Source organism: Amblyraja radiata, unplaced genomic scaffold (genome assembly GCF_010909765.2).
Source record: "Amblyraja radiata isolate CabotCenter1 unplaced genomic scaffold, sAmbRad1.1.pri scaffold_461_ctg1, whole genome shotgun sequence".
Taxonomy (NCBI): Eukaryota; Metazoa; Chordata; class Chondrichthyes; order Rajiformes; family Rajidae; genus Amblyraja; species Amblyraja radiata.
In genome coordinates, this window is record NW_022630553.1 from 61,052 (window position 1) to 133,140 (window position 72,089).

Here is a 72,089-nt window from a genome sequence, read left to right on the forward strand (position 1 = left end):
TTGCCATCCTGTTTTTCCCGAATCTTCTCAGAAGCCTGTAAGTTCTACGCCTTTTCCCAGACCAGAGGCTCAATTTCTCTGATCATGCAGGCTTCCTTACTTCCACCTGCCTTGCCCTTTGCTCGAATTGGAACATGCATGCTCTGAGCTCATGCCATCACATTTTTAAAAGCATCCCATTTTCCGGATGTTCCTTTGCCTGCAAACAAACTACTCCAAGAGAAACAAAGAGTAGGGATTAACGGGTCCCTTTCAGAATGGCAGGCGGTGACTAGTGGGGTACCGCAAGGCTCAGTGCTGGGACCGCAGCTATTTACAATATACATCAATGATTTGTTGGAAGGGATTCAAAGTAACATTAACAAATTTGCAGATGACACAAAGCTGGGTGGCAGTTTGATCTGTGAGGAGGATGCTATGAAAATGCAGGGTGACTTCGACAGGTTGGGGGAGTGGGCAGATGCATGGCAGATGAAGTTTAATGCAGATAAATGTGAGGTTATCCACTTTGGTAGCAAAAACAGGAAGGCAGATTACTATCTAAATGGCATAAAGTTGGGAAAAGGGGAAGTGCAACGGGATCTGGGGGTCCTTGTACATCAGTCTATGAAAGTAAGCATGCAGATACAGCAGGCAGTGAAGATAGCGAATGGCATGTTGGCCTTTATAACAAGAAGAATCGAATATAGGAGCAAACAGGTTCTTCTGCAGTTGTACAGAGTCCTAGTGAGATCACACCTGGAGTATTGTGTGCAGTTTTGGTCCCCTAATTTGAAGAAGGACATTCTTGCTATTGAGGGAGTGCAGCGTAGGTTTACAAGGTTAATTCCCGGGATGGTGGGACTGTCATATGCTGAGAGAATGGAGCAGCTGGGCTTGTACACTCTGAAGTTTAGAAGGATGAGAGGGGATCTCTTTGAAACATATAAGATTGTTAAGGGCTTGGACACGCTAGAGGCAGGACACATGTTCCCGATGTTGGGGGAGTCCTGAACCAGGGGCTACAGTTTAAGAATAAGGAGTAAGCCATTTAGAACGGAGACGAAAAAACACTTTTTCTCACAGAGAGCGGTGAGTCTGTGGAATTCTCTGCCTCAGTGGGCAGTGGAGCCAGGTTCTCTGGATGCATTCCAGAGAGAGCTAGATAGGGCTCTTAAAAATAGTGGAGTCAGGGGATATGGGGAGAAGACAGGAACGGGGTACTGATTGGGGATGATCAGCCATGATCACATTGAGTGGTGGTGCTGGCACGAAGGGCCAAATGGGCTACTCCTGCAACTATTGTCTATTGTCTAAGTCAAATGTGGGTCCCTCAAAGGCAGACATGGGTGAAATATTATGGGGAACAAGGAAATGGCAGAAGAGTTGAACAGGTACTTCGGATCTGTCTTCACTAAGGAAGACACAAACAATCTCCCAGATGTACTGGAGGACAGAGGATCTAAGGGGATAGAGGAACTGAAAGTAATTTTCATTAGGCGAGAAATAGTATTGGGTAGGCTAATGGGACTGAAGGATGACAAAACCCCTGGGCCAGATTGTCTGCATCCCAGGGTCCTCAGGAAAGTGGCTCTAGAAATAGTGGACACATTGGTGATCATTTTTCAATGTTCACTAGATTCAGGATCGGTTCCTGTGGATTGTTGGATAGCTAATGTTATCCCGTTTTTCAAGAAAGGAGCGAGAAGGAAAATTGGGATTTACAGACCAGTTAGCCTGACAGGTGGTGAAAAAGATGCTGGAGTCAATTATTAAAGAGGTAATAATGGGTCATTTGGATAGCAGTAAAAGGAATAGCCCAAGTCAACATGGATTTACGAAAGGGAATTCATGCTTGACTAATCTTCTGGAATTTTCTGAGGATGTGACAAGTAAAATGGATGAAGGGAGCCAGTGGATGTAGTGTATCTAGACTTTCAGAAAGCCTTTGATAAGGTCCCGCACGCGAGATTGGTGACTAAAATTAGAGCATATTGTATTGGGGGTTGGGTGTTGACATGGATAGAAAATTGGTTGGCAGACCGGAAGCAAACAAAGTAGGAGTGAACGGGTCCTTTTCAGAATGGCAAGCAGTGGCGAGTGGAGTGCCGCAAGGCTCAGTGTTGGGGCCGCAACTGATTACCATATATAATTATGATTTGGAAGAGGGAATTAGGAGCAACACTAGCAAGTTTGCAGATGACACAAAGCTTGGTGGCAGTGTGAACTATGAAGAGGATGTTAGGAGGTTGCAGGGTGACCTGGACAGGTTGAGTGAGTGGGCAGATGCGTGGCAGATGCAGTATGATATAGATAAATGTGACGTTATCCACTTTGGCGGCAAAAACAAGGGGGCCGATTATTATCTCAACGGGGTTAGGTTAGGTAAGGGAGGAACAACGATACCTGGGTGTCTTTGTACACCGGTCACTGAAAGTTGTCGTGCATGTACAGCAGGCAGTGAAGAAAGCTAATGGAATGTTGGCCTTCATAACAAGAGGACTTCAGTACAGGAGTAAAGAGGTTCTTCTGCAGTTGTATAGGGCTCTGGTGAGACCACATCTGGAGTATTGTGTACAGTTTTGGTCCCCTAATTTAAGGAAGGACATCCTTGTGATTGAGGCAGTACAGCGTAGGTTCACGTGATTGATCCCTGGTATGGCGGGACTTTCATATGAGGAAAGATTGAAAAGACTAGGCTTGTATTCACTGGAGTTTAGAAGGATGAGGGGGATCTTATAGAAACATATAAAATTATAAATGGACTGGACAAGCTAGATGCAAGAAAAATGTTCCCTATGTTGGGCGAGTCCAGAACCAGGGGCCACAGTGTTTGAATAAAGGGAAGGTCATTTAAGACTGAGGTGAGAAAAAACATTTTCTCCCAGAGAGTTGTGAATTTATGGAATTCCCTGCCACAGAGGGAAGTGGAGGCCAAATCACTGGATGGATTTAAGAGAGAGTTAGATAGAGCTCTCGGGGTTAGTGGAGTCAAGGAATATGGGGAGAAGGCACGCACGGGTTATTGATAGGGGACGATCAGCCATGATCACAATGAATGGCGGTGCTGGCTCAAAGGGTCGAATGGCCTCCTCCTGCACCTATTTTCTATGTTTCTATGTTTCTATTACATTCTCAAGGGGAGGGTGAGTGCTGTGCATGTTGGCACAAATGACATTAGGAAAAAGGAAGAGGTCCTGCAAAATGAATATATGTAGTTAGACAAAAGGTTGAAAAGCAGGACCTCCAGTACCATGTGATAATGAGGGTAGGTACAAGACATTTGGAGAGATAAATGTGTGGCTGAGGAGTTGTTGCAGGGGGTAGGGATTTAGATTTTTGAACCATTGGAATCTCCTCTGGGGCAGAGGTGATCTATTAAAGAAGGATGGGTTGCACTTGAACTGGAGACGAACCAATATCCTGGCAGGAACGTTTGCTGCTGATAGTCGGGGTGGGTTTAAATTAAACTTGCTGGGTGCGGGGGGGGGGGGGGGGGGGGGGGGGGGGGGGGTCCACTGCAGAATAGAGGCAGGTGAGAGGCTGGAACTAGGTGTGGAAGGTGATAAAGAAAGCTCACTGGCGGGATAGGCAGGAGCACAGCAGGTAGCGACGTTGGAATCCATTTTGTGCGATGGGTGAGACTTAGATAGGTACATGCGACTGGGACATTTTAAACATTACATAAACATGGCTTAGAGAGGTACAGAACTAGCAGCTTAATGATCCTGGGTAGGTACAGGTTTGAGAGGTACAAGATAGAGTTGGGGGTAAAAGAGGAGGGGGAGTTGCTCGATTGATTAAGGAGAATGTCACAGCAGTAATCAGATGACATTTCTGAAGGCTCTTGCAATAAGGTTATAGGGGTGGAGCTGAGAAATAAAGAACAGATGATCAGCTTGTTGGGAGTGTACTATAGGTCTTTAAATAGTCAATGGGAATTACAAGAACAAATGAGCAAGGAGATTGCAGACATCTGACTAATGGGGTTACTTTCATCGGGGATTTTAACTTTCCCAACATAGACTGGGACTGCCAGAGTGTGAAGGACTGAGATGGGACGAAATTTGTCAAATGAATTCAGGAAAGTTTCCTCAGGCACAATGCGGGCGAGCAAAGCCTGATATTCTCTTTGGAAATTGGGACAGGCAGTTGCATGAAATGTCAGTGGACGAGTGTTTAAGGACCAATGTTGATTGGACAATAGACAATAGGTGCAGGAGTAGGCCATTCGGCCCTTCGGGCCAGCACCGCCATTCAATGTGATCATGGCTGATCATCCCCAATCAGTACCCTGTTCCTGCCTTCTCCCCATATCTTCTGACTCCGCTAGTTTTAAGAGCCCTATCTAGGTCTCTCTTGAAAGCATTCAGAGAACCTGCCTCCACTGCCCTCTGAGGCAGAGAATTCCACAGACTCACCACTCTCTGTGAGAAAAAGTGTTTCTTTGTCTCCGTTCTAAATTGCTTACTCCTTATTCTTAAACTGTGGCCCCTGGTTCTGGACTCCCCCACTATCGGGAACATATTTCCTGCCTCTAGCGTGTCCAAACCCTTAACAATCTATATGTTTCAATGAGAATTCCTCTCATCCTTCTAAACTCCAGTATGTACAAGCCCAGCTGCTCCATTCTCTCAGCATATGGCAGTCCCGCCATCCCGGGAATTAACCTTTTAAACCTACGCTGCACTCCCACATTAGCAAGAATGTCCTTCCTCAAATTAGGGGACCAAAACTGCGCACAATACTCCAGGTGTGGTCTCACTAGGACTCTGTACAACTGCAGAAGAACCTCTTTGCTCCTATATTCGATTCCTCTTGTTATAAAGGCCAATACGCCATTCGTGTTCTTCACTGCCTGCTGTACCTGCATGCTTACTTTCATAGACTGATGTATACGGACCCCCAGATCCCGTTGCACTTCCCCTTTCCCCAACTTGATGCCATTTTGATAGTAATCTGCCTTCCTGTTTTTGCTACCAAAGTGGATAACCTCACATTTATCTGCATTAAACTTCATCTGCCATGCATCTGCCCACTCCCCCAACCTGTCGGTCACCCTGCATTTTCATATCATCCTCCTCACAGATCAAACTGCCACCCAGCTTTGTGTCATCTGCAAATTTGCTAATGTTACTTTGAATCCCTTCCTACAAATCATTGATGTATATTGTAAATAGCTGCGGTCCCAGCACTGAGCCTTGCGATACCCCACTAGTCACTGCCTGCCATTCTGAAAGGGACCCGTTAATCTCTACTCTTTGTTTCTCTTGGAGTAGTTTGTTTGCAGGCAAAGGAACATCCGGAAAATGGGATGCTTTTAAAAATGTGATGGCAAGAGCTCAGAGCATGCATGTTCCAATTCGAGCAAAGGGCAAGGCAGGTGGGAGTAATGAAGCCTGCATGATCAGAGAAATTGAGCATCTGGTCTGGAAAAAGGCGTAGAACTTGCAGGCTTCTGAGAAGATTCGGGAAAAACAGGATGGCAAAAAATATGGAAATAATATTAAGGAAAATCCAGATAACTTTTATGTACATTAAGATAAAGAGGGTAAATAGAGAGTGAATAGGGTCCTCCAGAAACCAAAATGTTTATCTCTGTGTGATGCAGGAGATAAGCAAGGTCCTCAATTAGGACAAGTCTGTAATATGGTCGAAGAGGTGCTGGATGTCCCAAGGTAATTGAAAGTACATAAATCTCATGAACATGATCAGATATATCTGAGGATACCGTTGGTAGCTTGAGAAGAATTGCAGGATCCCCGGCTGAGTTACACGAATCATAATTCGGCATGGGTGAGGTACCGCAAGAGTGGAGGGTGTTGTGCCTCTATTTAAGAAGGGCTGCAAGGAAAAACCTTGGAACTATAGACCAGTAAGCCTTTTATATAATAACAAACAGACAGACAGACAGACAGACAGACAGACAGACAGACAGACAGACAGACAGACAGAGACAGACAGACAGACAGACAGACAGACAGACAGACAGACAGACAGACAGACAGACAGACAGACAGACAGACAGACAGACAGACAGACAGACAGACAGACAGACAGATAGATAGATAGAACGAACGAACTGGTCACTGGTCCTAAAACACTCGTCCACTGACATTTCATGCAACTGCCTGTCCCAATTTCCAAAGAGAATATCAGGCTTTGCTCTCCCGCATTGTGGCCTCTAAATATTGCCTGAGGAAACTTTCCTGAATTCATTTGACAAATTTCGTCCCATCTCAGTCCTTGACACTCTGGCAGTCCCAGTCTATGTTGGGAAAGTTAAAATCCCCGATGATTGTAACTCCATTAGTCAGATGTCTGCAATCTCCTTGCTCATTTGTTCTTGTAATTCCCACTGACTATTTAAAGGCCTATAGTACACTCCCAACAAGCTGATCATCTGTTCTTTATTTCTCAGCTCCACCCCTATAACCTTATTGCAAGAGCCTTCAGAAATGTCATCTGATTACTGCTGTGACATTCTCCTTAATCAATCGAGCAACACCCCCTCCTCTTTTACCTCGACCTCTATCTTGTACCTCTCACACCTGTACCTACCCTGGATCATTAAGCTGCTGGTTATGTACCTCTCTAAGCCATATTTATGTAATGTTTAAAATGTCCCAGTCGCATGTACCTATGTTCCAGATGTTGGAAAAGTCCAGAACAAGGGGTCACAGTTTAAAGATAAGGGGGAAATCCTTTAGGACAGAGATGAGAAAAACATTTTTCACACAGAGAGTGGTGAATCTCTGGGATTCTCTGCCACAGAAGGTAGTTGAGGCCAGTTCATTGGCTATATTTAAGAGGGAGTTAGATGTGGCCCTTATGGCTAAAGGGATCAGGGGGTATGGAGAGAAGGCAGGTACAGGATACTGAGTTGGATGATCAGCCACGATCATATTGAATGGTGGTGCAGGCTCGAAGGGCCGAATGGCCTACTCCTGCACTTAATTTCTATGGTTCTATGTTTCCCTCTCCTCACCCATCTCCCTCTGCCACCCATCCCTCTCTCTCCCACCCCCTTCCCTCTCTACCCCACCCCCTTCCCTCTCTCCGCCCGCTACCTTCCTCCTACCCCTCTGTCCCTCTTCCATCACTCCCCCTACCCCTCACCTCCTCCCTCCCCACTCTTCCACCTCTCCCCCTCCACTCTCCCTTCCTACTCTTTCCCCTCTCTCCCCCACCCCTCTGCCCCTCCCTCCCTCCTCCCCTACCTCCCCATACCCCACATCTCTCTCCCCATCCCCCTCTCTCACCCCCTACCCCGCTCTCCTTTCCCTCCCAAATCTGTCCCGTTTCCTCCTCCTCCTCTCCCCTCCCTCCCCTTTTCTCACCCCCCCTCCCCCCATCTGTGTATTTAGGGGGTGGTTAATGTGAGTTTGATGCCGCAGCCCCCCCTCCCCCCCCCCCCCCGCGCAAACGCCGTTGGGGAAACAGACCCAACGGGTCTGCACTTGGTATAGTCTCCTTTAAATTTTGCCCCTCTCACCTTAAAGATATGCCCTTTTGTATTTGGTATTTCAAATCTGGGAAAAGAATTATGTCTCCCCTATCTATGCCTCTCATAATTTTATATACTTCTTTTAAGTCTCGCATAAAACCCCTGGCATTCCAGAGAACACAATCCAAATCTATCCATCTCTCTGTTCATCAATGCTGTTAAGAGTCTTGCCATTAATTGTATAATTTCTCCTTACATTTGACCTCCCAGAGTGCAACACTTGCTCGGATTAGACTATCTGACATATCTCCATTTCTGTAGCTGATCTATGTGCCGCGGTATAATTTGACAGCCTTCTAGACAGTCCGCGACTCCAGAGATCTTGGTGTAATTTGTAAATTTACTAACCAACCCATCTGCGTTTATGTCCACGTCATTTATATATATCACAAACAGCAGAGGTCCCAGCAGATCACTGCGGAACTCCACTGGTCAGAGCTCCAGCCTGAACATGATATTTCCACCACAACCCTCTGTCTTCTATCAGTAAGCCAGTTATGAATCTATACAACAAAGTCATTGTTAGCCCCATGCATCTTAATCTTCTGGATCAGCTCAGTATGTGGACCTTTATCATGCATTACCATCCACACTCTACCCTCATCGATCACATCCTTGATCAAGTTAGTAAAACATGACATGCTGCATACAAAGACAAGCTGACTGTCTCTCATTAACCCATTCCCTTCCAGGTGAGAGTAAATCCTATCCCGTAGAATCCTCCCTACCATTAACGCGAGGCTCACCGGCTATTGTTTCATTCTACTTCACCTACTTAAATAAAGGAACATTAGCTTCTCTCCAGACCTTGGCTGTGGCTAGAGAAGATGCAACGGTATTCGTTAAGGTTCCCGGAATCTCCTCTCTTGCATCAATAACCTGGGATATTGCCTCACATCCTGAGGATTCATCCACGTTAATGCTCTTCAAGATCCCCCACACCTCTGCTTTCTTAAACTCACATTGCCCTTGCATACGAGTGTTCTGCATACTGTCCTCCATGTTCCGCTCCTTAGTGAAAACAGATGCAAAGTGCTTGTTTAATGCCTCGCCTACATCGCAAGACCAAGCACAAATTCATATCTTTATCCTCGAGTTACCTTCTTATTTTATATGTCAGTATAAAAAGCCTTGGGATTCTCTTTAATTTGACAGCAAAACCTGGCTCTTCTAATTGCCCGCCTGAGTTCTTCCCTCTTTGCTTTATATTCCTCAAAGGCCCCAGGACACGCAGGGTCCGTGTGGGCCACCGGGAGTTAGTGGCGAGGTGTCGACTGTGCCTGGAAACATGGTCACTGGGTTGTCTCCCAGTATGCATCAAGCATCATACAACCCCACTCCCTCCCTCGCAGCTATCCTCCTGCTCAATGCACAGTCCCTAGAAAATATGATAGACACATAGAAACATCGAAAATAGGTGCAGGAGTAGGCCCTTCGAGCCTGCACCGCCATTCAATATGATCATGGCTGATCATCCAACTCATTTTCCTGTACCTGCCTTCTCTCCATACCCCGTGATCACTTTAGCCACAAGAGCCACATCTAACTCCCTCTTAAATATAGCCAATGAACTGGCCTCAACTACCTTCTGTGGCAGAGAATTCTACAGATTCACCACTCTCTGTGTGAAAAATGTTTTTCTCATCTCGGTCCTAAAAGACTTCCCCCTTATCCTTAAACTGTGACCCCTTGTCCTGGACTTCCCCAATATCGGGAACAAACTTCCTGCATCTAGCCTGTCCAACCCCTTAAGAATGTTGTAAGTTTCTACAAGATGATGTAAGGGCAAGGTTGCTTTACCTGAGAAACAGAGGTGCAGTAGTAGAGCTGCTGCCTCATAGTGCCAGAGATCAGATTTGATCAGTGCTGTCTGTGTGGAGTTTGCACATTCTGTGATCGTGTAGGTTTTATCTGGGTGCACTGGTTTCTTCCCACATTCCTAAGTGGCGAAGGTTTGTAGGTTATCTGCCTACTGTAAATTGTCCCTAGCATATAGCATATAGCATACAGAAGTGGGATCATTCTTGTTTCGCTTGGGCAACTAACAACCCAGGGGTATGAAGCAGTGTTCAAGTCAGATGATTTAGAGTCATAGAAGAAATCCAGATTATGGCAACAAGCCCACTCAGGTAAGACAGCAATTCCCCAATATCATGTTGTTCAAGAAGGAACTGCAGATGCTGGAAAATCGAAGGTACACAGCAATTCCCCAATATCATGTTGGGCAATTTACAGAGGATCAGTCCAATCCACTAGGTATACAAAAATGCTGGAGAAACTCAGCGGGTGCAGCAGCATCTATGGAGCGAAGGAAATAGGCAACGTTTCTGGCTGAAACCCTTCTACACACTATTCAATATTTCTGTTTGTACACTATTCACTATTTCTGTTTGGACAGAACCAGATCACTTTCCAAGTCTCATCTATCCCTGCAAAGTGCTGAGTCAGGTGGTCTGGATGAGGCTGGAGATATCTGGTGTGTATAGGATCTCAGAGAGCAGAACATGTGGCCTGCACTCCTGCTGTATCCACCCTCAAGACTGAAAAGCTGGTACGCGCTGACAATTGTGGAGCTGCCTCCCAGATTCAGCAATTTGCCCTCATGTATAACTCACCTGCTAATTGCCCACTAACTAACTCACTGGTACACTATGATGCTAAGACATTACTAAACATTAATCAGCTACATTAACTGTCCTTTAAGTAAACTTTCATTTGTTGCTGCTGGACAAAGATGAAATCAAATAAGCATTAACAAATTGTGAGATACTAACTGAAATTCACGACAATAATGTGCATTTTATAGGATATGCAAAAACTACCATTCAATAAAAAAACTATTTTATTAGCAACTGTTTAAAACAGGTCTGTTAATCGTGCATTCTACAACCTTCAGATCACGTCCCCAGCTACTACACAATACTGAAAGCACAAGCTAAACATGTCTGAAACTTTTTTCCAATCATCTTTAAAATTACCTTCATTAGTAGGTGTGAAGACATTTTAGCACTACCCGGAAACCCAGAAAATGGTGACCAAAGTAAAACACTAGCCAATGTTAGCCTAAATGAGCATAATTGTAATTTCCTGAAGCATTTACTAATCTGAGTGCTTGGTTAAGTGAGCAGACAGGTGTTGGACATGGCAGGAGAAGCAACATCTACTGATCGAGTGATCAAGCAGGCAAACAGTTACAATAGCAGGCACTGGATGCCTTGCTCACCCACCAGTACAAGGCCAGATACTACTACTGCACAACATTTATAAAACTAATCCCATATTAAAATAAATGGTAAATTTACAAATTAAACTATCCAATTGTGGATTAAAATGAAGGGGAAAGACTTTTACCAAAAATGCTTCATTTTACAATAAACTGTTGTGAGTGGAAGTATTTCCCGAACTGTGGGAATAGTCAATGACCTGTTACCACAAGGGTTGACTGCACACTATATACTAACTCACTGGGGCGACTCCAGGCTCACACCAACATGACAATCAAATGTGCAGTTATGTTGCTGAATCACTGACCTGAACGAACAGTCATACAACTAAACTTTCTGATCAATGTCTCCATCACTAGTTGTCACATGGAATCTTCCTTAAAACATGCCTAGGGAAGGAACAGGGCGGAGGTTTTCAGCCAAGATGTTCATTTCGCACAGGAGCCTGCAGGTCTAAGCCTGGCTATCCTGCATATTCCAGTTGGTCACTTCACAAAGGATAAACAGAAATGTTAATAGAGTCGACTTATCAGCATATAATGATGGAATGTGCAGCGGTAAACCCTCAGCAAGCAGCAGTCTGTGTCATTGCTACTGTGTACCCCAGGAAATGTAGTCGGGGCGAGTTGCAGCGTGATATTCATCAATTAACTGCTGGACAATCTCCCGGGAATTATCCAGTTCATCAAAACTCTCCTTAAATATGTCCTCTTTGCGAAATTGTTCTAAGAATGCTTCTCTTTTTCTGAGTTTATCATACTGTCTGCTGGTTCTTTCAAACAACTGTGGGATGAAGAGAAAACCCTCAATCATCCCATAAACTCAAACACATGTTACATTAAGGTGCAGAATGGTTTCACAGTTTTTTTAGTGTGGAACCCTTTAATGTCAAACTCCTTTTTAAAATTCTCGGATGTTCAATATTCTTTGACCGGTATACTATGAATCAGTGTTTTCACACTGAATATTTTATACAGGGCAGGTTTCATATGGTGCTTTATAACATTCAACCAAAACTTTTGTCAACAGTTCTAATCTTGTTGGCTGGAATGTACATTCAATCCGTTCATGGTCTCTTGAAACAGACATACCCAGAAACGAGCAACACGACCAAATCCCTCATTCGAGGCAGCAGGATTAGAACTCTTGTCAACATTGTTTTGAATGTATACATACATGATAAAGTACAGTATGGGGATAGGGCCTCAAAGGTGTCAAGGCCATTCCGAGTCAAGCAAGCCAGAATGGCTGATTTGTTGGGACGTTCCACCCCTGGCAGCACACTGCAAGGAATGGTGCTCTGCCAACAGCAAGTGACCAGTGAGTTCAGCCAATGCACCAGTGGGTGCAACAGCTACTATCTTGTTGAACAGAATTTGTTTATAAAGTGTTCTTTACACTCAGTCATTTATTTCACTTTTCACTGCACATCAACAATTTAATCACATAAATATAAACACTCATTGCCAGACAATAAGAGTCAAACTATTAGAACTGTCACGTGTCAACCACAAAGATATTGATACTTACTGAGGTGATGCTAGTATGATTGGCCATCATAAGCCCACTGACACGGTGAGCTGATGGCAGGTATGGAGACTTCCGTGACAATGCCACCTGAATACTGGCTGGTCCCCACGGTATGAAGTTGGCCAATTTTCGCTCTCGTATTCTTTGCAAACTTTTATGGACCTATATAAAGAACGTGGCTTAGAGTGAAAACATAGAAAAATAGACAATAGGTGCAGGAGTAGGTCATTCGGCCCTTCGAGCCTGCACCGCCATTCGATATGATCATGGCTGATCATCCAACTCAGTATCCCATCCCTGCCTTCTCTCCATACCCCCTGATCCCTTTAGCCACAAGGGCCACATCTAACTCCCTCTTAAATATAGCCAATGAACTGGCCTCAACTACCTTCTGTGGCAGAGAATTCCACAGATTCACCACTCTCTGTAAAATATTATTTTCTAATCTCGGTCCTAAAAGACTTCCGTCTTATCCTTAAACTGTGACCCCTAGTTCTGGAATTCCCCAACATCGGGAATAATCTTCCTGCATCTAGCCTGTCCAACCCCTTAAGAATTTTGTAAGTTTCTATAAGATCCCTCCTCAATCTTCTAAATTCTAGTGTGTACAAGCCGAGTCTATCCAGTCTTTCTTCATATGAAAGTCCTGCCATCGCAGGAATCAGTCTGGTGAACCTTCTCTGTACTCCCTCTATGGCAAGAATGGGTCACAACATCGGAGGCTTGGATTGCCTCAGCGCAGAGGGAGAGGAAGGAGGGAAGAGACAATGACTTTGGGACTTTAAACTGTGTTGTGTGTTTGTAATTTATTCTATGTAATGACTGCAGGCTAAACCATTTCGTTGCACTGAAAAGTGCAATGACAATAAATTGAATCCAATCAATGTCTTTCCTCAGATTAGGAGACCAAAACTGTACGCAATACTCCAGGTGTGGTCTCACCAAGACCATGTACAACTGCAGTAGAACCTCCCTGCTCTTATACTCAAATCCTTTTGCTATGAATGTTAACATACCATTTGCTTTCTTCACTGCCTGCTGCACCTGCATGCCTACTTTCAATGACTGGTGTACCATGACACCCAGGTCTCGTTGCATCTCCCCTTTTCCTAATCGGCCACCATTCAGATAATAATCTACTTTCCTGTTTTTGCTACCAAAGTGGATAACCTCACATTTATCCACATTATACTGCATCTGCCATGCATTTGCCCACTCACCCAGCCTATCCAAGTCACCTTGCAGCCTCCTAGCATCCTCCTCACAGCTAACACTGCCCCCCCAGCTTCGTGTCATCCTTTTGCATCTGTTGAAGAAGGGTTTCGACTCGAATCTTCGCCCATTCCTTCTCTCCAGAGATGCTGATTCACCCGCTGAGTTACTCCAGCATTTTGTGTCCTCCTTCAATTTAAACCAGTATCTGCAGTTCTTTCTTATGCCCTTTTCTTTAGATTGCTCTTACTTAGTGACAAGCAATTACAGTGCAGTAAATACCAGACACGAGACGATGAGAAACATCTTGTTGCTGTTAGTTGATGATTATTGCCTAGGCATCAGAAAAAATTCCTACTCTTTTCTACAGATGTTTTTACCTCTACATATAAGGAAACTAATTGATCACCACTACCTCAATATCAATATCAGTTGTATTCGTCACTTGCACATAAAGTGCAAATGAAATGAATTTGCCAACAGCAGTACAATAAAAAAAAGAACACACAAAAACACAATAAAACATTTAACACAAACATCCACCACAGCATTCATCACTGTGGTAGAAGGCATAACATTTGGCCAGTCCTCCTCCATTTCGCCCCCGTGGTCGGGACCTCAACCCCCGCAGCCATCGCTGCGGGCGTCCAGAGGTTTAGACAAGTTAAAGTCCAGATAAAGTCCAGGTAAGGACTGAATCGGTGCTTCCCCACCGGAGACAGCGGCCGGCGGTCGGAGCTTCTTCTCCTCCCGGGTCCCCAACAAGGGATCCCAGGCTGCGGACGGCCCGCCAGCTGGAGCTCTGCAGACCACGGCTTCAGGCTGCCGCAGGCCAGGAAACGGAGCGCTCCCCTCTGACAAGCCCCGGTGAGGGCTCGCCCGATCCTCGACGAGAGTCCGCGCTGCGCCCGCCGCTGAAGCCACGGGCACGTCTCCGGGAAAGGCCGCACTGATCCTCGATGTTAGGCCACGGGGGAGGCGACATGGAAAAAGTCGCCTCTCCGTGGAGGAGGCGACCAAAATGGTTTCCCCCTTACCCCCCCACACAAGACACACAGAGAGACACCAAAAACACACATTAGGACACACTAAAAAATTAAAAAAACATTGAAAAAACCAACACGTTGCTGGCAGGGCTGCCGGCTTGCAGCGCCCCCACCGACCTTGAAACTGTTCCTAATTGTGAACCAGTATCGCCACTCTGACAGCCCAGGAATCGGTCAGCACTAAAAGGTGCACTGACCCCCACCCTGATCGACTACCCCAGGTAACATCCCGGTGAATCTCCTCTGCACCCTCCTATAATGTGGTGATCAGAACTAATCAGATCTCAGCTGGAGTACTGGATGTAAAATCAGAGCATCACCTCCTGACGTATATAATGCCCTGACTGATGAAGGGCAGTATCCCATATGCATTCCTATTGACATCGCTCACCTGCATCTCAGGTCTCCGTGTTCCTCAGTACCCCCAAGACCTATTAATGGTATGTGTCCTAACCTCATTAGTGCTCCCAAATTGCATCACCATATTAATTTGTATTAAACACTATCTGCCATTTTCAGCCCATGTCATCGCCATCGATATCTCACGACTAGCGTTCACACCTTCAATAACTCTATAACCAGTCTTCATGTCATCTGTGAACCGATGAAGGCAAGCATACCAATGCCTTCTTTACCACTCTAGCCTCTCATGGTGCCACTTTTGGTGCGGGGGTTATGGATTTGGGTCCAGAGATCCCTGCACGTCAATGTTATTAAAGGTGTTGCCATTATCTGTATTCTTTTCTTTTACATTCAACCAACTTGCTTGCAAAAAATGATGATACACACAAAATGCTGGCAGTTAGGCTGCATCTCTGGAGAAAAGGAATAGGTGACGTTTCAAATTGAGACCCTTCATCAGACCTTGCTTGGAGTAAACTGTATAGACATAGACATAGAAAGTAGGTGCGAGAGTAGACCACCAGGTCCGTCGAGCCCGCACCGCCATTCGCTCATGGCTGAACACTAAACAGACACACTTACCCACAAACAGTAGACACAAGACACAGAACACAAGACACTACCCTCCCCTTTATACCGCTATCACCCCTCTCCACCCCAAGAACCTCGCGATCTCCTGGGGGAGGCAAAAAACCGGATAAAAACCCAGGTCCAATTCGGGAAAAAAATCCGGGAAATTCCTCTCCGACCCCAATCCAGGCGATCGACACTTGTCCAGGAGATCACTCAGGTCTTACTATACTAACCATACCTAGGTCCATATCCCTGCCCTCTCCCCGTAGCCCCTTATCCCCTTGGCAGCTAAAAAACCATCTATTTTAGTCTTAAATATATTTAAAGTTTCTGCTTCCACTGCTCCCTGGGGCAGTGAATTCCATAAATTAACCACCCTCTGGGTGAAGAAGTTCTTCCTCATCTCAGTTTTAAAAGAGCCCCCCCTTATTCTGCAACTATGTCCCCTAGTTCTAGTTTCCCCGATCATTGGGAACATCCTCGGTGCATCCACCCGATCAAGGCCCCTCACGATCTTATATGTTTCAATGAGATCGCCTCTCATTCTTCTAAACTCCAAAGAGTAGAGTTCCAGCCTACTTAACAGTATCTGCCATTTCTTTGCACATTTCAGTAACTGATCCTACTTTCATTTACCTGGTAACAGCCTTTCTCAATCAATCAAGTTCCTGTCTAATACCATCAAAATCAGCCTTTCACCAATTTAGATTTAATATATTAGTGCACCCTCTTTCCACAACTATTTTTAAATTAATAGAATTATGGTCACAGCTCTCAAAGTGTACCCCCACTGATATTTCAGTCATTTGCCAAGAGGAGGTTGAGTGTTGCCTTTATGGATGTGGAGAGTATCCATACTCATCCTTTCCTTAATGTGGTTCTAACCTGAATCTATATTCTTACCTGAGTAGGGTCCACTTCTCCTTGGATAATGTTGAGGATGGCAATGTAACAGTGGTTAGTTTGCCTGTCTCTGCCAGTGGACACCATCACATTCTTTGGTTGCAACAGTCTTCGCATGACATCCAGGACTGTAGTTTTACGTATACTTGCCACCTGAGGACAAAAGATGCGCTAGTTTTAAAAATTAGAGAGTTGTAATTATCTATCCCTCCCTTTGAACAAAAGTAGCATAGAATCAGTGAACAGAATTAGAGCCAAAATTAACTAGATTCTCATTAAATAAGGCAAACATATCTGGTATTGGTTTTTGATGGTTTATCATTGTCATGTACAGTGCCCTCCATAATGTTTGGGACAAAGACCCATCATTTATTTATTTGCCTCTGTACACCACAATTTGAGATTTGTAATAGTAAAAAATCACATGATTAAAATGCATATTGTCAGATTTTATTAAAAGACCATTTTTATACATTTTGGTTTCACCATGTAGAAATTACAGCTGAGTTTAAACATAGTCCCCCCATTTCAGGGCACCATAATGTTTGGGACATAAGGCTTCACAGGTGTTTGTAATTGCCCAGGTGTGTTTAAATGTCTCCTTAAAGCAGGTAGAGAGCTCTCAGCACCGAGTCTTTCCTCCAGTCTTTCCATCACATTTGGAAACTTTTATTACTGTTTAACCATATAACCATATAACAATTACAGCACGGAAACAGGCCATCTCGGCCCTACAAGTCCGCGTCGAACAAATTTTTTTTCCCTTAGTCCCACCTGCCTGCACTCATACCATAACCCTGCATTCCCTTCTCATCCATATGCCTATCCAATTTATTCTTAAATGATACCAACGATCCTGCCGCCACCACTTCCACTGGAAGCTCATTCCACACCGCTACCACTCTCTGAGTAAAGAAGTTCCCCCTCATGTTACCCCTAAACTTCTGTCCCTTAATTCTGAAGTCATGTCCTCTGGTTTGAATCTTCCCTATTCTCAAAGGGAAAAGCTTGATCACATCAACTCTGTCTATCCCTCTCATCATTTTAAAGACCTCTATCAAGGCCCCCCTTAACCTTCTGCGCTCCAGAGAATAAAGACCTAACTTATTCAACCTATCTCTGTAACTTAGTTGTTGAAACCCAGGCAACATTCTAGTAAATCTCCTCTGTACTCTCTCTATTTTGTTGACATCCTTCCTATAATTGGGCGACCAAAATTGTACACCATACTCCAGATTAGGTCTCACCAATGCCTAGTACAATTTTAACATTACATCCCAGCTTCTATACTCAATGCTCTGATTTATAAAGGCTAGCATACCAAAAGCTTTCTTTACCACCCTATCTATATGAGATTCCACCTTCAAGGAACTATGCACGGTTATTCCCAGATACCTCTGTTCAACTGTATTCTTCAATTCCCTACCATTTATCATGTACGTCCTATTTTGATTTGTCCTGCCAAGGTGTAACACCTCACATTTATCAGCATTAAACTCCATCTGCCATCTTTCAGCCCATTTTTCCAAATGGCCTAAATCACTCTGTAGACTTTGGAAATCCTCTTCATTATCCACAACACCCCCTATCTTGGTATCATCTGCATACTTACTAATCCAATTTACCACCCCTTCATCCAGATCATTGATGTACATGACAAACAACAAAGGACCCAACACAGATCCCTGAGGCACCCCACTAGTCACCTGCCTCCAACCCGACAAACAGCCATCCACCATTACCCTCTGGCTTCTCCCATTCAGCCACTGCTGAATCCATCTTGCTATTCCTGCATTTATACCCAACACTTTAACCTTCTTAACCAACCTTCCATGAGGAACCTTGTCAAAGGCCTTACTAAAGTCCATATAGACAACATCCACTGCTTTACCCTCGTCAATTTCCCTAGTAACCTCTTCAAAAAATTCAAGAAGATTAGTCAAACATGACCTTCCAGGCACAAATCCATGTTGACTGTTCCTAATCAGACCCTGATTATCCAGATGCTTATATATATTATCTTTAAGTATCTTTTCCATTAATTTGCCCACCACTGAAGTCAAACTAACAGGTCTATAATTGCTAGGTTTACTCTTAGAACCCTTTTTAAACAATGGAACAACATGCGCAGTACGCCAATCCTCGGGGACTATTCCCGTTTCTAATGACATTTGAAATATTTCTGTCATAGCCCCGGCTATTTCTACACTAACTTCCCTCAATGTCCTAGGGAATATCCTGTCAGGACCTGGAGACTTGTCCACTTTTATATTTTTCAAAAGTGTCAGTACTTCTTTTACTTTGAAACTCATAGTATCCATAACTACACTACTAGTTTCCCTTACCTCACATAATTCAATATCCTTCTCCTTGGTGAATACCGAAGAAAATAAATTGTTCAATATCTCCCCCATCTCTTTTGGCTCTGCAGATAGCTGCCCACTCTGTTTCTCCAATGGACCAATTTTATCCCTCGTTATCCTTTTGCTATTAATATAGCTGTAGAAACCCTTTGGATTTACTTTCACCTTACTTGCCAAAGCAACCTCATATCTTCTTTTAGCTTTTCTAATTTCTTTCTTAAGATTCTTTTTACATTCCTTATACTCCTCAAGCACCTCATTTACTTCATGCTGCCTATAATTATTGTAGATCTCCCTCTTTTTCCGAACAAGATGTCCAATTTCCCTTGAAAACCAGGGCTCTTTCCAATTTTTACTGTTTCCTTTCAACCGAACAGGAACATAAAGATTCTGTACTCTTAAAATTTCCCCTTTAAATGTCCACCATTTCTCTTCTACATCTTTCCCATAAAACAAAAAGTCCCAGTCCACTCCTTTTAAATCATCTCGCATCTCATCAAAGTTAGCCTTTCTCCAATCAAAAATCTCAACCCTAGGTCCAGTTCTGACCTTCTCCATAATTATATTGAAACTAATGGTATTGTGATCACTGGACCCGAAGTGCTCCCCAACGCATACCTCCGCCACCTGTCCCGTCTCATTTCCTAACAGGAGGTCCAGCACTGCCCCTCCTCTAGTAGGTACCTCTATGTATTGCTGCAAAAAACTATCCTGCACACATTTTACAAACTCCAAACCATCCAGCCCATTTACAGAATGTGTTTCCCAGTCTATGTGTGGAAAGTTGAAATCTCCCACAATCACTACCTTGTGCTTACTACTAATATCTGCTATCTCCTTACATATTTGCTCTTCCAATTCTCGTTCCCCATTTGGCGGTCTATAATACACCCCTATAAGTGTTGCTACACCTTTCCCACTTCTCAGTTCCACCCAAATAGCCTCCCTAGATGAGCCCTCCAATCTATCCTTCCAAAGCACTGCTGTAATATCTTCCCTGACTAGCAATGCAACACCACCACCTCTTGCCCCTCCAATTCTATCACACCTGAAGCAACGATGAGGACCAAAGTTGTACCACTGAAAGTCAAATAACCCATTATAAGACTGAGAAACAAGATGACAACTGTTAGAGACATCAAGCAAACCTTAGGCTTACCAAAATCAACTGTTTGAAACATCATTAAGAAGAAAGAGAGCACTGGTGAGCTCACTAATCGCAAAGGGACTGGCAGGCCAAGGAAGACCTCCACAGCTAATGACAGATTAATTCTCTATATAATTAAGAAAAATCCCCAAACACCTGTCCGACAGATCAGAACCACTCTTCAGGAGTCAGGTGTGGATTTATCAATGACCACTGTCCGCAGAAGACTTCGTGAACAGAAATACAGAGGCTACACTGCAAGATGAAACCACTGGTTAGCCACAAAAATAGGATGGCCATGTTACAGTTTGCCAAGAAGTACTTAAAAGAGCAACTACCGTTCTGGAAAAAGGTCTTGTGGACAGATGAGACGAAGATTAACTTATCAGAGAGATGGCAAGAATGAAGTATGGAGGAGAGAAGGAACTGCCCAAGATCCAAAGCATAACACCTCATCTGTGAAACACGGTGGTGGGGGTGTTATGGCCTGGGAAAACTGGCTGCTGAAGGTACTGGCTCACTTATCTTCATTGACGATACAACTGCTGATGGTAGTAGCATAATGAATTCTGAAGTGTATAGACACATCCTATCTGCTCATGTTCAAACAAATGCCTCAAAACTCATTGGGCGGCGGTTCATTCTACAGCAAGACAATGATCTCGAACATACTGCTAAAGTATCAAAGGAATTTTTCAAAGCTAAAAAATGGTCAATTCTTGAGTGACCGTCAATCACCCGATCTGAACCCAATTGAACATGCCTTTTATATGCTGAAGAGAAAACTGAAGGGTACTAGCCCCCAAAACAAGCATGAGCTAAAGATGGATGCAATACAGGCCTGGAAGAGCATCACCAGAGAAGACACCCAGCAACTGGTGATGTCCATGTATCGCAGATTTCAAGCAGTCATTGCATGCAAAGGATATGCAACAAAATACTAAACATGACTACTTTCATTTACATGACATTGCTGTGTCCCAAACATTATGGTGCCCTGAAATGGGGGGACTATGTATAAACACTGCTGTAATTTCTATATGGTGAAACCAAAATGTATAAAAATGGCCTTTATTAAAATCTGACAATGTGCACTTAAACCACATGTGATTTTTTCAATTACAAATTTCAAATTGTGGAGTATAGGGGCAAATAAATAAATGATGGGTCTTTATCCCAAACATTATTAGGAAAAGGGGAGATGGAAAAGTAGGCATGCAGGTGCAGCAGGCAGTGAAGAAAGCGAATGGTATGTTAGCATTCATAGCAAAAAGATTTGAGTATAGGAGCAGGGAGGTTCTACTGCAGTTGTACAGGGTCTTGGTGAGACCACACCTGGAGTATTGCGTACAGTTTTGGTCTCCAAATCTGATTAAGGACATTATTGCCATAGAGGGAGTGCAGAGAAGGTTCACCAGACTGATTCCTGGGATGTCAGGACTTTCATATGAAGAAAGACTGGATAGACTCAGCTTATACTCGTTAGAATTTAGGAGATTGAGGGGGGATCTTATAGAAACTTACAAAATTCTTAAGGGGTTGGACAGGCTAGATGCAGGAAGATTGTTCCCGATGTTGGGGAAGTCCAGGACAAGGGGTCACAGCTTAAGGATAAGGGGGAAATCCTTTAAGACCGAGATGAGAAAAACATTTTTCACACAGAGAGTGGCGAATCTCTGGAACTCTCTGCCACAGAAGGTAGTTTGAGGCCAGTTCATTTAGTTGAGGCCAGTTGATTGGCTATATTTAAGAGGGAGTTAGATGTGGCCCTTGTGGCTAAACGGATCAGGGGGTATGGAGAGAAGGCAGGTACGGGATACTGAGTTGGATGATCAGCCATGATCATATTGAATGGCGGTGCAGGCTCGAAGGGCCGAATGGCCTACTCCTGCACCTATTTTCTATGTATCTATGTATTATGGAGGGCACGGTATATTGAGATACAGTGGACTGCTATGTTTGCGCACTATCTGATCAAGTCATATTAGTACTAGCAAGACATAAACAAGGACAACAGGCAACGCAAATACCAGAGTACATGCATTAAGGTGTTAGAGTTACAATAACATTTCCAAGGTCCACAATGAGATAGGTTGGAAGATCAGTACTGCACCCTATCTTATGGGAGGACCATTCACTAGTCTGATATTGTCATAGCTTACACGGTTACCATTTGCTATCAGGATTGCTTGAACATAACCTATATAAATGCATGCACAAGCCCCTCAGACCACCATCTTAATCAGAAGTAGGATGAGCACAGAAATAGTCCAGCTCAGTGGCACAGCTGGTAAAACAGCTGCCTTGCAGCACTAGTGATTCAAGGTCGATCCTGACCTCGGGTGCTGTCTGTGTGGAGTTTGCATGTTCTCATCGGTTTAAGATGAAGGGTGAAGATGTTATAGGAATGTGAGGGGTCACTTTTTCACACAAAAGGTAGGTGTATGGAACAAGCTTCTGGAGGAGGTAGTTGAGACATGGATTATCGCTATGTTTAAGATGCAATTAGACAGGCACATGGACAGGACAGGTTTAGAGGGACGTGGGCTAAACGCAGGCAAGTGGGACTAGTGTAGGTGGGACACATTGGTTTGTGTGGGCAAGTTGGGCCAAAGGCTTGTTTCCACACTGTATGATTCTACGACTCTAAACCAGTGATCTTCTCAGAATAGTGGAGCACATTGGCCCTCGAAGATACAAACCACTACAATGTTTCATGACAAACAAATTAATTGTTGTTACATCAAAACATAATTTAAGACATAACACGAATCACCACGTACTGATTGATCTGTCGTAAGCGGAGTATAGCCAGTCATGAGAAAATGAAGCCTTGGAGTGGGAATAAGGGAAGCAATCAGTCCAATTAGATCATTATTCATATAGCCTGGGTACCGGAGTGTGGTGGTACTTGCAGACATGATTGTGGACACCTATGAAAACAAATCACAAAACAAAGTCATACTGCAGCTAAAATTAATATATCCTCTATCATTAAAACTCATCAACACACTAGGTGAGTAAACCTAAACTGAAGCTGATCAAAGCTTTGGTGCTGGGAAGCAATAAATGGAAGCCTAATTTATCAGTACAAACCCAAGAAAAGAATTAGCTTGATCAGATCAAGGCTGCAAGATAATTCCAGCTGCCCATAAAACTGCATTTCAACATTAGATTACCCTCCATGAGAGCCCCTTCCCCGAGCTGTGCTTCCCACATTATAATGCCAAAGAACTAATGTGTTAGCCGTGCTTCCGATTACTTTTTCTTCTGACCCAAAAGGCCAGCAGCCGAAACGTTAAGCTGGGAAAGTCGGTGGGTGGCAGCAGTAACAATAGCAATAGACAATAGACAATAGACAACAGGTGCAGGAGTAAGCCATTCATTCGGCTCTTCGAGCCAGCATCGCCTGTCATGGAGGGACATTGTATAAACACAGCTGTAATTTCTACATGGTGAAAATGTATTAAAATACCCTTTAATAAAATCTGACAATGCGCACTTTAACCACACTTGATTTTTTCTATTACAAATCTCAAATTGTGGAGTACAGAGGCAAATAAATAAATGATGGGTCTTTGTTCCAAACATTTTGGAGGGCACTATATGTGTGTATATATGTGTGTGTGCATGTATTTGTGATCATGTGTACGTATACACACACTGAACTTTTTTTTCTCTCGTTTATTATATTGTTTAGTGTACTATGTTTATATATTCTGTTGTGCTGCAGCAAGTAAGAATGTCATTGTTCTATCTGGGACATAATGACTGTTCAGGACTGGGGGGAAGTGGCAGACAGTGCAAGGGCTGCAGTACCACCAAAGGTCACGGCGTGCTACATTGTAAGAGATGGTGACTTTTGATGCTGCAAATGAAAGGGACAAATCAGAGCAGTGTGAGTATGCTACCTGGCTCACTGAGTTAATGCAGCATTTTGTTTTTCTTTGGTATAAATCAGCACATGTAGTTTACTTGTTATGACACGAGGAATCATGTGTCTGCAGGAATAACACGAATGAGTTCCTATAGTCAGTTTTGATATTTAAATGAACATCCTGCCCCGATTAAATTATTTTTGCACCACCTCTTCTTTTTTCTTCAATTAACCTCCCAAATCTATGTCCAATAAGCAATGCTTTGTAGATCTCTGATCTAGTTTTTTACTTACCAACTGGTTGATCTGAGAAAAGGAAGGGTTCTGAATATGAAGCCTGTCTGTTGCAATCCGGTTTAGTGCTGTGTTGTCAAGAACAACCTTTGAAAACACAAAACAGCAGCTCAGAGCTCAGTTCAAAACAGCAAACCATTCCACAGCTTGCCACAAGTTGAAACATTCCACTTGAAGTTACTCACCACACAGTCTGCATTTTGAGTTAGTCTCTTCAGTGTTAACAGCGAATTATAAGGCTGCACAACGACATCACTCATCTCATCTTGATTAGGGAACACAGAGTAAGTCTGAACCAACTTCTTTGGGTACCTTCAGAGATATAATGTGAATAGGTTTGCAATTTAGAACAGTCAGACTTTCAAATTCTGATAAAAGCTTTGGTTTTCCTCCCTAAATATTTGTAGAGAATGAGATACTCAAATAAAGTACTATTAGTGAAAAATTAGTCTTATCGAGAAACAAATGTGGTTCACGTGATAAATGTGCGAGATCCGTCGATCTACATTGCAGCGTTTTGATGGCGGCAGCGATGGAGAGAGAGGATGTATTAGTCGTTATCTTTCCAAATTTCATAGAAGCTGCAGACTGGAAGGCAACTGCTGTAAATTCAATATTTAATAAAAGGGAGAATTAAAAAAGAGGACTACGGGCCAGTTAACCTGACTTCAATAACATGGAAAAGGCTATAATTTATTATTAATGAAGTAGTAGAAGGGCATTTAAAATAACAACAACAAAACTGGGCTTGGTTAATATGTATTTATGAAAAGGAAATTATGCTTGCAAAGCTGCTACATTTTGTGTGTGTCACTGTCAGCATAAGGGCAATTAATTAGTGTGCTGTATTCAAACTATCAGAAAGCAGATTAATCTCTGGAATTATAAAACAAGGGATTATCTAACTGGTATGTATGATATTTTAAAAGAGCTCATAGTCTACACTTGAGGTAGAGTATTTGGGAATGATGACAGGAGAGATTTTTTCAAACAAGGCTGTGAAATCCTCTGTTCCAAGGACTGCAGATGATAATTTGTTGAGTATACAATTCATAGTAGAATTAATGAATGTTGTGAAAGGGGAGAGTGGAATTGATAGGGAGGTTAAATCATGTTGCAGATAAGCAGCATGGAGACAGTCCCTTCAAGCCAACTCATCCTATTGTCCAAGGTGCCTTCCTGAGCTGCCGGCTGCCTTTCTTCCTTTTGATTCGTTCCATCGTGTGATGTCACAATGCCCAATGCTCGCAGATGTCCAATCGGAATGGATCTATTTACATGAACGGCTGCCGGCCGCCTTTCTTCCTTTGATTTACTGCAACTCCGAATCCAGACGCAGCATCGCCAACATCTTTTCCATTTCGGTAGAGATTTCACTTTTCTTTCTAAGTATCCGCTCCTCATTACATTTCGTCGTGTTTAAGTACACGTTTTTAATCAAATCCTCCCCCCCAATATTTCAAAAATAAACTGGCTTCTCACCCATAGAAGCAGCACCAGCCCCAGCCCCTGGTGAACGTTCCATCGTGTGATGTCACAATGCCTGATGCTCACATATGTCCAATCGGAATGGATTCATTTACATATGCCTTTGCAGGAGGCCCAGCCCATGGTGAACGTTCCATTGTGTGATGTCACAATGCCCAATGTTCAAAGGCATTCTTGCCATAGAGAGAGTACAGAGAAGGTTCACCAGACTGATTCCTGGGATGTCAGGACTTTCATATGAATAAAGACTGGATAGACTCGGCTTGTACTCGCTAGATTTTAGAAGATTGAGCGGGGATCATATAGAAATTTACAAAATTCTTAAGGGGGTGGACAGGCTAAATGCAGGAAGATTGTTCCAGATGTTGGGGAAGTCTAGTACAAGCGGTCACAGTTTAAGGATAAGGGGTAAATCTTTTAGGACCGAGATGAGAAAAACATTTTTCACACAGAGAATGGTGAATCTCTGGAATTCACTGGCACAGAAGGTAGTTGAGGCCAGTTCATTGGCTATATTTAAGAGGGAATTAGATGTGGCCCTTGTGGCTAAAGGGATATGAGGGTATGGAGAGAAGGCAGGTACAGGATACTGAGTTGGATGATCAGCCATGATCATATTGAATGGTGGCGCAGGCTCAAAGGGCCGAATGGCCTACTCCTGCACTTAATGTCTATGTTTCTATGTTTCCCTCTCCTCACCCCGCTCCCTCTCCCATCCATCCTTCTCTCCCCCACCCCCTTCCCTCTCTCCCCCTGCCCCCTTCCCTTCTATCCCTCTTCCACCACTCCCCCTACCCCTCCCTCCCCACTCTTCCACTTCTCTCCCCTTACGCCACCCCTCTCCCTCCCCCACCCCTCTCTTCCCCTCCCTCCCCTCTCACCCCCACCCCTTCCTCCTGCCCCTCTGTTCCTCTTCAACCACTCCCCCGTTCCTCTTCCACCACTCCCGCTACCCCTCTACCCCTACCTTCCCTCCCCACTCTTCCACTTCTCTCTCCCTTCTCTCCTCCCCCTCTCCCTCTCCTCACCCCTCTCCCTCTCCCATCCCTCTCTCCCCCACCCCTTCCCTCTCTAGCCCACCCCCTTCCCTCTCTCTCCCCGCCCCCTCCCCCTATCCCTCTTCCATCACTCCCCCTACCCCTCTCCTCCTCCCTCCCCACTCTTCCACTTCTCTCCCCCCTTCCCCCTCCACTCTCCTTCCCCACTCTTTCCCCTCTCTCCCCCCACCCCTCTCCCCTCCCTCCCTCTTTCCCCCCCGCCTCCCCCTCATCTCTCTCCCCATCCCCCTCTCTCACCCTCTACCCCGCTCTCCTTTCTCTCCCAAATCGGTCCCGTTTCCTCCTCCTCCTCTCCCCTCCCTCCCCTCTTCTCAACCCCCCTCCACCCACCTGTGTGTTTGGGGGGTGGTTAAGGTTAGTGTGAAGCCGCAGCCCCCCCCCCCTCAAAAGTCGTTGGGGAAACAGACCCAACGGGTCTGCACTTGGTCTAGTTAGCTTTAAAATAGTTGTGGATAAAGGGAGGGTGGGCCCCACAAGTTAAAATTCTAAATTGGGACTAGTGTAACTTTGATGGTATAAGATAGGAACATTCTCAAGTTGATTGGACAATAAACAATAGGTGCAGGAGTAGGCCATTCAGCCCTTCGGGCCAGCACCGCCATTCAATGTGATCATGGCTGATCATCCCCAATCAGTACCCTGTTCCTGTCTTCTCCCCATATCCCCTGACTCCGCTAGTTTTAAGAGTACTATCTAGGTCTCTCTTGAAAGCATTCAGAGAACCTGCCTCCACTGCCCTCTGAGGCAGAGAATTCCACAGACTCACCACTCTCTGTGAGAAAAAGTGTTTATTTGGCTCCGTTCTAAATTGCTTACTCCTTATTCTTAAACTGTGGCTCCTGGTTCTGGACTCCCCCAATATCGGGAACATATTTCCTGCCTGTAGCGTGTCCAAACCCTTAATAATCTATATGTTTCAATGAGAACCCCTCTCCTGCTTCTAAAGTCCAGAGTGTATAAGACCAGCTGCTCCATTCTCTCAGCATATGGCAGTCCCGCCATCCCGGGAATTAATCTTGTAAACCTACGCTGTACTCCCACATTAGCAAGAATGTCCTTCCTCAAATTAGGGGACCAAAACTGCACGCAATACTCCAGGTGTGGTCTCACTAGGACTCTGTACAACTGCAGAAGAACCTCTTTGCTCCTATATTCGATTCCTCTTGTTATAAAGGCCAATATGCCATTCGTTTTCTTCACTGCCTGCTGTACCTGCATGCTTACTTTCATAGACTGATGTATAAGGGCCCCCAGATCCTGTTGTACTTCCCCTTTTCCCAACGATGCCATTTTGATAGTAATCTGCCTTCTTGTTTTTGCTACCAAAGTGGATAACCTCACATTTATCTGCATTAAACTTCATCTGCCATGCATCTGCCCACTCCCCCAACCTGTCGGTCACCCTGCATTCCCATAGCATCCTCCTCACAGTTCAAACTGCCACCCAGCTTTGTGTCATCTGCAAATTTGCTAATGTTACTTTGAATCCCTTCCTACAAATCATTGATGAATATTGTAAATAGCTGCGGTCCCAGCACTGAGCCTTGCGGTACCCCACTAGTCACTGCCGGCCATTCTGAAAGGGACCCGTTAATCCCTACTCTTTGTTTCTCTTGGAGTAGTTTGTTTGCAGGCAAAGGAACATCCGGAAAATGGGATGCTTTTAAAAATGTGATGGCATGAGCTCAGAGCATGCATGTTCCAATTCGAGCAAAGGGCAAGGCAGGTGGGAGTAAGGAAGCCTGCACGATCAGAGAAATTGAGCCTCTGGTCTGGAAAAAGGAGGCACAGAACTTGCAGGCTTCTGAGACGATTCGGGAAAAACAGGATGGCAAGAAAAATAGGGAAATAATATTAAGGAAAATCCAGATGACTTTTATGTACATTAAGATAAAGAGGGTAAATAGAGATTGAATATGGTCCTCCAGAAACCAAAATGTTTATCTCGGTGTGATGCAGGAGATGGGCAAGATCCTCGATTAGGACAAGTCTGTAATATGGTCGAAGAGGTGCTGGATGTCCCAAGGTAATTGAAAGTACATAAATCTCATGAACATGATCTGATATATCCGAGGATACTGTTGGTAGCTTGAGAAGAACTGCAGGATCCCCGGCTGAGATACAGGAATCATAATTCGGCATGGGTGAGGTAACGCAAGAGTGGAGGGTGGCTAATGTTGTGCCTCTATTTAAGAAGGGCTGCAAGGAAAAACCTTGGAACTATAGACCAGTAAGCCTAACATCTGTGGTAGGTAAATTGTAGATAGCAAAGATGGTTCCCAAAATTTACAATAGGATCTTGATCAGCTGGGTAATTCAGTTGAGGAATGGTTAATGGAATTTAATGCAGATAAGTGCAAGGCATTGCATTTTAGAAAGTCAAACCAGTGTAGCATCTTCACAGTGAATGACAAGGCCCTGGGGAGTGTTGTTGAGCAGAGGGATATTGAAAGTGCAGATGCACAGTTCCCTGAAAGTGGCCTCACAGATAGATCTTGTGGTCAAGAAGCCTTTAGGCACATTAGCCTTCATCAGTCAAAGATTTGAGTATAAAAGTTGGAATGTTATGTTAACAGTTGTACAAGATGTTGGTCAGGCCAAATTTGAAGTATTGTGTTCAGTTTTGGTCAGCCTGTTAGAGGAAGGATATCGTTAAGCTGGAAATAATGCAAAGAAGATCGATGAGAATATTGCCAGGACATGAGGGCCTGAGCTCTTGGGGCAGCCGAGCAGGCTAGCGCTTTATTCCTTTGAGCTCAGGAGGCTAAGGGGTGATCACATGAAGTTGTAGATATTATCTTCCATATAGTCTGAGCATTTGACAGCACTGGGCCTCTATTCGCCAGAGTTTAGAAAGTTGAGGGGGGACCTAATTGAAACATACAGAATCCTGAAAGGCATAAATAGAGTGGATGTGGAAAGGATGTTTCCACCAGTCGGAAAGGTTAGGACCAGCGGTTATAGTCACAGAATTAAAGGGCACTTATTTAGATACGAGGTGAGGAGGAACTTCTTTAGTCAGAGGGTAGTTAATCTGTGGAACTCATTGCCACAGAGGGCTGTGGAGGCTGGCAGTGGATATTGTTAAGGCAGAGAGAGACACATTTTTGATTAGAACAGGTGTCAAGGGTTATAGGGTGAAGGCAGGAAAATGGAATTAGGAGGCAGAGATCAGCCATGATTGAATGGCGGAGTGGTCTCAATGGTCCAAATGGTCTAATTCTACTCGTGTAACGTGAACTTTTACCCTAAGAAGGGAAATCAGGAACAAGAGGAATTAAGTTTAATGTGAAAGGGAAAAGATTGAATAGAAACCTGAGGGCAGCATTTTCACACAGAGGGTAGGTAAATAGAACAAGCTGCTCGAGGAAGTAGTTTAAGCTTCGATCGCCCCGTCGGCCTCGACCACGGGATAATAAAGAGGAAGAAGTTTAAACTTTATTGCCTTCCATTATAGTGAGGAGAGTGGGAAATCCGCTGTGGTGGATGTTCATGTTAATTTTTATGGAGCTGTGTGTCTTGTTGCTTTTTTTTAGTATGGCTGTATGGTAATATGAGTTTCACTGGACCTTAATTGGTACATCTGACAATAAACAGACCTTTGAACCTTTGAACATTGAACAGACATTTGGACAGGTACTTGGATAGACAAGGCTTCCAGGGATATGGGCCACATACAGGCAGGTGGAACTAGCGTAGATAGGAAATCTGGTCTGTACAGGCTAGTTGGGCAGAAGAGCCTGTTTCCATGCAGTATGACTGTAGGTCTGATTAGAGATAGCCAGTGAGCAGGGCAGTTTATATGGACTTCAGAAGACCATTGACAAGTTGCCATATGGTAGGCTAGTGTGGAAGGTTAGATCACATGGAATCCAAGGCAAGCTACACAATTGGATTCAAGATTGGCTTGGAGGAAGGAGTCAATGGGTAGTTTTGGTGCACAGTTTTTCTAACTGGAGGCCTGTGACCAGTGGAGTGATCCAGATGCCGGTGCTGTCTCCACTATTGTTTGTTAGCTACATTAACACTATGACAGTGTTGTTAACAATGTTAGTGAATTTGTAGACTATGGTAATAACTCCATAATTGTTCAGTCACATTCAGGGAGAGCATGGTGACACTGGAATTCTCCACCCTGGAGGTTAGATTGTTGGTAATAGAGGTCATAGATCAGTTTTTCAAAGATAGGGAATGGAAAGCTACGTGTAGTTGGCACAAGAGAAGAGTTGTGGTGTGGAGCAAATTGGCCATGGTCATATTAAATTACAGTGTGAGGAGACAGGTGGCCTACTCTTACTCCTGTCCCTTTTGTGTTATGGTGTTCAGTGCTTTGGGATGTTATTCTAGAGCAGAGTGATTCTAGAGATAAGGTCCAAAATACAAAATTAGAGGGCAAAATTAGGGCACATGGTATTGGGGGTAGAGTGCTGACATGGAGAGAGAAGTGGTTGGCAGACAGGGAACAAAGAGTAGGGATTAACGGGTCCCTTTCAGAATAGCAGGCAGTGACTAGTGGGGTATCGCAAGGCTCGGTGCTGGAACCACAGCTGTTTACAATATACATCAATTATTTGGATGAAGTAACATTAGCAAATTTGCAGATGACACAAAGCTGCGTGGAAGTGTGAACTGTGAGGAGGATGCTATGAGAATGCAGGGTGACTTGGACAGGTTGGGGGAGTGGGTAGATGCATGGCAGATGCAGTTTAATGTGGATAAATGTAAGGTTAACCACTTTGGTAGCAAAAACAGGAAGGCAGATTACTATCTAAATGGTGTCAAATTGGGAAAAGGGGAAGTACAACGGGATCTGGTTGTCCTTGTACATCAGTCTATGAAAGTAAGCACGCTGGTACAGCAGGCAGTGAAGAAAGCGATTGGCATGTTGGCCTTGATAACAAGAGGAATCGAATATAGGAGCAAAGAGGTCCTTCTGCAGTGGTACAGCACCCTAGTGAGACCACACCTGGAGTATTGTGTGCAGTTTTGGTCCCCTAATTTGAGGAAGGACATTCTTGCTATTGAGGGAGTGCAGCATGGGTTTACAAGGTTAGTTCCCGGGATGGTGGGACTGTCATATGCTGATAGAATGGAGCAGCTGGGCTTGTACACTCTGGAGTTTAGAAGGATGAGAGGAGATCTCATTGAAACATATATGATTGTTAAGGGCTTGGACACGCTAGAGGCAGGAAACATGTTCCGGATGTTGGTGAGTCCTGAACGATGTTGGGGGAATCCAGGGGCCATAGTTTAAGAATATTAAGAAAGGAGTAAGGCATTTAGAACGGAGACAAGGAAACACTTTTTCTCACAGAGAGTTGTGAGTCTGTGGAATTCTCTGCCTCGGAGGGCAGTGGAGGCCGGTTCTCTGGATGCTTTCAAGAGAGCTAGATAGGGCTCTTAAAATAGCAGTCAGGGGATATGGGGCGAAGGCAAGAATGGGGTACTGATTGGGGATGATCAGCCATGATCACATTGAATGGTGGTGCTGGCTCGAATGGCCGAATGGCCTACTCCTGCACCTATTGTTTATTGCCTATAGAGCAACCAGGTCTGGAGGATCTAATTTCAGGGAGATAAAGGAGGTGAGATTTTAATGAGTAAGGCAAGACAAAACATACACCCCCTTCCAGTTCCAGCTCCCCCTCTCACCTCAGCCTTCCTTGCATTTGTTGCTCAAAGATTCCCTGTGGCCTTTCACAGACCTTGCCTCTGTCTCTGACATGTAGAGCCCAGTGTTTTCAGTCCGTCTGCCTCCTGTAACAAATGCGACATCAGTCAGGGGTGCGACGGGGAAATAAAATTTCACTGCTAGAACTTTAATGGATTTTGGAATAAAATGGAGTCATGCAGCACATCAAGTCCGCTTGGGCTGTTTGCACCCCCTGGCTTGGCTCCGTCTCTCAGCTCCAACCCCCTCCATGTCTCCCACCTGCCTATGTCCCCCTCCCCAGTTCAAATCCCCTTCCTCCTCTGCGTCTGCCTCACATGTCCTAAACCCTCATCATCCCCTCTGCCCCTCCCCACAATCATGTGCCCATCCGCCTGCCCCCTCCCTCGACTCCCATAAACCTTCCTTGCTCTCTGCTCTGTCCATCCCTGCTGCCCTGCCCCAGACCACCCACCCCTCCAGCCCCACTGCCTCCCTCCCACAAGGCCCTGTCCGCCCGCCCGCAACTCTCGCTGACCATCCACCTTCCACCCACTCACCGCTCCCTCACTCACCCCCTCCCTCTTCTCACTCCCTTCCCCTTACCCCCTTCTCCCCCCCACACCTTTCCCTAGGTAGTTTGCAAAACCTACCTTGAGCGGGGCTGCAGATCTGTCCCAGCCCGTGTGCGTGATTTTGGCGCCGTTGAGAGGGGGGCGGGTTTAAAACGCGATTTCCCCAAGGCTATTCAAATCTAGGTTGTTCAGCCTACTTAGTTGCTGACGAAAAATCGCTGGCAGGTACGTTCGTTGCAGCTATTTTTAAATTTAAATGGTTGATTTAATTGTTATAGAAGGTTAAAAATTATCCTCTAAACCCGCGACCGCCGACAACGGGACGGATCTCATACGGGGGACAATAGAAGGTAGGTTGTTTATTTTTACATTAGAAAGCGCTCTTAAGATCCCTTTATACAAAGTTTTATGTTGCGAGTAGCTAATTTGGGGGGCCATTAAATCCCACAGTATTTTTCAGGGCATTTGGGGTACAAATCTACCGCAATGGGAACGTTCCAAACCAGCGCGTTCCACAGGATCCCACTCTAGCTGATTTAAATGGCTATTAATTTACAGCAATTGAACACTAAATTCCTTCCATTTGGCCTATAAATTAATGTAAATGAGATTTAAAAATCATGTTTTATTGTGAATTATTTGTGAATGTTATTTGGACACTTAGGCTATTTAAAAATGTTAATCTTTTCTTAAGAAATGGATAGATGTTTAGATCTAGTAATTGAAGTTTGGAATTAGCAACAATTAGGTAACTTACTAATTATATGCTTTAATTTCAAGTCATCTAAGTAAGATTGTTTCATATTTGTTTTGGAATCCTTCAATCTACAACAACTGAAAATTTCTTTCAGTTCTCTTAATTTTTAAGAAAGTTATCGGCTTTTAAATGTTCTCGATCACAGCTTTTGTGTTAAGTCAATGGAGAAGCAATAGGGAACAAGATGCTAATATCCGAGTATGAAAATGGCCGTAATTTATTTTAATACTGAAGATATCAAAGTGAATTAGGTGACAAATTAAACTTATTTTTGTGCTTTATCTGATGGGATCAATGACAGACTTGATTTATAAAATCACAAACATTTGTAACATTGACCCTCACCATCCCCTCTGCTGCTCCTCACCATCCTGTTCCCATCCGCCTGCCCCCTCCCTTGACCCCCATAACCCTTCCTTGCTCTCTCCTCTGCCCCTCCCAGACCACCCTCCCCTCCAGCCCTACTCCCTCCCCTCCACTCCCACTCCCTCCCTCCCTCCAGCCCCACTCCCTCCCCTCCAGCCCCACTCCCTCCCCTCCAGCCCCACTCCCTCCCCTCCAGCCCCACTCCCTCCCCTCCAGCCCCACTCCCTCCCTCCCCTCCAGCCCCGCTCCCTCCCCTCCAGCCCCACTCTCCCCCCCCCTCCAGCCCCACTTCATCCTGTATCTGTACACTGCGGACCATTTTAATCATATACAGTCTTTCTGCTGACTGGTTAGCACGCAACAAAAAAGCTTCTCACTGTACCTCGGTACACGTGACAATAAACTAAACTAACTTAAGTTGAACTTAACTGAACTAAACTCGATTAATGAAAATTAAACTAAATTAAATTAATCTAAATTAAACTAAACTAAATTAAACTAAACTGAACTAAATTAATCTAAACTAAACTAAACTAAATTATGTAACCTAAATTAAATTAAATTACGTTAAGTTAAATTAAATTAAAGAAAACTAAACTCATTTCCCTCTCCCCTGACTCTCAGTCTCAACCCGAAACATCACCCATTCCCTGTCTCCAGAGATGCTGCCTGACCCGCTGAGTTACTCCAGCACTTTGTGTCGAAACAAAACTAAATATCGCAAAGTGATCAAACATGTCGGAACAGGCCCTTCGGCCCACAATGTCTGGGCCGAACATGATGCCAAATTATACTAATCTCCTTTGCCTGCAGGTGATCCATATCCCTCTATCACTGCATGTCGATCTGCCTATCCAAAAGCCTCTTAAACACTACTATCGTACCTTCATTCACCACCATCATCAGCACGTTCCAGGGACCCACCACCCTCTGTGTAAAACACACTTGCCCTGCAAAAGGGCATGTTTCCTCGCTGTTTCTCTATATGGCTCTAGGCTGGTTTACACCAAAAGATACACACAGTGCTGGAGTAACTGGAGGAATCGGTTTTCACACCTTACTCTTCCATATCTCTAAGGAAGACAAAAATGCTGGCGAAACTCAGCGGGTGAGGCAACATCTATGGAGAGAAGGAATAGGCGATGTTTTGGGTCGAGATCCTTCTTCAGACGAATGTGGGGGTGGGGGAGAGGGGGGGCAGGAAAGAGAAAGGAAGAGGTTGAGACAGTGGGCTGGGAAGGGGAGGGGAAGGAGGGCGAATGCTAGGACGACCTGAAATTGAAGAAGTCAATGTTCATACCGCTGGGATGTAAACTGCCCAAGCGAAATATGAGGTGTTGTTCCTCCAATTTGCGCTGGGCCTCACTCTGACAATGGAGTGCCCAGGACAGAAAGGTCGGATTCGGAATGGGTGGGGGAGTTGAAGTGCTGAGCCACTGGGAGATCAGGTTGGTTATTGGGAACTGAGCAGAGGTGTTGGGCGAAGCGATCGCCAAGCCTACGCTTGGTCTCACCGATGTAGGGCAGCTGACACCCAAAGCAGCAGATGCAATAGATGAGGTTGGAGGAGGTGCAGATAAACCTCTGCCACACCTGGAAAGACTGCTTGGGTTCTTGGATGGAGTCGAGGGGGGAGGTACAGTGACATGTGCAGCATTCCCTGCGGTTGCAAGGGAAAGTATCAGGGGAAGGGGTGGTTTGGGTGGGAAGGGACGAATTGACCAGGGAGTTATGGAGGGAGAGGTTTCTGCAGAAAGCCGAAAAGGGAGGAGATGGGAAGTTGTGGCCAGTAGTAGGTTCCTGTTGGAAGTGGCGAAAATGTTGAGAATTATCTGTTGTATGTGACTGCTGGTAGGGTGGAAGGTGAGGACAAGGGGGATTCTGTCCTTCTTACGTGTGGGGGAGGGTGGGGGGGGGGGGGGTTGGTAGTGAGAGTGGAGCTATGAAATATAGAGGAGTTGCTTGCACCCAGCTTGAAGTGGTATGAAACTGCGTTTGAATTTGGTGGCCTTGCACCCTGCATGAAATGGTATGAAACTGCATTTGAATTTGGTGGCCTTGCACCCTAATTAAAATGGTATGAAACTGCACTTGAGTTTGGGGGCCTTGGATCCTGCTTGAAGTGGTAAGAAACTGCACTTGAAGTCGGTGGCCTTGCACCCTGCATGAAATGGTATGAAACTGGGTGAAACAGTGAGAGTTTAAGACATCCCTGTTCCTTTTTAGAGTGAATAACAAGGCTGGCAGTACTAGGAAGACCCGGATGACACGAGACAGAGCATTTAATGGGGAAACGGGAAAGAGTGAGTATACTGGGGGGGTGGGTGTGGGGGGAGGGAAGGGTTGGCACGGGTGGGTGGGAGGGGATGGCGTGGGGGGATAGGGGGTGGCGTGGGGAGGAGGCAGTGGCAGGGGTGGTGTTGTGTGGGAGGGGCATGTAGTGTGGGGGGATGGGGCGGTGTAGGGGGGAGGAGGCGGTGGTGGTTGATGGGGGGCGGGGTGCTGTGGGGAAGAAAGGGAGGGGAGGAGGTGGTGTGGGGGGTGGGGGTGGTGTGGGGTGTGGTGTGTGTGCGGGTGTGGTGGGGGTTTGCAGGGTGTGTGGTGGTGTGGGGGGGGGTTAGGAGTGTGGGTTTGGGGTGGTGTGGGGTGTGGGAGGGTGGTATGGGGTGGGGTGTGGGGGGGTGGTGTGGGTAGGAGGGGTGGGGTGGGGGTGTTGTGGGGTGTGGCGGGAGGAGGTGCTGGCATGGGGGGAGGGTGGCGTGGGGGTGGTGTGGGTGTAGCTGGCCTGAGCGGGGTGGGGTGGCGTGGTGTCGTGGGGCGGGGAATGGGGTGGCGTGGGAGTGGAAGGTGGTGGGGAGGGGGTGGTGTGGGGTGCGAGGGGGGATTTGGGGGGTGTGGTCTGGGGGTGGGTGGTTGGGGTGATGTGGGGATTGGGGTAGTGTGGTGTTGGTGTGGGCAGGGGGTGTGGGCGAGGGGAATGGGGCTGTGTGAGCGGGGTGGTTGTGGGGGCTGATCTACCTCTTGCACTCCTCCTCTGTCAGCAGCCAGGGGGCTGGAAGTGGTAGAGCATCCATCACTCGGCTATGTGAGCAGACAAGGCCCGCGGGACCCAGTCCGTGACAGAGCGATGATGGTGGAGACAAGGGCAGGAACCCAGACAACACAAGGACAGCGATACCCAGTCTGAACAGACACGGCCCACGGTACTCACTGGGCACCAACTCTGACAGGTGACCACACAGGGTGACACTGACTCTGAATGACCACCACATGGGGTGACACTGGACACTGACTGACGACCCAGTCAGAGCCAGTGCCGAGTGTCACCCTGTTTGGTCGTCATTCAGAGTCAGTGTCACCCCGTGTGGTCGTCAGTCAGAGACTGATACCTGAACACATCTCTGACTGACGTCCACACGGGGTGGTCAGACCTGATACCTGGACACGTCTCTTCCTCTGGGGCTGTGGACGATGTCCCGCTGGGCTCTCCGGTTCTTGACTCTTTGTGTCCCTCACCTCCGTCACTCTGGGGCCTTGGAACAAGTGAAAATACGGGAGAGTGAGAGTGGAATCACCAAAATACATCACCAGCATGTGACAGGAAATGGTAGAATGGAGGACTTCAAGGTCTAGAGAAACCTCAACCACTTGCTGACTGTCTCTTCCACTGACTATCCCTCCACAACCTCTGACACTGCCCGCAATCCAAGTAGGGACCAGCTTCAGGACTGACCATGGGGATCCGCGTTCCCATCAATGATCCCAGTGCTAATTCCTGAGGTGACAGACCCTGCTGGGGCGTTGGTCTAACTGGGACCAGAGTTTCCAATTGCGGCTTCCTCTGGTGCCCAAGTGGTGTCAAACTATGGATCAGGCAGAGAATTGAGGAGTGCAGGGAAAAGGGAAAAGGCTGGGGAGATGGGAGGTGTCACCAAGACCAGAAATATCATCAGTGTCTACAGGAGGAACGTCCAACCCCAAACACACAATTAAAAGACTAAGACATAGGAGCAAAATTAGGCCATTTAGCCCAACGGCCTTGCTCCACCATCATGGCATTTTCCCCTCTCATCGCCATTCCCCTGCAACATTACTAATCAAGAAGCTATCAAACTCTGTTTTAAAAATACCCAAGTGCCTCCACCACCGTCTGTGCCAATGAATTCCAGTTTCACCATCCTCTAACTAAAGAAATTCTTCCTCAATTCCATGCTAGAGATACATCCTTTTATTCTCAGGATGTGCCCTCTGTTCCTAGCCTCCCCTCGACTGGACACATCTTCCCACTTGTACCCTGTCTGGGCCTTTGGTTGGATTCAATGAGATCCCCCCTAGTAGTTTTAATCACCAGTGACTACATCCCAGTGCCGTCACACACTCCTCATCCCTAATCATCCACGGGATCATTGATATAAACATATGGACCATCTCCAATGCCAGCACATCCTTCCTCAGAAATGGGGCTAAAAAGTGCTCGCAATATTCCGCTGCTCTAACCAGCGCCTTATAAAGTTTGTATAATTTGTTTTATATACTGACTGCCTCCGCCCACGGTTTGGGTTGTCTTTTATTTTTTATTATGTTTAGAGTGTTTTTTTTGTTTTTTTCAGTATTTTATGTGGGGGAAAGCGGGTAGGGTAAGGGGAAACCGTCCTTCAGTCGCTTCCTGGTGAGGAATGCGGCTATTATCCGCGTCGAAAAGCTGGCTGCATACTTATCATACTTATATAATATTATTTTGAATATAGAAATACCTACAACCGATAATATTAGAAGAGACTGAGAACAAGAACTAGCTATAAAAATTTCAAAAGAGAGCTGGGATAAACACTTACTATATGTGCATAAATGCTCGATCAATGTACGACACACTCTAATCCAATATAAAACATTACATAGACTATATTAGTCAAAAACTAAAATAAATAAACTTTTCCCAATGTCTCACCCATTTGTGATAAATGTCAGTCACAAGAAGCTAACATAGCGCACTCTTTTGTTTTCTGTATAAAAATTCAAAAATTCTGGAACGAAATATTTGAAATCTTCACAAAATTATTTAAAACAAAACTGCTACCAAAAGCAGAATGGATCATTTTTGGAATATCGGCAGGTAACCCAGAATTAAATATGTTTCAAAAGAACTTACTTAATTATGGGCTAATAATGGGAAAAAAGCTTAGGCTCAAATTTGGAAAAATGCTCCATACCAACAATAAAAATGTAGATTTCAAACATGTTCGAAACACTACACTTGGAAGAGATGAGACTCCTCCTAGCAGGCAAAGCAGATCACTTCCAAAAGACGTGGTCTGCATTTATGGAACTATTACAAGCATAAAGTGCAATAGTAAGTTAAAACATAAACGGTACCAGGATCTGGTAACGGGGGGTATAAAATAATTTTTTAATAAAAACACGGTTGGTATATCCTTTTTTGTGGAGTTTTGTGTTACAATAGAGCGATTGATTTTCCTTTCTTCTTTTTTTCTTTTCTTTCTAGCGTCTTATTTAATTTCTTTACTTCCTTCTCTAATTCCTTCGCTAAGGGGCTTTCTTCTCCCAACACTTTCCTGCACCTTCACGATTCTTGCTTACTTTCCTTACTCCTTTTATTTCTATCTTTTTTAAAGCTCAAAAAATGAAGTGGTACAACATAATGTAATAAGATATATGTGATGTGTATTCATGTAATTTACTGTACTTCTAAGAAAAAAAAAGAAAAAAAAAGAAAAGCTGGCTGCAGGGACTGGCGATAATGTGTGAGGGGGCTTGGGTAGCTGAGGATGTGTCTCCCACTGGGACCGATGATGATTCATCCCTCCAAGATGGCGGCGGCGCGGGCACATCGCAACGCCCTGTGTCTCACGAGAATCAGCGAACTAGCAATAGTTTACTTACTTGTTTCAAGTCTGTTCACACGGAGCAGTCTTGCGTTCCTATCGTACAGCCGACAGGAACTTCTGGACATCGGTTCCTACAGCTGCAACACCATTTTGGTCTCGCTTCTGAACTAGCCAGAACAGCGGAGCAGCGTAGCGTGCCAAGCCAGCTCGGCCAACCAGAAGCACCCATAGATGGCGACGCAAACGCAAACACCGCCGCGGATGCTGAGATGGGTTAAAGGCTAGGTTATGGTTAACCCCACACAAGCTATCGATTCCTAGCCTTTTCCTCTCCAACGTACGCTCACAGGCGAACAAAATGGATAAACTCTGGCTACGGATAACCTCCCACAACTGGATTAAAGATTGCAGCATCATGATCTTCACAGAAACATGGCTTAACATCGACGTTCCTGACAGCACCATCGAGCTAACGGGGCGTCATATACTCCGAGCGGACAGAACAACAGACTTAGGTACGACCAGAGGTGAGGGTCTGTGCATTTATGTAAATAAAGCTTGGTGCATGGACACTACCATCAACGAGAGTCACTGCTCAGCTAACCTCGAGTTTCTCATGGTTAAATGCAGACCATTCTTTCTTCCCAGAGTGTTTATTTCCACTGTTGTGACTGCAGCCTATATTCCTCCTGATGCTAATGCTAAGCTTGCAATGAAGGAACTGCATACTGCCATGAGCAAACAGCAGACTCACAACCCCAAGGCAGCCTTCATTGTTGCGGGTGACTTAAATCACTCCAACTTGAAGACTGTACTCCCCAAATTCCACCAACATGACTCCGTCGCCACTAGAGAAGACAAGACACTGGACAAAGTTTACACAAACATGGCTGAAGCTTACAAAGCCATCCCCCTACCCCACCTTGGACAGTATGATCACCTCTCATTGTTCCTGCTCCCAAAGTACTCTCCACTCAACAGACGTGTTAAACCCACAGTGAGGACTGTTAAAGTTTGGTCAGAGGGAGCGGACTCTACACTTCAGCAGGGTTTTGGAAACACTGACTGGAATGTGTTTGCAGCTCAGGCCACCCTTGACTCCCACACGGACATTGATTCTTATACCTCCTCCGTTTTGGACTTTATAAACTCCACCATTAACAGTGTCACCTTCCTCAAACGGATTACCACATTCCCGAATCAGAAGCCATGGATGAACAGAGAGGTCAGGCTACTGCTGAAGGCACGTGACAACGTTTTCAGGTCAGGCGATGCTCGAGCCTACAGTTCATCCAGGGCTAACCTGAAGAGGGGCATCAAGAAGGCCAAGCACAGCTACAAGCTAAGGATCGAGCAGCACTTCAAGAACAACTCCGACCCCCGACGCATGTGGCAAGGCATCCAGGCCATCACGGACTATAGACCCACCAACACCACCCCCACATCCAGCGACGCCTCCTTCCTTGAGGAGCTTAACCACTTTTATGGCCGCTTTGACAGGGACAATCAAGAGATGGCCATCAAGGTTGTGCTCCCTGCTGATCATCAACCCCTCACACTCACCCCCATCGACGTGTATGCAGCACTGAGCAGGATTAATGCACAAAAGGCTGCTGGCCCTGACGGCATCCCCGGGCGTGTCCTCAGGGCCTGTGCTGCGCAGCTGACAGACGTCTGGACTGACATCTTCAACCTGCCACTTGCCCAAGCAGTTGTCCCCACGTGCCTTAAAACCACCTCCATTGGGCCGGTGCCAAAACACTCCACTGCGGTGAGTCTCAACGACTTCCGCCCAGTTGCATTTACCCCCATCATCACCAAGTGCTTCGAGAGGCTGGTCCTGGCACACCTCAAAGGCTGCCTACCTCCCACACTGGACCCCTATCAGTTCGCCTACTGCAAGAACAGGAGTACGGAGGATGCCATCTCCACGGCACTTCACTCCGCCCTCTCCCACCTCGACAACAGAGACACCTACGTGAGAATGCTCAGCATTTAACACCATTATCCCGTCCAAACTGATCACCAAACTCATCGACCTGGGCATTGACCCCTCCCAGGGCTCTCACTTAATTATTTTTCTCTGTTGTCAGCAGGGCAACCGTGGCAGCTTTTTAAGTTGCCAAATTACAGTTTAGGTGGTCATTTTGCATGGCGCGTGCGATAATGTGCTTGGACGAAGTGGGTAGTTACCAGTCGGAATTATGCTCAATGAAGCATTCACATATTATTTATGCTTCAAATAAAGTCACAAACTAAACATATTCACCAATCAAGATATGATATATACCACAATGACATGCAGCAAAATTATAATACAGTTTCTCAACTCTTTTTACACATTGCAATGAATTCAATTTCTATTATTTCTTTCCACTTCCAAACAAAAATGTGGTTGGATTATTCAGCGTATGATCAACCTCGGTGAGACCAAGCACAGGCTTGGCGATCGCTTCGCACAACACCTCCACTCAGTTTGCAATAACCAACCTGATCTCCCGGTGGCTCTACACTTCAACTCCCCTTCCCATTCCGAATCCGACCTTTCTGTCCTGGGGTTCCTCCATGGCCAGAGTGAGTCCCACCGCATATTGGAGGGGCAACACCTCATATTTGCTTCGGTAGTTTACACCCCAGCGGTATGAACATTGACTTCTCTAATTGCTTTTTCCCTCCTTCCCCTCCCATTCCCAGCTCTCCCACAGCCTACTGTCGCCGCCTCTTCCTTTCTTTTTCATGTCATTCCCTCCCCCCCCCCCCCCTCACCGACATCAATCTGAAGAAGGGTCTCGACCCGAAACATCGTCTATTCCTTCTCTCCACAGATGCTGCCTTACCCGCTGATTTTCTCCAGCTTTTTTGTCTACCAATGGGATCCAACTACTGGCCACATCTTCCCATCTCCTTCCCTGTTGGTTTTCCAGAGACCGCTCCCTTCCATAACTCCCTGGTCAATTTGTCCCTTCCCACCCAAACCGCCCCCTCTCCTGGCACTTTCCATTGCAACCGCAGGGATGCTACACAGTGTAGATTGTACAACATTGAGGGTTGATCATGGAACATAGAAAAGCACAGCACAGGAACAGCCGCCTCGGCCCACAATTTCAATGCCAAAGAGGTTGGTGAGAGCGTAGCCACTGAATAAATCCCTGCCAGCTTAGTACAGGGTCAGTGACACTGACTGTGTATATGGGAAATGGAGCAGAACATCTTATCAGTTCGCTGAGACAGGCCATTCAGCACCACTGGTCCATGCCGGGGTATTTATCTGATGTGCTCAGGCAGAGTGCAGGTGCCATTACATTCGAGCTGCAGGCTTGTGGGTTCAATTCCCACTCCAAAAATCTGAACCTAAACATTAGAGCGACACAAAAGATACAATTACGCCGGAAAGAGTGCAGAAAAGATTTACAAGAATGTTGCCAGGACTCGAGGGACTGAGTTAGAGGGAGAGGTTGGGCTGCTGGGACTTTGTTCCTTGGAAGATTGTACAAGGTTGAGGTTTGAACATGGAACATAGAAAAGTACAGCATAGGAACAGACGCCTTGACCCACAATTTCAAAAAGCCAAACATGATGCCAAGATAAATTAACCTCCTCTGCCTGCATATGAACTATATCTTCCATTCTCTCAATACTCACGTGTCCATCTAAAAGCCTCTTAAATGACACTATCTCCAGCACAACCTCCAGCAGCATGTTCCAGGCACCTAGCCCCCTCTGTGTAAAAAGTCTTGCCCGTTACATCTCCTTAACCTTTACCCCTCTTACTTTAAAGCAATGTCCAGATATTGTTCCCGATGTTGGGGAAGTCCAGAACAAGGGGTCACAGTTTAAGGATAAGGGGGAAATCTTTTAGGACCGAGATGAGGAAAACTTTTTTCACACAGAGAGTGGTGAATCTGTGGAATTCTCTGCCGCAGAAGGTAGTTGAGGCCAGTTCATTGGCTATATTTAAGAGGGAGTTAGATATGGCTAAAGGGATCAGGGGGTATGGAGAGAAGGCAGGTACAGGATACTGAGTTGGATGATCAGCCATGATCATATTGAATGGCGGTGCAGGCTCGAAGAACCGAATGGTTTACTCCTGCACCTATTTTCCATGTTTCTATGTTTCCACTAGTCTATTTCCACCCTGGGGAAAAGTATTTCTGACTGTCTACCCTGTCTGCGCATCTCATAATTATTTTTATCGGTTTGAAAGAAACAAGAAGAAGTATAAGGAGTAAAGTAGATGAGCTTCAGGCTCAGTTAGAGCTTGGTAGATATAATAATAATAATAATAAGAATACATTTTATTTATGGGCGCCTTTCAAGAGTCTCAAGGACACCTTACAAAAATTTAGCAAGTAGAGGAAAAACATGTAAGCGGAATGAAATAAATAGTAGAGACATGACTAGTACACAAATTAAAGACAGAACTCAATTCAAAACACAATATGAGGCAATTCAAGCACAGATGAAAAGGGAGGGGTACGTGAGGCTAAGGATAGGCAGAGGTGAAGAGATGGGTCTTGAGGCGGGACTGGAAGATGGTGAGGGACACGGAATTCCGGATCAGTTGTGGGAGGGATTTCCAGAGCCTGGGAGCTGCCCTGGAGAAGGCTCTGTCCCCAAAACTGCGGAGGTTGGATTTGTGGATGGAGAGGAGACCGGCTGATGTGGATCTGAGGGACCGCGAGGGTTGGTAGGGGGAGAGGAGGTCAGTGAGATATGGGGGGGGGGGGGGGGTGGAGGGCTTTGTAGGTGAGGACCAGGATTTGATATGAGGATTTGATATGAGGATTTGAGGACCAGATATGACATTGTGGGGATTACTGAGACATGGCTGCAGGAGGATCGGGCCTGGGAACTTAATATGCAGGGTTATACACCCTATAGAAAGGACAGGCAGGTGGGCAGAGGAGGGGGGGGTTAGCTCTGCTGGTGAGGGAGGGAATTCAGTCCCTTGTGAGGGAAGACATAGGGACTGACAAGGTAGAGTCACTGTGGATTGAGTTGAGGAATTGTAAAGGCAAGAAGACACTAATTGGTGTTATTTACAGACTCCCAAATTGTAGCCCGGATGTAGGGTGTAAGTTGCAGCAGGAGTTAAAACTGGCATGTAACAAAGGTAATGCCACTGTGGTGATGAGGGATTTCAATATGCAGGTAGATTGGGAAAATCAGGTTGGTTCAGGACCTCAAGAAAGAGAGTTTGTAGAATGCCTCCGAGATGGATTCTTCCAGCAGCTTGTAATGGAGCCGACCAGCGAAAAGGCAATTCTGGATTTAGTGTTATCCAATGAACCAGATATGATAAGAGAACTCGAGGTAAAGGAGCCGCTTGGAGGTAGTGATCATAATATGATTAGTTTTCATTTGCAATTTGAGAATGAGAACGTTATATCGGAAGTGGCAGTGATGCAGTTGAACAAAGGGGACTATGAAGGCATGAGAGGGGAGCTGGCCAAAGTAGACTTGAAAGGGATCCTAGCAGGAATGACGGTGGAACAGCAATCCGGAATCCAGGATCATTTCATTGCTAAAAGGAAGAAAGATTCTAAGGGAGTAGGAGGCAAGCGTGGCTGACAAGAGAAGTTTGGGGTAGAATAAAACTAAAAGAAAAGATGTATAACACAGCAAAGAGTAGCTGGAAGCCAGAGGATTGGGAAACTTTCATTGGACAACAGAAGGAAACAAAACGGGCAATATGGGCTGAAAAGATGATGTATGCAGGGAAGCTGGCCAGGAATATAAAGAAGGACAGTAAACGCTTCTTTAGATATGTTAAGGGAAAAAGAGTAGGAAACTCAAATGTGGGTCCCTTGAAGGCAGGCACGGGTGAAATTATTGTGGGCAACAAGGAAATGGCAGAATAGTTGAATAGATACTTCGGATCTGTCTTCACTAAGGAAGACACAAACAATCTCCCAGATGTACTGGAGGACAGAGGATCTAAGGGGGTAGAGGAACTGAAAGAAATGTTCATTAGGCGAGAAATAGTATTGGGTAGGCTAATGGGACTGAAGGATGATAAATCCCCTGGGCCTGATGGTCTGCATCCCAGGGTCCTCAGGGAAGTGGCTCTAGAAATAGTGGATGCCTTAGTGATTGTTTTCCAAAGTTCAATAGATTCAGGATCAGTCCCTGTGGATTGGAGGATAGCTAATGTTATCCCACTTTTCAAGTAAGGAGCGAGAGTGAAAACGGGGAATTACAGACCAGTTAGCCTGACTTCGGTGGTGGGAAAGATGCTGGAGTCAATTATTAAAGAGGTAATAATGGGGCATTTGGATAGCAGTAAAAGGATTAGTCCAAGTCAACATGGATTTATGAAAGGGAAATCATGCTTGACTAATCTTCTGCAATTTTTTGAGGATATGACAAGTAAAATGGGTGAAGGGGAGCCAGTGGATGTAGTGTATCTAGACTTTCAGAAAGCCTTTGATAATGTCCCGCATGGGAGACTGGCGACTAAAATTAGAGCACATGGTATTGGGGGTAGGGTGTTGACATGGATAGAAAATTGGTTGGCAGACCGGAAGCAAAAAAAGTAGGAGTGAACGGGTTATTTTCAGAATGGCAAGCAGTGGCGAGTGGAGTGCCGCAAGGCTCGGTGTTGGGGCCGCAACTGTTTACCATATATATTAATGATTTGAAAGAGGGAATTAGGAGCAACACTAGAAAGTTTGCAGATGACACAAAGCTTGGTGGCAGTGTGAACTGTGAAGAGGATGTTCAGAGGTTGCAGGGTGACCGGGACAGGTTGAGTGAGTGGGAAGATGCGTGGCAGATGCAGTATGATATAGATAAATATGACGTTATCCACTTTGGCGGCAAAAATAAGGGGGCCGATTATTATCTCAACGGGGTTAGGTTAGGTAAGAGGGAGGAACAACGATACCTGGGTGTCCTTGTACACCGGTCACTGAAAGTTGGCGTGCATGTACAGCAGGCAGTGAAGAAAGCTAATGGAATGTTGGCCTTCATAACAAGAGGATTTCAGTATAGGAGTAAAGAGGTTCTTCTGCAGTTGTATAGGGCTCTGGTGAGACCACATCTGGAATATTGTGTACAGTTTTGGTCCCCTAATTTAAGGAAGCACATCCTTGTGATTGAGGCAGTGCAGCGTAGGTTCACGTGATTGATCCCTGGTATGGCGGGACTGTCATATGAGGAAAGATTGAAAAGAATAGGCTTGTATTCACTGGAGTTTAGAAGAATGAGGGGACTCTTATAGAAACATATAAAATTATAAATGGACTGGACAAGCTAGATGCAAGAAAAATGTTCCCTATGTTGGGCAAGTCCAGAACCAGGGGCCACAGTGTTAGAATAAAGGGTAGGTCATTTAAGACTGAGGTGAGAAAAACCTTTTTCTCCTAGAGAGTTGTGAATTTATGGAATTCCCTGCCACAGAGGGCAGTGGAGGCCAAATCACTGGATGGATTTAAGAGAGAGTTAGATAGAGCTCTCGGGGCTAATGGAGTCAAGGAATATGGGGAGAAGGCAGGCACGGGTTATTGATAGGGGACGATCAGCCATGATCACAATGAATGGCGGTGCTGGCTCGAAAGGTCGAATGGCCTCCTCCTGCACCTATTTTCTATGTTTCTATGTCTCTATTACATTCTCAAAGGGAGGGTGAGTGCTGTGCATGTTGGCACAAATGACATTAGGAAAAAGGAAGAGGTCCTGCAAAATGAATATAGGTAATTAGACAAAAGGTTGAAAAGCAGGACCTCCAGTACCATGTGACAATGAGGGTAGGTACAAGACATTTGGAGAGATAAATGTGTGGCTGAGGAGTTGTTGCAGGGGGTAGGGATTTAGATTTTTGAACCATTGGAATCTCCTCTGGAGCAGAGGTGATCTATAAAAGAAGGATGGGTTGCACTTGAACTGGAGACGAACCAATATCCTGGCAGGAACGTTTGCTGCTGATAGTCGGGGTGGGTTTAAATTACATTTGCTGGGTGCGGGGGGGGGGGGGGTCCACTGCAGAATAGAGGCAGGTGAGAGGCTGGAACTAGGTGTGGAAGGTGATAAAGAAAGCTCACTGGCGGGATAGGCAGTAGCAGAGCAGGAAGCGACGTTGGACTGAATTGAATCCATTTTGTGCGATGGGTGAGACTTAGATAGGTACATGCGACAGGGACATTTTAAACATTACATAAACATGGCTTAGAGATGTACAGAACTAGCAGCTTAATGATCCAGGGTAGGTAAAGATGTGAGAGGTACAAGATAGAGGTGGGGGTAAAAGAGGAGGGGGAGTTGCTCGATTGATTAAGGAGAATGTCACAGCAGTAATCAGATGACATTTCTGAAGGCTCTTGCAATAAGGTTATAGGGGTGGAGCTGAGAAATAAAGAACAGATGATCAGCTTGTTGGGAGTGTACTATAGGCCTTTAAATAGTCAACGGGAATTACAAGAACAAATGAGCAAGGAGATTGCAGACATCTGACTAATGGGGTTACTATCATCGGGGGTTTTAACTTTCCCAACATAGACTGGGACTGCCAGAGTATCAAGGACTGAGATGGGACGAAATTTGTCAAATGAATTCAGGAAAGTTTCCTCAGGCAATATTTAGAGGCCACAATGCGGGAGAGCAAGCCTGATATTCTCTTTGGAAATTGGGACAGGCAGTTGCATGAAATGTCAGTGGACGAGTGTTTTAGGACCAATGACCACAGTTCTATTAGCTTTAAAATAGTTATGGATAAAGGGATGGTGGGCCCACAAGTTAAAATTCTAAATTGGGACTAGTGTAACTTTGATGGTATAAGATAGGAACATTCTCAAGTTGATTGGACAATAGACAATAGGTGCAGAAGTAGGCCATTCGGCCCTTCGGGCCAGCACCGTCATTCAATGTGATCATGGCTGATCATCCCCAATCAGTACCCTGTTCCTGCCTTCTCCCCATATCTCCTGACTCCGCTAGTTTTAAGAACCCTATCTAGGTCTCTCTTGAAAGCATTCAGAGAACATGCCTCCACTGCCCTCTGAGGCAGAGAATTCCACAGACTCACCACTCTCTGTGAGCAAAAGTGTTTCTTTGTCTCCGTTCTAAATTGCTTACTCCTTATTCTTAAACTGTGGCCCCTGGTTCTGGACTCCCCCAATATCGGGAACATATTTCCTGCCTCTAGCGTGTCCAAACCCTTAACAATCTATATGTTTCAATGAGAACCCTTCTCCTCGTTCTAAACTCCAGAGTGTACAAACCCAGCTGCTCCATTCTCTCAGCATATGGCAGTCCCGCCATCCCGGGAATTAACCTTGTAAACCTACGCTGCACGCCCACATTAGCAAGGATGTCCTTCCTCAAATTAGGGGACCAAAACTGCACACAATACTCCAGATGTGGTCTCACTAGGACTCTGTACAACTGCAGGAGAACCTCTTTGCTCCTATATTCGATTCCTCTTGTTATAAAGGCCAATATGCCATTCGTTTTCTTCTGTACCTGCATGTTACTTTCATAGAATGATGTATAAGGACCCCCAGATCCCGTTGTACTTCCCCTTTTCCCAACTTGATGCCATTTTGATAGTAATCTGCCTTCCTGTTTTTGCTACCAAAGTGGATAACCTCACATTTATCTGCATTAAACTTCATCTGCCATGCATCTGCCCACTCCCCCAACCTGTCGAAGTCACCCTGCATTCACATAGCATCCTCCTCACAGAGCAAACTGCCACCCAGCTTTGTGTCATCTGCAAATTTGCTAATGTTACTTTGAATCCCTTCCTACAAATCATTGATGAATATTTTAAATACCTGCGGTCCCAGCACTGAGCCTTGCGGTACCCCACTAGTCACGGCCGGCCATTCTGAAAGGTACCCGTTAATCCCTACTCTTTGTTTCTCTTGGCGTAATTTGTTTGCAGGCAAAGGAACATCCGGAAAATGGGATGCTTTTAAAAATGTGATGGCATGAGCTCAGAGCATGCATGTTCCAATTCGAGCAAAGGGCAAGGCAGGTGGGAGTAAGGAAGCCTGCAAGATCAGAGAAATTGAGCCTCTGGTCTGGAAAAAGGAGGCATAGAACTTGCAGGCTTCTGAGACGATTCGGGAAAAACAGGATGGCAAAAAATAGGGAAATAATATTAAGGAAAATCCAGATAACTTTTATGTACATTAAGATAAAGAGGGTAAATAGAGAGTGAATAGGGTCCTCCAGAAACCAAAATGTTTATCTCTGTGTGATGCAGGAGATGGGCAAGATCCTCGATTAGGACAAGTCTGTAATATGGTCGAAGAGGTGCTGGATGTCCCAAGGTAATTGAAAGTACATAAATCTCATGAACATGATCAGATATATCCGAGGATACCGTTGGTAGCTCGAGAAGAATTGCAGGATCCCCGGCTGAGATACAGGAATCATAATTCGGCATGGGTGAGGTGCCGTAAGAGTGGAGGGTGGCTAATGTTGTGCCTCTATTTAAGAAGGGCTGCAAGGAAAAACCTTGGAACTATAGACCAGTAAGCCTAACATCTGTGGTAGGTAAATTGTAGATAGCAAAGATGGTTCCCAAAATTTACAATAGGATCTTGATCAGCTGGGTAATTCAGTTGAGGAATGGTTAATGGAATTTAATGCAGATAAGTGCAAGGCATTGCATTTTAGAAAGTCAAACCATGGTAGCATCTTCACAGTGAATGACAAGGCCCTGGGGAGTGTTGTCGAGCAGAGGGATATTGAAAGTGCAGATGCACAGTTCCCTGAAAGTGGCCTCACAGATAGATCTTGTGGTCAAGAAGCCTTTAGGCACATTAGCCTTCATCAGTCAAAGATTTGAGTATAAAAGTTGGAATGTTATGTTAACAGTTGTACAAGATGTTGGTGAGGCCAAATTTGAAGTATTGTGTTCAGTTTTGGTCAGCCTGTTAGAGGAAGGATATCGTTAAGCTGGAAAGAATGCAAAGAAGATCGATGAGAATATTGCCAGGACATGAGGGCCTGAGCTCTTGGGGCAGTCGAGCAGGCTAGGGCTTTATTCCTTTGAGCTCAGGAGGCTAAGGGGTGATCACATGAAGTTGTAGATATTATCGTCCATATAGTCTGAGCATTTGACAGCACTGGGCCTCTATTCACCGGAGTTTAGAAAGTTGAGGGGGGACCTCATTGAAACTTACAGAATCCTGAAAGGCATAAATAGAGTGGATGTGGAAAGGATGTTTCCACCAGTTGGAAAGGTTAGGACCAGCGGTTATAGTCACAGAATTAAAGGGCACTTGTTTAGATACGAGGTGAGGAGGAACTTCTTTAGTCAGAGGGTAGTTAATCTGTGGAACTCATTGCCACAGAGGGCTGTGGAGGCTGTCAGTGGATATTTTTAAGGCAGAGATAGACAAATCCTTGATTAGAACAGGTGTCAAGGGTTATAGGGTGAAGGCAGGAAAATGGAATTAGGAGGCAGAGATCAGCCATGATTGAATGGCGGAGTGGTCTCAATGGGCCAAATGGTCTAATTCTACTCGTGTAACGTGAACTTTTACCCTAAGAAGGGAAATCAGGAACAAGAGGAATTAAGTTTAATGTGAAAGGGAAAAGATTGAATAGAAATCTGAGGGCAGCATTTTCACACAGAGGGTAGGTAAATAGAACAAGCTGCTCGAGGAGGTAGTTTAAGCTTCGATCGCCCCGACGGCCCCGACCACGGGATAATAAAGAGGAAGAAGTTTAAACTTTATTGCCTTCCATTATAGTGAGGAGAGTGGGAAATCCGCTGTGGTGGATGTTCATGTTAATTTTGATGTAGCTGTGTGTCTTGTTGCTTTTTTTTAGTATGGCTGTATGGTAATATGAGTTTCACTGGACCTTAATTGGTACATGTGACAATAAACAGACCTTTGAACATTGAACAGACATTTGGACAGGTACTTGGATAGAAAAGGCTTCCAGGGATATGGGCCACATACAGGCAGGTGGAACTAATGATATCATATTTATATAATAGTATTCTAAATATAGACCTACCATCGACAGAGGTACTTAGAGAAGAGTGGGAACGGGAACTAATGATAAAAATTACGAAGGTTAAATGGGAAAAATACCTGATATATATTCACAAATGTTCAATTAATGTAAGACATAATTTAATTCAATTTAAAATTGTACATAGATTATATTACTCAAAAACAAGATTGAACAAATTTTATCCAAATATATCCGCCACTTGTGATAAATGTCTAGCCCAAAAGGCAACTATAACACACTCCTTAGTCTCCTGCATAAAACTTTATAGATTTTGGAATGATATTTTTGAAATATTTACAAAATTATTCAAGACAAGAATGGAACCTAATACTGAAATGATTATATTTGGCGTAATGGAAGATGGGAATAAATTGAACACATCTCAAAATCTATTCCTTAACTATGGTTTAATAATAGCAAAAAAATTAATTCTTAAATTTTGGAAAGGTACATCAATACCAACGCTTAAAATGTGGATTGCAAGTATGTTGGACACCGCTCATCTTGAGGAAATGCGATTCCTCCTAATGGATAAATCAGACCAATTCATAACGAGTTGGTCTCCATTCGTCGTTTTTTTGGAATCATATGGTGCAACACAATTGTAAAAAATAACTGTTTCAGGACTGGACGAGGGTTGGTCAAGACTATAAATAATGATCTCCTCTTTTTTTCTTTTCTTCTCTCTATTCTCTCTCTCAACTTTTTTCATTTACTCGTTTTCTTTTTTCACACACTATATATTTCACATCTTTCTATCCTTTACTATCTAACTTCTTTTTCTTATTCTAATCTTTTTTCAGTGTAACAAAAAAAAAAAAAAAAGAAGTTGTACATAAAATGTATTATGAAAATATATATTAGGCACTTTGGTGCCATATGACTGTACTTACTTCTAATAAAATAAAATATTAAAAAAAAAAAAAAAAAAAAAAAGAAAAGGCTTCCAGGGATATGGGCCACATACAGGCAGGTGGAACTAGCGTAGATAGGAAATCTGGTCTGTACAGGCTAGTTGGGCAGAAGAGCCTGTTTCCATGCAGTATGACTGTAGGTCTGATTAGAGATAGCCAGTGAGCAGGGCAGTTTATATGGACTTCAGAAGACCATTGACAAGTTGCCTTATGGTAGGCTAGTGTGGAAGGTTAGATCACATGGAATCCAAGACAAGCTACACAATTGGATTCAAGATTGGCTTGGAGGAAGGAGTCAGTGGGTAGTTTTGGTGCACAGTTTTTCTCACTGGAGGCCTGTGACCAGTGGAGTGATCCAGATGCCGGTGCTGTGTCCACTGTTGTTTGTTAGCTACATTAACAATTTGGATGACAGTGTCGTTAGCATTGTTAGTGAATTTGTAGACTATGGTAATAACACCATAATTGTTCAGTCACATTCAGGGAGAGCATGGTGACACTGGAATTCTCCACCCTGGAGGTTAGATTGTTGGTGATAGAAGGCATAGATCAGTTTTTCAAAGATAGGGAATGGAAAGCAGCATGCAGTGGCACAGGAGAAGAGTTGTGGTGTGGAGTAAATTGGCCATGGTCACATTAAATTACAGTGTGAGGAGACAGGTGGCCTACTCTTACTCTTGTCCCTTTTGTGTTATGGTTTAAAGGGGCAGAGTGCTTTGGGATGTGATTCTAGAGCAGTGGGTCTCAGCAGCCAGGTCTGGAGGAGATAAGGGAGGAGGTGAGATTTTAATGAGTAAGGCAAAACAAAATATACACCCCCTTCCAGTCCCAGGTCCCTCTCTTACCTCAGCCTTCCATGCATTAGTTGCTCAAAGATTCCCTGTGGCCTTACACAGACCTTGCCTCTGTCTCTGACATGTAGAGCCCAGTGTTTTCAGTCCATCTGCCAACTGTAACAAATGTGACATCAGTCAGGGGTACGACGGGGAAATAAAATTTGACTGTTAGAACTTTAATGGATGTTGGAATAAAATGGAGTCATGCAGCACCGCAAGTCTGCATTAATTTTCCCTTTCACATTCCCCTCTTGTGATTTTATAAACCTACATAAAGTCATCCCGTTAGCTCCTTTGCTCCATGGAAATCAATCCCAGCCTATCCAGCCTCTGCTTCTCACTCAAACCCTGGTAATCAATGGTAATCAATGTTGCATCTTTTCCAGTTTACTGACACCCTTCCTGTAGCAGGGTGACCACAACTGGACATATCCCAGCAGGTGTGGTCTCCTCGAGGTCTAGTACACTGAGACAGGACTCTGCAGAGTGAACCAGACATAGATGACCTCTTGGGCCGTTTGCACCCCCTGGCCTGGCTCCGTCTCCCAGCTCCAACCCCCTCCATGTCTCCCTCCTGCCTATTTCCCCCTCCCCAGTTCAAATCCCCTTCCTCCTCTGCGTCTGCCTCACGTGTCCTCAACCCTCACCATCCCCTCTGCCCCTCCCCACGACCCTGTGCCCATCCCCCTGCCCCCTTCCTTGCTCTCTCCTCTGCCCCCTCCCTGCTGCCCTGCCCCAGACCCCCCTCCCCTCCTGCCCCACTATCCCTCCCTCCCTCCCACCCGGCCCGGCCCGGCTGCACCACTCGCTGCCCATCCTCCTTCCACCCACTCACCGCTCCCTCCCTCCCTCCCTCCTCATCTGCACCCCCTCTCCCCACAACCTTCCCCATCCCCCCCTCACATCCCCATCCCCCCTCACCACATCCACATCACCACTCCACCAGACGGCATGACGTAGGGCGGGGCTTGCGCTCCTCCTGACGGCATGACGTATGGGCGGGACTTGCGCTCCATCTGACGGCATGACGTAGGGCGGGGCTTGCGCTCCACCTGACGGCAAGACGTAGGGCGGGGCTTGCGCTCCATCGGACGGCATGACGTAGGGCGGGGCTTGCGCTCCATCTGACGGCAAGACGTTGGGCGGGGCTTGCGCTCCATCTGACGGCGTGACGTGTGGCTCCCGTCTCTACCTGACGCCGGCTCATCGAGCTCACGGCGAAACTTACAAAGGGGCTCGCGATCTCCCTGACGGCGTGACGTAATCAGGGGGTCGCGGTCCGTCTGACCAAAGATCCTATAGCGGAGCAAGATAGACCACTCCTCCGAAATCCAATGGACTGACGTGTAGTACGTGACGGAACGGAGACGAGGAAACCTTTTCACACAGAGAGTTGTGAGTCTGTGGAATTCTCTGCCTCATAAGGCGGTGGAGGCCGATTCTCTGGATGCTTTGAAGAGAGACCTAGATAGGGCTCTTAAAGATAGCGGATAGGGAGAAGGCAGAAACAGGGTACTGATTGGGGATGGTACACAAAATTGCTGGGGAAACTCAGCGGGTGCAGCAGCATCTATGGAGCGAAGGAAATAGGCGACGTTTCGGGCCGAAACCCTTCTTCAGACTGATGGGGGGTGGGGAAAGAAAGAAGGACAAAGGGAGGAGGAGGAGGAGCCCGAGGGCGGGCGGATGGGAGGGTGGGAGGAGACAGCTAGAGGGTGAAGGAAGGGGAGGAGACAGCAAGGGCTAGCCAAATTGGGAGAATTCAATGTTGATGCCATAAGGGCGCAAGGTCCCCAGACGGAATATGAGGTGCTGTTCCTCCAATTTCCGCTGTTGCTCACTCTGGCAATGGAGGAGACCCAGGACAGAGAGGTCGGATTGGGAATGGGAGGGGGAGTTGAAGTGCTGAGCCACCGGGAGGTCAGGTAGGTTATTGCGGACTGAGCGGAGGTGTTTGGCGAAACTGATTGGGGATGATCAGCCATGATCACATTGAATGGTGGTGCTGGCTCGAAGGGCCGAATGGCCTACTCCTGCACCTATTTTCTATTCTCAAGCTGGAAAGGGTTCAGCGATGTTGCCAGGACTAGAGGGTGTGCGCTATAGGTAGCAATGTTACAAAATTTTGAGATTTTAAAAATCAAGTCTGTAATTTATCCCATCAGATAAAGCATAAAAATAAGTTTAATTTGACACCTAATTCACTTTCATATCTCAAGTATTTAAAAAGTTATGGCCATTTTCATACTCGGAAATGAGCATCTTGTTCCCTATTGATTTTCTATGGACATAACAAAAAAGTTGTGATCGTGAACAGTGAAAAGCCCATAACTTTCTTAAAAATTAAGAGAACTGAATGAAATTTTCAGTTATCATAGATTGAAGCATTCTGAAACAAATATAAAATAATCTTACTTGGATGACCTGAAATTAAAGCATATAATTAGTTAGTTACCTAATTGTAGCTAATTTCAGACTTCAATTACTAGATCTAAACATCTATCCATTTCTTAATAAATGATTAACATTTTTAAATAGCCTAAATGTCCAAATAATATTCACAAATAATTCACAATAAAATATGATTTTTAAATCTCATTTACATTAATTTATAGGCCAAATGGAAGGAATTCAGTGTTCAATTGCTGTAAATAAATGCCCATTTAAATCAGCTTTCCAGTGGGTCCCTGTGGAACGCGCTGGTTTAGAACGTTCACATTGCGGTAGATTTGTGCCCCAAATGCCCAGAAAAATACTGCGCGATATAATGGGCCCAAAATGAGCTACTCGCAATATTAAACTTTGTATAAAGGGATCTTTAGAAGCCCTTTTTAATGTAAAAATATACAACCTACCTTCTGTGGTTTGCTTTATGAGACCCTGCGGTTGCTGGCGGTCGCGGGTTTAGAGATTGATTTTTAAACTACTATAACTATTATTCAAGGCCTTTAAACCTAATAATAGATTTTGCGACGGGGTCTTCCAGCGATTTTTCGTTAATAATTAACTAGGCTGAACATCTTCGATTTGAACAGCCTAGAGAAAATCGCGTTTTAAACCCGCCCCCTCTAAACGGCGCCAAAATCGCGCACACCCGCAGCGGCAGATTTTCAAAGACGCTTCAGGTAGGCTTTGCAACATACCTACTATAGGGAGAGGTTGAGTAGGCTGGGTCTCTATTCCATGGAGCGTAGGAGGATGAGGGGTGATCTTACAGAGCTGTACAAAATCATGAGAGGAATAGATCGGGTAGATGCAGAGTCTTTTACCCAGAGTAGGGGAATCGAGGACCAGAGGACATAGGTTCAAGGTGAAGGGGAAAAGATTTAATAGGAATTCGACGGGTAACTTGGACACTCTGAGGGGTGATAAAATACTCCTGACCCAGGGTAAGGTGAGGTGGGGGAGGGGGTGGGGGTGGGTGGAGAGGGGGAGGAGGGTGGGTAGGGGGATGGTGGAGGGTGGGGAGTGGGAGGGGGATGGTGGGGGTGGCGAGGGGGTGGGTGGGGAGGGTGGTGAAGGGGGAGGGTGGGGAAGGGGGATGGTGGGGGTGGCGAGGGGGAGGGTGGTGAAGGGGGAGGGTGGGGAAGAGGATGGGGAGGGGAAGTGGAGTGGGGGATTGGGTGGGTGGGGGTGGTTGGGGAGGCAGAGGGGAAGCATGTCATGTGGGTTGTAAAGCCACCACCACTACCACATGCACTCTCTCACCTTGAGCTTCCCCTCCAGGGTGTGTGAGCGCTTGAAGCCGGAGTTCTTGTTCTCGGCTGTGATGGCACTGATGGCTCCCGTCTTCACCAGCATCTTGGCCTCCACTGTGGTCATGGCAGTGTAGGTCAGCGACTGGTCGTACAGCGCTGGGTGGTGGGGGGGGGGAGAAGCTGAACACCAGTTAGCGTGGGGTGGGGAGAGGGGCCGCTGCGGGCGGGAGGGAGGGGGTTGGGGGAGACACATAAAAATATTTTAAACGACTCGAAGGGCCGAATGGCCAATCCTGCACCTATTGTCAAGCTGGAAAGGGTTCAGAGATGTTGCCAGGACTAGAGGGTGTGAGCTTTAGGGAGAGGGTGAGTAGGCTGGGTCTCTTATTCCATGGAGCGTAGGAGAATGAGGGGTGATCTTATAGAGGTGTACAAAATCATGAGAGGAATAGATCGGGTCGATGCAGTGTCTCGTGCCCAGAGTAGGGAATCGAGGACCAGAGGCCATAGGTTCAAAGTGAAGGGGAAAAGATTTAATAGGAATCCAAGGGGTAACTTTTTCACACAGAGGGTGGTGGGTGTATGGAACAAGCTGCCAGAGGAGGTAGTTGCGGCTGGGACTATCCCAAGTTTAAGAAACAGTTGGACAGGTACATGGATAGGACAGGTTTGGAGGGATATGGACCAAGCGCGGGCAAGTGGGACTAGTGTAGCTGGGACATTGTTGGCCATTATGGGCGAGTTGGGCCGAAGGGCCTGTTTTCAAACTGTATCACTCTATGACAGGCAGCATCTGTAGAGAACATGGATAGATGACGTTCCAGAGTGCTGGAGTAACTCAGCGGGTCAGGCAGCATAGAAACATAGAAAATAGGTGCAGGAGTAGGCCATTCGGCCCTTCGAGCAATATAATCATGGCTGATCATTACCAACTCGGTATCCTGTACCTGCCTTCTCTCCATACCCCCTGATCCCTTTAGCCACAAGGGCCACATCTAACTCCCTCTTAAATATAGCCAATGAACTGGCCTCAATTACCTTCTGTGGCAGAGAATTCCACAAATTCACCACTCTCTGTGTGAAAAATGTTTTCCTCATCTCGTCCTAAAAGATTTCCCCCTTATCCTTAAACTGTGACCCCTTGTTCTGGACTTCCCCAGCATCGGGAATCTCTGGTGAACATGGATAGGTGATGTTTCACAGAGTGCTGGAGTAACTCAGCAGCATCTCTGGTGAGAAGGAATAGGCGACTTTTCGAGTCAAGACCCTTCTTCAGACTCATGTCAGTGGAGGGGGGGGGGGGTCAACGAATAATGTAATCGGAGACAGTAAGACTAGTGGGAGAACTGGAAAGGGGAAGAATATGGAGAGAGAGGGAAAGCAAGGGCTATCTGAAGTTAGAGAAGTCAATGTTCATACCGCTGGGGTGTAAACGACCCAAGCAAAATATGAGGTGCTGTTCCTCCAATTTGCACTGGGCCTCACTCTGACAATGGAGGAGGCCCAGGACAGAAATTCAGGATTGGGAATGGTAGGGGGAGTTGAAGTGCTGAGCCACCGGGAGATCAGGTGGGTTAAGACGGACTGAGCGGAGGTGTTGGGCGAAGCGTTCGCCGAGCCTGCGCTTGGTAGATGGACTGAGCGGAGGAGTTGAGCGTAATTCAGCGAGGAGGAGGTCACTGCGAGGTCACCAACAGCGTTTGATGCCTCCCTGGCTGCTCTGAGCTCCTGAACTCTGCTTCTTGAAGGCCAGCAGCGCTTTCTTCTGCAAACAGAACATTCCTGGTCAGGTACCGGGAGCCACAATGACCCTCTCTCACCCCAGCCCCCCCTATATCTCACAACTCACCCCTTCTCTCACCCCCCATCTCTCTCACCCCCCCCCCCCTCACACCCTCCTCTCTCACACCCTCTATTGCACCTTTTATTATTGCACCTTAATAACATACCTCAAAATGTTACTACACTCTGGCACACTGTGAATATTTTATATAATGTATATGTCCATTGTCTATCTTTATTGGTATATTGTCTGTCTGTGTATTAAATATTACTTGCACATTTGGAGTATGGGGAAACGCAATTTCAATCCTCTGTGTAACTACTTGTTGCATTATTTGAATTGACAATAAAGTTTACTTTGAACTTTGAACCCCCCCCGTCTCACCTCCCCCTCAAGTGTCAGATATTCACCCCAGACTTCCACCCTCCCCCCCACCCCCCCCCCCCCCCCCGCAACTCCTTCCCCCTCGTCATCCCCATCACCTCCCTCCCTTCCATCCGCCTGCCTCTCCCTTTCCTCCATCGCCTCTCCCTCCATCCACCTCCCCCACCCTCTCCCACTATCCTCCCTCCCCTCCATCACCCCCCCCCCTCTCTTCTTCCATCACTGGCCTCTCCTCCCCCTTCATCCACCAAATATCTCTCTTCCCAACCCCCCCCTCTATCTCCTTGCCCCCATCACATCACAACACCCCCATCCTCCTCTCTCCCCTCCCCCACTGTCACCCCCTCACCTGTTTCCTCAGCGTGCTGTACTTTCTCCTCTCTCTCTCTCTCTGTGCCCACCCACCCTCCCCCTCTCTCTTCCCTCTCCCCTGCCTCCCTCCGCCACCCCACCTTTTTCCTCAGCTTGCTCTACTCTCTCTCCCCCAAAGTCAATTGTATTTGTCACATGCACATTAATGCAGTGAAATGAACCCCCCCCCCACCCCCTCTGTCTCCCTCCTCTCCCCCAAATTATGTGCTATAAAAATAAAATTGACTTGACTTCCCCTGTATTTTCTCTCCCCCTCACCTCCACCCTCCTCCCCTGTCTCCTCCATCTTTGTTAGGGGCATTAATGTCCCGGTTCCCCAGGGGGAGGCGGCCATCTTTGTTAGGGGCATTAATGTCCCGGATCCCCAGGGGGAGGCGGCCATCTTTGTTAGGGGCACTGATGTCCCGGATCCCCAGGGGGGGCGGCCATCTTTGTTAGGGGCAGTAATGTCCCGGATCCCCAGGGGGGGAGAACAATGAAATCCTGACTTGCAGCAGCAACAGAATAGGGAGGTTTCACGGCAGTGGGGTCACGACCCATGACGCGTACTGTTGCTACGCTACTCCAGTACTCTGCTCTAAGATCTTTGCTCCAAATGGAGTACACGCGATGAACTGCAGGTGGGCGCTTACCATTGTTTCCAGCGTAGCGGGCCCGTTAAAACCCCACCGCTGAAATTGTCAATATTTGCGCTGTAAATAATTATGGAAATCGGGATAAGCGTGAGAGACATTTAGCCCACTTCAGAATTCCAAAAGTGAGGAGAAATGACGGTAGAACGCTGAAGGCTGACAGCGAGAGCTGAAGGGACAACAACAGACAGAGTGCATGGCGAACATTGGCCGTTTGCTCACTGCATTTCATCAACTAAGGCATTATTTGTGTTTTTTCTTGATTCCTTTGGCATCTAAAAAGTTTCAGAAGTGATAAATCTGGCTGAAATTTTTTTTAATCGTCCATGGTTCTCAAGTAGGTTTTTACATACTAAATGAAAACGCATCTGAAGAAAAATTTACAGACAGATTTATCACTTCTGAGAATTTTTAGATACCAAAGGAACCAAGAAAAAACACAAATAATGCCTTACTTGATGAAATACAGTGAGGAAACGAGATAATTCCCAATATTTTCAATTCCGATACGGCCAATGTTTACAAGCACTTTTGCTGCTGTAGTCCCTTCAGTTCTCGCTTCTCTATGCCTTCATTTCGCTTCACATTTGGAATTCTAAAGTTGGGTACATGTCTCTCACACTTACCCCGACTCCCACAATTTTTTTCAGTGCAAAAATTCAACATTTTGGCGGTTTTAACAGGCAGGAACAGGTAGCGTTTCTTGTATTAATAACATATACCGGAAGTGACGGATGTCTTCCAGATGGATTGAGCTGGCTCCGTGCATCAAGCCCTATGACCCGGTGACCTTACGTGCAACCCCCCTCTATGTAAACATAGTACTCTGTAAACAATGTTATAAACGAGAAAACAAATCAGCATATATTTATATATGAATATATAACTATTTAAATATATATATGCATCAACATACAGAATCTTTTTGGGTTGGGTCTGATAAAGGGTCCTGCACACCTTTGGAATGTGGAAGGAAACAAGTTCTATGAAGCCCGGAAATAACCCATGTGATCAAAGGGAAAAGGAGCAAACTCCATACAGACAGCACCCATATTCAGGATCGATTCCGGGTCTTTGGCACTGTTAGGCAGCAACTTTACGACCATAGTCTTGAAGTGAATTAAAACATAGCTGTTAAGGGGGACATAGTGTGACTTAGAAATTTAAGACTGAAAATAGATAGTTTATTTTTTTTAGTAACCAAAGTTATCAACGTTTAATTTTTTGCGTGTTGGAAATCAAGATATTGTGGCACAGCTAGTAGACTTGCTGCCTCACACGCCAGAGACCTGTGTTTGATTCTGTCCTCGAGCACATTCTCCCTGCAAGCATGTGGGTTTCCTCCCACATCCTAAAGACGCATTGGCTTTGTAGGTTAATGTGTCTCTGTAAAATTGCCCCGAATGTGTAGAGAGTGGGTGAGGAAAGTGGGATAACATAGAACTAGTGTGAATGGGTGATCGATGGTCAGCATTGACTTGGTGGACTGAAAGGCCTATTTCCATGTTAAATATCTAATGGAATTATGCAAGAGACCAAAGTATGAAGATGTACTGGAAACCTAGAGGGCTGAAAGATTGGAGGAGGTGGCGTGAATGACAACATTCATGTTTCTTTTTAATCTACTCTGACGACCACAGGTTAGGTGCATCAATCGCAATCTGTGTTGCTGGTTTTACATTTCATTCTGGCAGTGAATGCCACATACAAAATTAAAACAAAACACCATAATCCCCACCCCCATCACCCAGTTCCTTTCCCCTCCTCCATCCACTCATCTCCCACCCTTCCCAATTCCAAGTCAACCATTTTTATCCCCAAATCCATGCTCGTGCCTCTCCTGGTTCTACGTTTTATGTGCCATTTGCTACATTTTGTTTTCTGTAATTATAATCTCCAACTCAATCACCTGCTAATTAGTCCCTCCTCACCTGGATAGAGAAAAATGCTGGGTGTTTTGTTGTAGTTCAATGTATACATTCTGCAAATAGCTGAATAAATGTAATTTTGTAAAAAAGACAACAGACCATTTGTCTTCACTGGCCCGTTGTATGAACAATGGTTCAATGGTGGTTTATTTGTCACAAATGCAACTGCAGAGTGAAATTATTTTTGCATATATTACACAGGCAGGTAGAACTCCTCTAGTATCTTTGGTGACGTCCCACCAGTGTCGTCACGTGACGCCCCAACACGTCATTGAATGGACTTCACGTGACTTTCCCGCTCTGTCAGCGGACGGAGCGACACGTGACATCCCGATTACGTCATTAACGTGACGCGCCGCCATCTTGTCGATGCGGCCATGACGACGGTCGAGGCCGGAGCGCGGGCGGGAAGATGAAGCTGAAGCGGGTTTGGGTTTATGCTCCACGTCCGTCTCCGCGTCCGTCTGTTCCCGGGGCTCGAGGCGGCGACAACCAACTGGTTTAGAAATAACATTTGCGGCCGTGAAGGGCGATCCCCGGGTTTGGAAAACGGCGCCTCGTCTCCTGTAGCCCCGCCCACCCCGGGCGCTCCCTCCCTGTAGCCCCGCCCACCCCGGGCGCTCCCTCCCTGTAGCCCCGCCCACCCCGGGCGCTCCCTCCCTCCCCCTGTAGCCCCGCCCACCCCGGGCGCTCCCTCACTGGACTGTGTTTTGTGAAACGTTGCTTGACGAGTTCAAAAAGGTTTTAATCTAGAACTAGACGCGTTTAGCGCGAAGAGCGCGGGGGGGGGGGGGGGGGGGGGGGGGGGGTGGGGGAGGGAGAGTTGCTGCCGACAGACAGACAGACAGACAGACAGCGGCCGCCACAGATGCGGGTTGGATCTTCTCTACAGGTGCCGGCTGCACGGCCTTGGCTCCTTCCTTCTTCCCCCACCCATGGCCTCGCTGGGTTTTCTCCGGTTTACTCCCACACCCCAAAGTCGTCAGGAGCTGAATTCCACGAGTCATGGAGGATAAGTGTACACAATCTCTTTGCCGTGTACAAACGATGGTGGTAATAGTGAGGTGAGACTTCCACTGCTGAATCACTATCGCTGAATTAAAGTATGTACTCATTCCAGATTCTTTCAATCCTCCTTCAGTCTGTACAGTAATATCAATCGGCTAATTGTGCTACAGATTCCCGCCCCTCCAATGGTTGTACTACTGATCGAAGAGGAGGATTTATCAGGAACCCTGCTGCGGTTATGTTGCATAGGTAGGTTCAGAGGTGCCATGTGATTATGTATCCCATATAAATTACATAATTAAAAATCTGGTTATACATGGTTTAAAATTAATTTGCACAAGTTGTCTTTGAAAGCGAATCAGATTGTCGACACACTTTTACACACTTTTGCCAACGTTACTGATTTGAATGTTGCCAAATCAACCTCAAAGTTGCTGTTATGCTAAAGTTGACTGACTAAAAGAAAGGAATAGAACAAAGAGCATAATGGCCCCATGGCTCACAATGTCCGAACATGATGCCAAGATAAATTAATCTCCACTGCCTGCACGTGACCCATGCCCCTCCATTCCCTGCATATCCAGGTGCCAATGGAAGGATATCGAAGAATGCCATAGAACTGGCAAAAAAACTCATAAATAACTAATTGTCGAGTTCAACATCTATAATAGTTTTACTCACTCCCCTAACCAGCAGGGAGCGAATCAAAGTACTGCATTTCTGTTGTTTAGTCTTGGCCTTGATGCTTCCTGCAGCACCAAGTGATAATTACAGTTCTATAACAACAGCAAGACTCTCAATTTCACTGCCTACTAAATTGGGCAGCAGTTTTGAGTGACGCTAAATATCTCGGCTTTGGATTAATTCCAGAGGATCCTCGAATGAAACTCAACTGTTGCAGCTCTACTTCGACACACATTCTTTGTAAAATCTTCACCCTCTCCTCTGGTTATCTCCTCTTTACACTCTCAGCCCTGGTGCAGGGTCTCGACAAGAGACAGATTATTCCCTTGCTTCCACAGTACTTGGAAGTACCCACTGAGTTTCTCCAGTGATGTGTTTGTTGCAGTATAATAATGCTATTGTCAATGATACCAGAAATTCTTTTCTCTCCACAGTCAAGTACGGACAGATTGCCTCTTTAAAGAAAATTGGCAGGAAATTCGACACTCGTGCCCTGATGTCCAAAGTAAAATAGGGGAAGGCTTATTATTGGAATTAGTTTTTATTTCAATGTATTACAGAGTACAATTTACTGTGCCGTTGTGTTGGTTACTGCACTGGAGCTATCACTTCACATTCACTTTGCCCCTCATCGTTTAACCTCCCCACCATCTTTCAAATGAAAGAAAAACATTGTGGATGTTCCCCCAAACAATATGAGAGATTAGGCAACAGATGGTGTAATGTCAAAGATAATGAAGGGATGTTGCTCATTTAGTGGAGATTACAGACTTTGATTGCCTGAAAGTTGTTGCATGTTTTGGTCATTTTCATGATCACTTTTAACAGAAATTTTCAACAACCAGCATTTAATATTCATAAATTTGGAGCCAAATGGATTAATTTAGCAATAATTTGTGAATCTTGTCCTCTCCATATTAAAGGTTGCATAGCACAAGTGTAAGGAAATTGCCTCTAAATTACCTACTTGTGATCTCATTGATAGCTTTGTAAAAGTTGTTTTACTCTCACTAAATGGAAAACTATATTATGTCTATTCTGTTGACCAAAATCCTTCCCTCAATGTTTTTGTCTTTTCCTGAAGTAAAATTTCACATTTTTCTACCAATACTTAATCATTTTTACAACTCTTCTAGTGTATGCATATTTTTTTAAAACACAATACTTTTGAAATGTTGGTTCTGTCCCTCTATAAATATGTTTGGTTTGTTTTTTGCTTGGATCTTTTAATCCACCTTGATTTTTTGTATATTTGTAAGTCCAAATTCATTTTTTCCCGTTAGATTCTTAGATAGCTAGCCTAGAATTTTGCCACATCAGAAAAACAAGTGTTGCAAAGATGAAAATTGCATTAATGTGACATTATGTAATTTTGCACACATTTTTTGGTGGATTACTTTAGTGAGTGATTTGTTAACCTAACATCCAGCTCAGAAAAATAATGGCAAAGACCAAATGGGATCTGTTTTGGAACTGTACAAAAGGGACGGATTGCATCTTAACAGGTGTGGGACCAGCATTCTGGCAGGCCGGTTTGCCACTGCTACATGGGTGGTTTTAAACTGTATAAGGGGGGGTGGGGTGTCAAATGGGATAGTCGAGGATGGAGTTAAAGGGAAAGAGAGTAAAGGGATAGAAACATAGAAAATAGGTGCAGGAGTAGGCCATTCGGCCCTTCGAGCCTGCACCACCATTCAATATGATCATGGCTGATCATCCAACTCAGTATCCGGTACCTGCTTTCTCTCCATACCCCCTGATCCCTTTAGCTTGGTTAATGACCCCAGAATTAACGGGAAAGGAAGCTCATAAAGGGATAGGAGAGTATGGCCAAGTGTAATAGGGATCGATGTGAAAGGTGAGATGCGTAAGGAATTAAAAATATTGTATATGAATGCGCGAAATATAAGAAGTAAAGTAGATGAGCTTGAGGCTCAGTTAGAGGTTGGTAGATATGACATTGTGGGGATTACTGAGACCTGGCTGCAGGAGGATCGGGCCTGGGAACTTAATATTCAGTGTTATACATCCTATAGAAAGGCCAGGCAGGTGGGCAGAGGAGGGGGGGGGGGGGTAGCTCTGCTGGTGAGGGAGGGAATTCATCCCTTGCGAGGGAAGACATAGGGACTGATGAGGTAGAGTCACTGTGGATTGAGTTGAGGAATTGTAAAGGCAAGAAGACACTAATTGGTGTTATTTACAGACCCCCAAATAGTAGCCGGGATGTAGGCTGTAAGTTGCAGCAGGAGTTAAAACTGGCATGTAACAAAGGTAATGCCACTGTGGTGATGGGGGATTTCAATATGCAGATAGACTGGGAAAATCAGGTCGGTTCAGGACCCCAAGAAAGGGAGTTTGTAGAATGCCTCCGAGATGGATTCTTAGAGCAGCTGGTAATGGAGCCGACCAGAGAAAAGGCAATTCTGGATTTAGTGTTGTCCAATGAACCAGATATGATATGAGAACTCGAGGTAAAGGAACTGCTTGGAGGTAGTGATCATAATATGATTCGTTTTAATCTGCAATTTGAGAAGGAGAACGTTAAATCGGAAGTGGCAGTGATGCAGTTGAAGAAAGGGGACTATGAAGGCATGAGAGGGGAGCTGGCCAAAGTAGACTGGAAAGAGATCCTAGCAGGAATGACGGTGGAACAGCAATGGCAGGAATTTCTGGGCATAACCCGGAAGACGCAGGATAATTTCATTCCAAAAAGGAAGGAAGATTCTAAGGGGAGTAGGAGGCAACTGTGGCTGACAAGAGAAGTTAAGGATCGAATAAAACTAAAAGAAAAGATGTATAACACAGCAAAGAGCAGCCGGATGCCGGAGGATTGGGAAACTTTCATAGGACAACAGAAGGAAACAAAACGGGCAATACGGGCAGAAAAGATGAAGTACGAGGGGAAGCTGGCTAGGAATATAAAGAAGGACAATAAAAGCTTCTTTAGATATGTTAAGGGAAAAAGAGTAGCAAAGTCAAATGTGGGTCCCTTGAAGGCAGACACGGGTGAAATTATTATGGGCAACAAGGAAATGGCAGAAGAGTTGAACAGGTACTTCGGATCGGTCTTCACTAAGGAAGACACAAACAATCTCCCAGATGTACTGGAGGACAGAGGATCGAAGGGGGTAGAGGAACTGAAAGTCATTTTCATTAGGCGAGAAATAGTATTGGGTAGGCTAATGGGACTGAAGGATGATAAATCCCCTGGGTCTGATGGTCTGCATCCCAGGGTCCTCAGGGAGGTGGTTCTAGAAATAGTGGATGCATTGGTGATCATTTTCCAATGTTCAATAGATTCAGGATCAGTTCCTGTGGATTGGAGGATAGCTAATGTTATCCCAATTTTCAAGAAAGGAGCGAGAGAGAAAACGGGGAATTACAGACCAGTTAGCCTGACTTCGGTGGTGGGAAAGTTGCTGGAGTCAATTATTAAAGAGGTAATAATGGGGCATGTGGATAGCAGTAAAATGATTAGTCCAAGTCAACATGGATTTATGAAAGGGAAATCATGCTTGACTAATCTTCTGGAATTTTTTGAGGACGTGACAAGTAAAATGGATGAAGGGATGCCAGTGGATGTAGTGTGTCTAGACTTTCAGAAAATCTTTGATATGGTCCCGCACGGGAGACTGGTGACTAAAATTAGAGCACGGTATTGGGGGTAGGATATTGACATGGATAGAAAATTGGTTGGCAGACTGGAAGCAAAGAGTAGGACTGAACAGGTCCTTTTCTGAATGGCAGGCAGTGGCGAGTGGCGTGCTGCAAGGCTCAGTGTTGGGGCCGCAACTGTTTACCAAATATATTAATGATTTGGACAAGGGAATTAGGAGCAACTCTAGCAAGTTTGCGGATGACACAAAGCTGGGTGGCAGTGTGAACTGTGAAGAGGATGTAGGAGGTTGCATGGGGATCTGGACAAGTTGAGTGGGCAGATGCGTGGCAGATGCAGTATAATATAGATAAATGTGAGGTTATCCACTTTGGCGGCAAAAACAAGGGGGGAGATTATTATCTCAATGGGGTTAGGTTAGGTAAGGGGGAGGTACAGCGAGACCTGGGTGTCCTTGTACACCAGTCATTGAAAGTTGGCGTGCAGGTACAGCAGGCAGTAAAGAAAGCTAATGGAATGTTGACCTTCATAACAAGAGGATTTCAGTATAGGAGTAAATAGGTTCTTCTGCAGTTGTATAGGGCTCTGCTGAGACCACATCTGGAGTATTGTGTACAGTTTTGGTCTCCTAATTTGAGGAAGGACATCCTTGTGATTGAGGCAGTGCAGCGTAGGTTCACGAGATTGATCCCTTGCATGGCGGGACTGTCATATGAGGAAAGATTGAAAAGACTAGGCTTGTATTCACTGGAGTTTAGAAGGATAAGGGGGGATCTCATAGAAACATATAAAATTATAAAAGTACTGGACAAGCTAGATGCAGGAAAAATGTTCCCAATGTTGGGCGAGTCCAGAACTAGGGGCCACAATCTTAGAATAAACAGGAGGTCATTTAAGACTGGGGTGAGAAAAACATTTTTACCCAGAGAGTTGTGAATTAATGGAATTCGCTGCCACAGAGGGCAGTGGAGGCCAAGTCACTGGATCGATTTAAGAGAGAGTTAGATAGACCTCCAGGGGCTAGTGGAGTCAAGGGCTATGGGGAGAAGGCAGGCACGGGTTATTGATAGGGGACGGTCAGCCATGATCACAATGAATGGCGGTGCTGGCTCGAAGGGCCGAATGGCCTCCTCCTGCACCTATTTTCTATGTTTCTGTTTCATCTCCATGGAGATTTTCAATGACGTTGGTCTAAATAACGACTGCCATTGATCACGGAGAAGAACCAGCTTTTATTAATCAAGCTGAAACTGAATATCGTTAAAGAACAAATCTATGTTCTGTAGTCTGATGGTTGCATGCTGTAAACATGTTTATTGAACTGTACAGCACAAGAACAGACCCTTTGGGCCACAGTGTCTGTTGAACATGATGCCAAGACCATCTCTTGCTTACCTGTGCCTGCATTCCCTGCACATTCATGTGCCTATCAAAGAGCCACTTAAATGCCACTATCGTATCTATCTGATCCCCAACCTTGGCAGTGCATTTTAGGCACACAACACCCTCTGTGTAAAAAATAAAATAAAAATAGATCTATAAAGATTGTCCTCCACATCACATTCAAACTTTGCAGCCCACACCTTAAAGCTATGCCCTCTAGTATTTGATTTTTCCATTCTGCAGATTAAAAAGATTCTGACTGTATCTAATCTATGCCACTCATTTTATATACTTCTATCAGGTCTCGGTGAAATCTCTGACGTTCGAGAGAAAACAATCTTGATTCTGAATAACCTCTCCCTGTCGCAAATACCCCCTAACCCAGACAAATTGAACAATTCCAGACATTTGCAATCACAAATATCTTATAGTGCCTCTGGATCTTACACTCCTAATCATAGTTGTCAAGAAGTTAGTCCTCAAGACAACATAGATTAGTATTTATTTCTGGAGAGGCGGAATTACAATTTAAAAGTTACTGAGTTTTGATTCTGCTTCATATGAGGAAAGAAGTATGACTTTATATCGAAGCATTGGAGAGGATACAAACGTGATCAACAGGTGTGGCACCAAAATTGGGAATTACTACTTATCTTTTCAACAATTAGTTAATTTTGAAGGAACATCAGGAACTTAACAAGATACTTGGGTTCTCCATTTCACCCACTACCAACCCTTACAGACAACCATGGCTTATTCCAGACCGAACCATATGTCACTTTAACCACTTCTTTGCTGTGGCGAGCCAGGAAAGGGCTGCGGCCCTCATTCAGGTTCCCAGTGTAGTAGTGGAGAGGGCAGCGACTCATGCTAAGTTCCTTACACAGCAGTGTCATCACTGACATATCTAAACAATAAAGCAATGATGATCTATTTTAGCATAATTCCACTCCATTATTCCATTCCTGGACACATCCTGAGCAGTAAACAAGATGCTGCGTAGCATCAATCCTTTTACTTGGGTCCTTTCACTTTGTTTGATTCTGTGTGGCACTTTAATAAAACATAGAAACATAGAAATTAGGTGCAGGAGTAGGCCATTCGGCCCTTCGAGCCTGCACCGCCATTCAATATGATCATGGCTGATCATCCAACTCAGTATCCCGTACCTGCCTTCTCTCCATACCGTCTGATCCCCTTAACCACAAGGGCCACATCTAACTCCCTCTTAAATATAGCCAATGAACTGGCCTCGACTACCCTCTGTGGCAGAGAGTTCCAGAGATTCACCACTCTCTGTGTGAAAAAAGTTCTTCTCATCTCGGTTTTAAAGGATTTCCTCCTTATCCTTAAGCTGTGACCCCTTGTCCTGGACTTCCCCAACATCGGGAACAATCTTCCTGCATCTAGCCTGTCCAACCCCTTAAGAATTTTGTAAGTTTCTATAAGATCCCCTCTCAATCTCCTAAATTCTAGAGAGTATAAACCAAGTCTATCCAGTCTTTCTTCATAAGACAGTCCTGACATCCCAGGAATCAGTCTGGTGAACCTTCTCTGCACTCCCTCTATGGCAATAATGTCCTTCCTCAGATTTGGAGACCAAAACTGTATGCAATACTCCAGGTGTGGTCTCACCAAGACCCTGTACAACTGCAGTAGAACCTGCCTGCTCCTATACTCAAATCCTTTTGCTATGAAAGCTAACATACCATTCGCTTTCTTCACAGCCTGCATCTCTGGTTGTGATGTATCTTTTGCAGGTTAAGAGTTGTGTAGACGAGGCGGCCATTTCACAAAACATTTTCGCTTGTTTCGCCAAGGCCTGCATCTGTTTTTTGTGCCCCCCCCCCCCCGTTCCCTCCTTTCTCCCTCCCCCCCCCCCCCCCCAGATGCACTCTAATTTCTCCCACCATCTTTAACCCTCTCCGTCCTATCTATATAGAAACATAGAAAATATGTGCATGATTAGGCAATTCAGCCCTTGCAGCCAGAACCACCATTTAATATTATCATGGCTGATCATCCAGAATCCTAACCTTGTTCCTGCTTTCTCCCCATATCCCTTGATTCCATTAGCCTTCAATGCTATATCTAACTCTCTCTTGATTTGCCCTACACTGCCACCTGTGGCAGAGAATTCCACAGATTCACAACTCTCTGGGTGAAAAGGTTTTTCCTCATCTCAGTCCTAAATGGCCGATCCCTTATTCTAGGTATGTTGCAAAGCGTACCTGAAGCGTCGTGGAAAATCTGCCGCTGCGGGTGTGAGCGATTTTGGCGCCGTTTAGAGGGGGCGGGTTTAAAACGCGATTTTCTCTAGGCTGTTCAAATCGAAGATGTTCAGCCTAGTTCATTATTAACGAAAAATCGCTGGAAGACCCCGTCGCAAAAGCTATTATTAGTTTTAAAGGCCTCGTAAAATAGTTATAGTAGTTTAAAAATCAACCTCTAAACCCGCGAACACCAGCAACCGCAGGGTCTCATAAAGCAAATAGCAGAAGGTAGGTTGTATATTTTTACATTAAAAAGGGCTTCTAAATATCCCTTTATACAAAGTTTAATATTGCGAGTAGCTCATTTTGGGCCTATTATATCCCGCAGTATTTTTCTGGGCATTTGGGGCACAAATCTACCGCAATGTGAACGTTCTAAACCAGCGCGTTCCACAGGGACCCACTGGAAAGCTGATTTAAATGGGCATTTATTTACAGCAATTGAACACTAAATTCCTTCCATTTGGCCTATAAATTAATGTAAATTAGATTTAAAAATCATGTTTTATTGTGAATTATTTGTGAATATTATTTGGACATTTAGGCTATTTAAAAATGTTAATCATTTATTAAGAAATGGATAGATGTTTAGATCTAGTAATTGAAGTCTGAAATTAGCTACAATTAGGTAACTAACTAATTATATGCTTTAATTTCAGGTCATCCAAGTAAGATTATTTTATATTTGTTTCAGAATGCTTCAATCTATGATAACTGAAAATTTCATTCAGTTCTCTTAATTTTTAAGAAAGTTATGGGCTTTTGACTGTTCACGATCACAGCTTTTTTGTTATGTCCATAGAAA

The 72,089-nt window shown here is 45.2% G+C and overlaps 1 protein-coding gene across 1 annotated transcript; it reads right to left on the reverse strand.

The window, feature by feature from the left end:
* Positions 1 to 11,163: 11,163 nt before the first annotated feature.
* LOC116969987 (tubulin gamma-1 chain-like) lies at positions 11,164 to 57,345 on the reverse strand. Its single transcript, XM_033016733.1, has 11 exons — positions 57,232 to 57,345; positions 54,445 to 54,539; positions 37,341 to 37,484; positions 36,970 to 37,206; positions 24,243 to 24,369; positions 24,058 to 24,144; positions 22,670 to 22,819; positions 16,377 to 16,529; positions 12,241 to 12,402; positions 11,313 to 11,493; positions 11,164 to 11,198 (listed from the first exon to the last, which is right to left on the reverse strand). Exons 1-11 carry the CDS (start codon positions 57,343 to 57,345, stop codon positions 11,164 to 11,166), a joined length of 1,485 nt encoding a protein of 494 aa, XP_032872624.1.
* Between the last annotated feature and the right edge of the window lie 14,744 nt (positions 57,346 to 72,089).

Bases quoted from the DNA above. Each gene is read 5' to 3' on its own strand.
- LOC116969987 (XM_033016733.1), bottom strand. From the start codon at position 57,345: ATGACCACAGTGGAGGCCAAGATGCTGGTGAAGACGGGAGCCATCAGT. The intron at 11,494-12,240 runs GTAAGTATCAAT...TTCATCCCACAG, and splicing joins ATCATACTAGCATCACCTCA to TTGTTTGAAAGAACCAGCAG. The intron at 11,199-11,312 runs GTACACAGTAGC...TCCTTTGTGAAG, and splicing joins CCCCGACTACATTTCCTGGG to TGACCAACTGGAATATGCAG.